This window comes from Acipenser ruthenus, chromosome 1, assembly GCF_902713425.1.
Source record: "Acipenser ruthenus chromosome 1, fAciRut3.2 maternal haplotype, whole genome shotgun sequence".
In the NCBI taxonomy this organism is placed as follows: domain Eukaryota; kingdom Metazoa; phylum Chordata; class Actinopteri; order Acipenseriformes; family Acipenseridae; genus Acipenser; species Acipenser ruthenus.
The window spans coordinates 99,162,481-99,234,569 of record NC_081189.1 but is presented as its reverse complement, the minus strand read 5'-3'; the positions used below and the strand labels follow the sequence as shown (position 1 = coordinate 99,234,569).

The window sequence follows — 72,089 nt, the reverse complement described above, 5'->3', positions numbered from 1 at the left end:
CTTTGAGAATTTACAAAATCCCCCTCCCCCTTCAAAACATCTTTCAGTACATCCCAGTACAAAAGCTATCCTAAAAACTACAACTGTGCACCAAGTTAAACCTTCCAAAATATATTGTTAACAGGCTATTTGTGACAGGCTATGTATTACAATTATTCAACTCCTCACAATATATTACCACAACACAGTCCCAAATGTAAGCATTCACCTGGGCCTCAAAAGGCTTAAAACACTCAGTTTGTAGGTCCTGTACTTAATCCAAGTTGCCAAACTCTGTCCCAGTAGAAACACCAACAAGGAACAGTAAAGTTGGAGGTGACCAATCCAAGAACCTCCGAATCCGTTTGTTTGTCCCGATGCAAGGCTTGTATTTAGCTCCCTTCAGGCTCGATCCCCCTCTCCAGCACCATGACCCAGGATCCTGCAACGGAAGAACAAACAGCACTTGATGTCGACATTCCCTCTGTGTTCCCTACATACACTCCGATCTCAGCCCTCCCTGCTCTTGTTTGGTCTTCCCACCCAGCCACTGGTACTTGGCTTAAATAGGGTAGGACCTCATGGCTCTGGTGTGTACAGAGAGCTGGATAACAGTCTTCTTTTAATCAAAAAGAGTATAATTAAAAGGATAAATACTTAACTTTGTTATCAGTTTCTGACCAGGCCTTCCTTTCATCAGGCTGCCGTGTCTATCCTTCTGTTAAATCAAGGGAAGTAACGTTAAAACTTTACAATGCATTAGTAAGACCTCATCTAAAATATTGTGTTCATTTCTGGTCACCTTGTTACAAAAAGGATATTGCTGCTCTAGAAAGAGTGCAAAGAAGAGCGACCAGAATTATCCCGGGTCTAAAAGGCATGTCATATGCAGACAGGCTAAAAGAATTGAATCTATTCAGTCTTGAACAAAGAAGACTACGCGGTGATCTGATTCAAGCATTCAAAATTTTAAAAGGTATTGACAATGTCAACCCAGGGGACTTTTTCGACCTGAAAAAAGAAACAAGGACCAGGGGTCACAAATGGAGATTAGATAAAGGGGCATTCAAAACAGAAAATAGGAGGCACTTTTTTACACAGAGAATTGTGAGGGTCTGGAACCAACTCCCCAGTAATGTTGTTGAAGCTGACACCCTGGGATCCTTAAAGAAGCTGCTTGATGAGATTCTGGGATCAATAAGTTACTAACAATCAAACGAGCAAGATGGGATGAATGGCCTCCTCTCGTTTGTAAACTTTCTTATGTTCTTCTTATGTTCATTCCCTTTAGAGTTCCAAATAATCATTTTTGATCTCGGTCGGTCGGTCAAACTTCCTGTGTCCTCCATTTTATCTCCCTCGGACCACATGCTCCCTTCCTGTACTTTTAGTTCCCTTTTTATAATGGGCTGTCAATGATAGTTAATTGGTGCAAATGGAAAACACCTGGCTGCATTTGGAATTGGGGAATGGGACTATTTTCTCTCCCTAATCACCTGTGCTGTATTACAAATAATAACACACACTTAACAATAAATAACTTAAACACAGCGTATACAAAATAAGCAACAATGTGCCTCCCTTTAGGTAATAAACAAAATAAAATGTGAAACCATAACAAGTGTAAAAAAATCCAAAATACTAATATAATAAATACAAAAACAAAACATAATGTGTCACTCATGACATATGTTCTCAAGTCTTTCTTAAATATGTACACATAAAAAAAAACAGTATCAGTTTGTTTGTTTTAGTTTTTTTTTTACTTTTTACAAAAATCTTTGTAGTTGATCTTTGTTTTAGTCCCAAATTAATTTTTAGGAATTTACTTTTGTGTTCTTTGCATCATAGATATCTGCAGAAAACAATAACAGCATTGCTCTGGATGGCTGAAATTGGTCGCAGCACATCTTATTACACTGTATATAGGCCCTAACCCTAAAGATGTTTTCTAATAGGCTCTCTTGCATTCGGTTCCTCAGTTTGGTTTTGATTATAGCCATTTGTGAGAACATACGCTTCACAACTGCATTGCTAAAGGGTAAGGCTAAAGGTGACAAGGCAAAATACCCAAAACTGTTCGATTAGATTTTCCAAGATCTCCACTGTATAGTGGCAAAAATGATAAAGTTGCCAGCAGTGGCAAAATTTGACCCCAAAGTCGACTGCTGAAAGAGGTAAGTAGTTTTTGTCACACTTTATGTTGACATTCAGTACAGACGACCATGTTGGAAAATTGTGCGGTTTCATAATCAGCAAAAAGCTTCGCTGGATTAGCCGTGTCAAGCTGAAACAACTTGTTTATGCTGTTGATCCCCTGGAGAATAGGCTGAAGAAAAACAAGGTACATTTTGTTTACAGGGTCTGAATACGTTTGGTACAGCAGTTCAGCATTGTAATTCCTTTCGGTGTCCTTTGTAAGCCTAAAGTGCAACTTAAGCTCTTCGTACTGAGCAAGCACTCAGTTAACACATAGACTAATTGACAGCCATCTCGTGTCAGAAAGCTGCAACATTTTCAGAGGAGCTTCTCCAACATTAATGGCAGCATAGAGATTACGGTACTTACTCTGACAGAGTGCTGTGTGAAAACCACAAGTACGTCTGCGAAATCATGTACTCAGTGTTCCAAGGAAGTATGTTCATTGCTTTAGATGAACACAGCTGAAATGAATGACAAGCACACTATGTACACAATTTTTGGATTCACCTTTCAAAACTTTTTAAGCACAGAATTGTTTTTCTTGCACATTGTATTGCAAACGATGTCACAATACATTCCCGTTTTTTTGCTGAAGTATCTTAACACCACACAGAGTTGCTTCTGTGTACTTATATCTGTACTTTCATCGATTATTAGAGAGTACAGCTCTTTGTCGATATCTTGAAGCAGCTCTTGATGGGCCCGATGACCGATCTTATAAGTGCTGAGCATTTTGTTCTGTGAAGTCTTATACCCTTCTGTGCAGCCTCCCCAACTATGCATCCCAAATGATCAACTGTGAGTATGCTGGAATGGCAAGCAATATGGGCTGCCAGATTTAACTCACATATTTTAACAGAGTTGTCAACTTGCACCTGACTAAATCCTGTGTCAAATAAAGTTTGCACATTTGAAAAGGGACAGGCGTTTCTTACATGCTTCTCAGTTTTACTATGAGTTAGCAGATCGCTGTGATGTGCTCAGAGTTCACATTTGCAGTATCTGCAAGCCGCCTTTGCCTCATCACCAGTAATGCTCCTAATCCATTCTTTTAAACCTTTTTCTTTTTTGCGGTCTGCAGTATTTCTTTCCATATTTTGCACACTTACCCAGTAGCATCTCTGGTTTATCACGTTGATAAAAAAAAAAAAAAACTTGTTAACAATCTACTTTTTTACTCTCCTTAACGGCTTCACAATGTTGATACAAATAGCTAAGTGAGCAGTTTCAAACTGTTGCTTAAAATGGCTCTGTGACCTCCGTTCCAACTCGCGTGGTCATGCACAGTTAACCTCTGCCCCCACTCCCATGGGCATGCACAGTTAACCTCCGCCCTGACTCCCATGGGCATGCGCACTGCACAGTAGGATGTTCTGGGGCATCATCCCCCTGTCCTGTTAATGGTGACTGAGTTACCGTAAAGTTTTTTGTGCAGGGGGCAGGCTGCAAAAGTTGCTGACATTGATCATTTGTTAAATTCAAATAATTTTGTAACTGTATAGCCCCATGTGGCAAAGTGGTAAGTGGTACGTGCAGGTGCAGGGGTGATGCAGTGCAGTAATGAAACACACAGAGATTTATAATCCGGTTTGGAAATAGTTTTTATTTATATCTAGGTCTGGTGACCAAATAATAATCCCTGGCAATACACAACAATGTGTAGAGCACAGAGTATAAAACAACAGGGTTGCAGTCCCAAATAATAAACACAAATATCCGTCCCACAATATACTAACACGGTCACCAGCCCTGGGTGCATGCAGTAGTGCTCGTGGTGGGTGATACAAGTTTATTTAGCGACTGTGGTGAAGTGATGTTCCGGTTCTGTGCTGGCCCTTGGCGACAGCTCCGGAAGCGTGTTTTAGTCGTCTAACAATGTACAAGACAAGACGATTACAAACAAACAAAACACACCACTCACGTTTACAGTCCCCGTATTATTTTCACTGTCCTTCTCGGTTCTATTCACATTTAAACCAAGCGAAGGAACTGATTACGATTCTCCGCCCCCCTTATATGCTGTCACGCATGACCCCTTGGTAAACGAATGCAGCTGCCTTTACAATCTGCGACTGCAACATTGTTTCCCTTCCAGGTCAATACGTTCCTGCAACGGAGTCTCGCCTTCTTCCAGACTGACCGACTTCCCGACCCAGGGAAAGAACTGTTAGGCCAGCCCGTCAAAAGAACTCTGTCCTCGCTGCTTAGTGCCTTCACAGGTCGGGAGGGAGATTTACAACCAAGATGCATTATGTTTCTGTCACACACCCCCAAAAAAACACAAGACCTGTTAAAAGTAGCCCAAAAACTAGCTGTGTAGTTGTGTAGAAAAATGCACAAAGTCTCTTGTTAATTGTGTCTCAGCAGTTTTTGTTCAAGCAGAAATCTTCATAGTATTTACAGCACATTTAGCATAACATGCTGGGTAAACTCCATGGTACAGAGGATTACAAAGGAGCACCCTATTCATTTGATGTTTATAGCTACCAGCACACAGCTTCCTCCAGGCTCCTCCACTGGTTACCATACTTATCTGATAACATGGGATGTACCCAACAGAATGTTGAATGATACTCTGCTATGCAAGTAGCTGATATGTACTCAAAAGAATGTTCAAGAACACAACCCAAACTCCGGCCCCGAGCAAACGAGACTTAGGAACTAATTTCAACTGTAAGTGAAATTGTACACAATATACACCCCCCTTTTGCTGTTATTTATATAGAACTTACAAGCCACTTGTGTTTTTTGACTCCAATTGTCATTTTTCTGTTTTGTGTGATATGGACTAGGTGGCTGGCATTGCACATCTTAAACAGTTAAATAAGTATACATGGAATCAATGCAGTAAGTATTATTTCCAATAAAACATATCATTATAGCCGTGTTTTACTGGCTCAATTGAATAAAGCCACTCAAAATTAGTTTGGTTAGTATCATCCTTCCATCTGCATCACAAGTATGATTTTAATCTATCATCCGGACACATAATTACAGTTAGCCCCATATTACATCCCTCTAAGCTTTCAACTTCTACTTTTTGTGTCCCAGTTAGTATTATCATGCCATGTCCTCTGTGAACTTCATATAGTATGGAAAGTAGCTCCCCATGCCTCACCCTGAAGCCCGTCTGCATACTGACACGTAGACACTTTATTGGTGAGTGAAAAAGCTACCAGGCCACTTATAACCTACAACCGACTCTTTTCCAAGTAGCCCAATTTAGTGGGAAAACCGCAGACCTGCCAACTGGACTCGACCAACAGACTCAGATACACAGTTCCCTTATATGTACCAAGCTCCGCCCCATTAAGACACTGCAGCCAATCACTACTCAATATAACTGCAACTGAAACCTCGATCTTAACTAGCAGGAAACTCAGTACACCTGTATAGCCATCTCCCCAAGATGGCTGCCACAACTGGGCTCTATACCTACTGTATGTGACATCTTGTTGAAGTCATGCCTGTCAGTCAACCTAGTGTCTCTGTCTGTTGGGAAGCCAGTTTTTTCACCCTTCCTTCACCCTGTTACAGTAACATTTAAAAGTAAAAGTAAAAAAAACATGTCCAGCATTGGACATTTATTTTGCTTTCTTCAGCTTATGTTTTAATGCTCCTAACTATATACACTGTAGTTACATCAGACAAACATGTTATTCAATATTAATTTTCTGATACCGTTTGAAAGAAATACGTTGAATAAGAATAATCATCAGCTTACTTGCGACTAAGATGATATGATAAACTTGTAGCACTGACATGAAAGGAAAGTACAAATGGGCCAATGTTACAAGTTGCAGTCTTTTTTTCTTAATTCTGAGATATTGTGAAATATTGGGTATACCTTCCAGTAAATACCCTCCTTTTCAAGCACTGTTTTTTGATATTGCACTCAGGCGGTCAAGATTAATCAATCAATTGTTTTTTAATCGATCAAAGCCCACAGGTGTTCTTAATCGATTAATCATTAATGGATTAAAACATGAATATACCGTGTATATATATATATATATATATATATATATATATATATATATATATATATATATATATAATTGGTGAAGGCTATATTTGCATCCTGAGCCATTCGAAAAAAAGGCATAATACCACAGTAGTGACGTCAAAAAGTGATAATTCCTCTAGAGGAAAATATACTTGAACTTTGACCCATTCGACTCCTCGAGACCATCGCAAAATGTCTCATTTTCAATCACTCAACAACACCCACAGTACAGAAATGTTCATTTCTGATCAACAAAAAGAGAATACAAACTTTTTTCAAACTTTACAATGCATTAGTAAGACCTCACCTAGAATATTGTGTTCAGTTCTGGTCACCTCATTACAAAAAGGATATTGCTGCTCAAGAAAGAGTGCAAAGAAGAGCAACCAGAATTATCCCGGGTTTAAAAGGCATGTCGTATGCAGACAGGCTAAAAGAATTGAATCTATTCAGTCTTGAACAAAGAAGACTACGCGGTGATCTGATTCAAGCATTCAAAATCCTAAAAGGTATAGACAATGTCGACCCAGTGGACTTTTTTTACCTGAAAAAAGAAACAAGGACCAGGGGTCACAAATGGAGATTAGATAAAGGGGCATTTAGAACAGAAAATAGGAGGCACTTTTTTACACAGAGAATTGTGAGGGTATGGAACCAACTCCCCAGTAATGTTGTTGAAGCTGACACCCTGGGATCCTTCAAGAAGCTGTTTGATGAGATTCTGGGATCAGTAAGCTAATAACAACCAAACGAGCAAGATGGGCTGAATGGCCTCCTCTCGTTTGTAAACTTTCTTATGTTTCTTATGTTTCTTAATACGTTAACAATTCATGTAAAGCTGGTACATTCATCTCTCAGAGAAACTAGAGAAGAACAGGAAATTAAAACAAGGTAAAGGCAATCATCCAAATAAAGCTGAAGCACTAAGTGAAATACCACTGTAAAAAATAACAGATGGGCCTCTTCAGGTCACTGAAGCCCATCTATTATTCTCTCTCTCTCTCTCTCTCTCTCTCTCTCTCTCTCTCTCTCTCTCTCTCCCTCTCTCTCTATATATATATATATACATATATATATATATATATATATATATATATATATATATATATATATATATATATATATATATATACAGTATATATACACTATACATATGTACCTGTTCCTTTTGTGCATTCCCCATGAGGGCCTCTGCTCTTTGATCTCAATGACATTATCCTGGTAAATTGTATTTAACAGTTTGGTTTTTTATGCATTTAAAAATAATCCAGTCAAGCTGATGTATGGTTCAAGGCCTTTTAGCTAAGTATGCTTGTATTTTATTATTGTGTTGCAGCAGATAGTTTTAGCTGACTCATAGTAAAATCAACATTTTAATTTATTTGTGAAAAATTATGTTTTGCTTGTTCAGTCCGATCAGTGTTTAATGACCCAATGCTACTGCCATTTGGAAGCTGTTAAAATGTCTTTATTTTAAAGATGAGCTTGTTGGGATGTATGGAGAACTGTTTTAAGTAATAATTGATTTTATGTGGTGTGACCGGAGGCAGAACAGCACTGCAGTCACCCTGAAGTTTATCATATTCAATAATATTTATTTTTAATATTGCTGTATTGGTATGACTAAAATAAAGTTTCAGTGAAAAATACCCACTTGGCAACAGAAACTTGCTGCTTACTTCAAATGCCAGCAAAAAATAATACAAAATTCTAGGTCTGTTGCAGAGTGCTTGGTGGAGGCATCTTTTGAAATTGCATTGATTTTGGCATGCCGAAAAAAAGCGATCGTTGATGCAGAGATTGTTAACCACTTCAACTCCAGATGAAACCCCTTCCCAGGTACCAGATTTTGAAAATAATAATAAAAATGTTTTCAAACCTGTAATTGCTATAAAATGTTAACATATGAATAAAACACAAATAAATGACCTAAACTGTGTTTTTCATTAACCCTTTATGCTCCTGTGTACTACATACCCATGTTCAATATAAAGATAAAAACAAGTTTTTTTTAATGAATTATTTTTTGTTTGAACAATGAAAACAAAAATGCTGCTAATAACGTTAATAAAAATAATAATCAGTAAACAGTAATTATCAAATAAAAATCAGTCAATATCAAAACATGTGCCATTATCGACTTGTACTGTGCCATTTATTGAAATGTTCAATACAACAGAACAGAACTGCACATTTTTCTTGTGTCCTTTCTTTTGTTTTCATTCACAGACCCTGCACCTTTTTTTGTGGTCTCTGCTTCCCTTGTGCCCAGTACTGTGTTTTGATAGTGTTTCATCACAGCACTGTAAAAGGTAATCCAGGAACTGAATCTTATCCTCCCCCACTGAAAGCCGATACAGCACTCTACTATTCAGCATCATCCAGGACATGAAGTGGATGCCTAGTTTTTTTTAACAAGGTAAGACCTTTTCTGCTAGGATCATATGGCTCTAAGTTCTGATCGCAGGCATCCACGGCTCCTATCAGTCTGTTGTACTTTTCAATGTGGAATGGCTTTTTGAAAAAATACTGTTGCTCCTCCAGTGACAACATGGGTCTTTTCTACAAAGTCAGCTGTGTACTTTGTAGTCAGTACATTCACTTCCCTTTTGTCCTGCCACCTCACCAAAAATAAATCAGAGTTACTAACAAAACATGCCTGTCCTTTGTCCAGTTTTTCTTCAGTTACTTCCTTTGGTACTCTGTTGGTTCGAATAGTCCCAGTGATGTGCGTATTTTGTGTAAGCAAAAATGATGCTAGTCTTGTAGACATGTACCAATTATCAACAATAATATGACGTCCTTGGTTCAGTACGTGATCAGTGTCCTCAGCTCACCACGCACCAGCGACCCCTGTAGTCTGGCCGGGCGCCTGCGGACTTGCCTGTCAGCTAACCTAGAGCTGCGTTGTCCTCCGACGCTGTAGCTCTGGGTTGGCTGCATGGTGAGTCCGCAGTGTGAAAAAAAGCGGTCAGCTGACGGCACACGCATTGGAGGACAGCGTGTGTTCGTCTTCGCCCTCCTGAGTCAGCGCAGGGGTGGTAGCGGTGAGCTGAGCCTAAAAAATAATTGGCCATTCCAAATTGGGAGAAAATAATAAAAATAATTGGCAACGACTAAAATTATAAAAAAAAATTAAAAATTCATGATGCTGAGAAAGGCAGGGGTACGTTGCCATGTTTAGCTTTCGCTAAAAACTATATAAACTACAACTAAACAAGTAAAACTAATAATAAAACAAAATTAGTTGTATTAGTTGAATGGCTTCCTGCAATATCTCAGTCTTCTACACGCCCACAGGTAGATTGGCATCTCTACACAACACGCAATTGGATACAAATGTCGTCTGACCCTCCCCTGACTTTCATTGCACATTCCACAGTACTAGCACTGCCTTAGAGAATGAAACCTGAAACACTAGACTGAGAAACCGCTCATAGAATAGAATGGGAAACTTGACGTACGCACGTACGGCATGGTACTGTAAATGTGTTTTCATTTGATGTACGTGCATACGTCATGGTGTTGAAGTGGTGAAAGAATGTTTTTTTTTTGCTTCTCTAGTAATCTTGCTCGCCAATTTTAACAAGAATGTGATTTTAAAGCAAATGAAAGGATTTAAACTGTCTGATTCTAGAACAATGAAGACATCGGAAAAGATGTAGCAAGGATGGAGGAAATCGGAAAAGACATCCGGCAACAGTTAATCGCAGATCTTTCAACAGAACCTTGTTTTAGTCTAGCATTGGATGAAAGTACAGATATAAGTGAAGTCTGGCAATTGTGTGTGGGGGTTCGTTTATCCAAAGAAAAAATAATCTGTGAAGAATACCCATGAAAACCCGGACAAAAGGTGACGATATTTTTATGCACTACTCTGTTTTTTACTGAGAATAGCCTGGAATGGGAGAAGCTAATATCTGTTGGTACAGATGATGCACCAAATATGAGGGGGAAAGAAAATGGATTGCTTGGTCTGATGAGAAAGTGAGAGGGAATTCCAAAATGAATTATGTTTTACTACATAATTCACCAGGAAGCACTGGTGAGCAAAATGAAAAATAGTGAAATGCAAATAGTCTTGCAGTTGGCTGTAAAGGTGGTCAATTTAATTGTTTCAAGGCAGTTTTAAGCATTGGTTACAGTGTATAAAATAGAGTATGGCGACCTAGTAATGCACAATGAAGTGAGATGGTTGTATTGTGGCAGGCTTTTTGAAAGCTTTCTGGGTCTGATCCCTCTAATTCACAAGGGGAAAGGGGAGAAAGAGTTGGCAGATCCCGGCTGGATAATAAAGATGTCATTTTTGACTGACATCATGAGCTACTTAAATGCACTCAACCTCCAATTACAAGGCAAATACAAACTTCCCACATGCATTTCAGTGTAAGATCACAGCTTTATTCATTCCTGACTTGTGCAGCAATTGCCTTGTTCATGTCTCAGGTAGTTGGGCACAAGGAACTATATTAAGGTGTACTATTGTGACAGTTTTCAACTCTATTTTTTTGTTACTCTCACTCGTTGACTGCCCAGTTGATTTGTCATTTCGTGGATGCTTCATTTCTGTCAGATTCTATCTTGTCTAGTCCCTCAGAGTCGATCTCCAGGTGTCTTTCTTTATGGTTTTGTTTTCTGCCTGCTCCTGCCTGTCTGTGTTCGGAGGCTCTTTGCCAACGAGTTTCCACAGTTGTCATGTTGTTTAAGGTAAATTTCACTTTATAAATTGTGTAATTTATTCTGTGTTGTTGACAGTTGTGGTGGATTAATATGTCTGCCAGTACTAGATCTGTGATGTTATGCTGGGAAAACATCACAGTTCTAGTGCAAGGCTAACCAATCAGAGCTCAGGAATTTTTCTTGCCATTGTATAATATAGGGCAATTTCCATGGAAAAAGAAAAATAAGTCTCACCCTTTTCTCACTGTAGTTTTTTTTTTTTTTTTGGGCCAGAGAAATTGTTGTTCCAAATGCAAATAACCTAATTAATATTAAAATATGATAGGGTATATTCAAATGTTTGTGTCTGAGTTCCAATGTGGCCTTAAGTGACTGCTCATATCGTGCAGCTTTCCTAAATTGGGTTTCCACAGTGATTTTAGGCTGGGTTTAAAACACTGAAGGAAAAAAAATGCAGACATAGCGTTACACAAATTATAATTTAAAAACAATCCATAAGCACTTTCTTATGGAATGTATGATTTGCTAAACATTTTTGACTGCATATATATATATATATTTATTATAAACCTATTATTATTATTATTATTATTATTATTATTATTATTATTATTATTATTACGACTCTTTGAAACAGATGGAACCACTTTAGACTTTTGATTTTTGCACGGGGTTATGTTAATTCGGTACCCACTCATTTGCATAACATTCTTCATAGTTACAAAAGCCATCCCCGATGGTCGAAAAAGCTTTGATATTCAGGGTCAATGTAGGACTTCCAGACATGTTTCCATTCAGTTTTTGGTCAATTGCATGTCTTTTTAGCGTGAGAAGACGATTTACCTGCCCCTTCAAGTATTACAATGTGTTTGTGAGTGGGCTAGAGGTTTTGCAACGTTAAAGACCTAAAGTTTAGTACAAGTGAAACTATTATTGATAATGAGCGTGTTAAACAACATGAGACAAGGTGTTTTCTTGTTAATAGAGCACACCAGTTCCTACACCAATCATGGACAGTTAACATTACTGAGCCAAGAAAATAAATTACTGGTTATTACTGCCCTATTAGTTTAATAAATAAAAAAATGAATGATTGGCCAGATGAAGATCACATCATAAGTGAAAAAACATGCTGACTAAATAAACAAGTAAAATTGTAAACTATCCACAAAATCCCCCAACGACTTAAAATAAAGACAGAGTAAACCATCAGTAGGCAGTTCAGGTACACCCAAATAATCCTCCTACATGACTACTTGGCCAGACTGCATTATGTTATGAATACAGGATGTGCAACAGTACCTAACATGTTACATTCCCCTTTGTCACAACAGTCAGCAGGAGTAATTAAACTTCTGCTCGGCTCTGTAATATAAACACTTAATATTATGCTGGCAAGGTCTCAAACCTCTCTCTCTCTCTCTCTCTCTCTCTCTCTCTCTCTCTCTCTCTCTCCTCTCTCTCTCTCTCTCTCTCTCTCTCTCTCTCTCTCTCTCTCTCTCTCTCTCTCTCTCTCTCTCACAAATGTCCTTCATAGAAATAGGATAATCATTTTGGCTCATGGAGCACAGCAGGCTGTTTTTTGTTCTAGATTTAGAATCCTTTATAAGTTCCTGGAAACTGTGGTTTATTGGACTGCGCTCATAGCTGTACGCTGGGATGAAATAGCCAGGCAAATGAAACCAGTTAGATGTGAACATCAAGTACGACTCAGCAACCTTCTTCAATTGCTTTCTCTTGGTTGAATGCACTGCTACCCCTAAACTACTGAATGAGATTTGTATTTGGAATTTGCTTAATATAAAGTTTTATTTTCATTTTATTTTGTATTTTATTTTTGTACAAACACACATCAATATTCAATGCACCATATGTATACAATAATATACAATTCATCAACATTGCATATTAGAAAATAAGTCAGTCACATGATCTGGTTATTATTATTTTTTTGGGTTATTATTATGTTGCCCACAGGTCTACAGCCTATAAACCTATACCTCACTGGATTGCATCAACCACGTATTTTTAAACAATGAACAATTATGGGTTAACTAAGGATAGGTGGTTGAAGCAATCCTGTGCAGACATGTCAAATCTCAGGCACTCAGCGTGAGATTCATTCATTTGCATGTCATCTCACGGACAGCCTTGCCTATCTCACGCATTCAACAAAAATAGTAACAAAATTAAAACACAATATATTTTATTAGTATAAGTTACACAGAAAAATATGTCATACTTACGCTATATAGAATACAAAAATTACATAGTGATCCCAAATGTTAACAAACAGGAAAGTATCTGTATATTGCTGTTTCATATTAAATCTAACCTTGCACGCAAGAGTATTAACCTTGGACATGCTACTGCTCAGTTTAAGTGATGTGTCCCCCCCCCCCCCCACCCCCCACAAAAAAAAGTAGACCACAAAGTGGCCTGAAATAATCTGTACCGTTCCTGTGAGCTGTCAGTGTGGACCCATCAAGGCAAAAAGACATGATGCGTTGCCTGTAGATTGACACAGCTGCACATCAACACATCTGTGTCACATTTGTGTTTACCAGTTTTGGATCGCTTAACTGATAAGGTACGTGAACTGATTTTGAGGGTTTTATTCTACTTTTATTCATGGTCATTATTGATGCATGTTTAATTGGCCATGCAGGGTCGATCTATCTGCAACCAAATATCAACAAAACCCTGCCGTTTCCATTGTTCCAAAGCACACAGGAAAGTTTTTTCAAAACGTAAATTCTGATTACCTCCGAATCGTTGTTGTATTAAAATGTACAGAATAAATGTAATGGTAGGCCTTCTGGTAGCAAGCATGGGGTCCAGGTCCACCGAACGTCTTGCTCTCACAGAGACGGGGATCAGCAACCTGTCGTATTGGATCAGGATGTCCTTGATCTCCTTCTCAGAGGCCTCGTCCACATATGTCTGGTTGTAGGCAACCAGCGATTTAGAAATGGCCTGGCGGGTAGCATAAACCTGTGCTACATGTCCACCACCCTTCACGCATACTCTGATGTCAACGCCAGCAAATTATTCCTTGCCCAGGAGGAGCACAGGTTCCAACAGCTTGTACTACAGGGTTCTTGGCTCAATCATCTCCCATTCACCTTCATAAGGCTGAAAACCTGGACGGACTGCAGAGGACCTTTAGTTGGCATGTTATGATTAGTCATAGTAGTCGTCACAGTCGCAGTAGTAATATATATTTATTGGCTAAACTGTTCTCTCAAATGCTATAGTAATGCTATTTAAAATTATTTATTTTATGTGTGAGAAAAGTGGAATAGTCACTGAACTTCAAAAGTATTAATATACTGTTGCCATAGGCGGCAAGTTATATGGGCCCGTGGTGCCTGTGCTCCACCAATATTCAGGAACATGGGCCCCACTCCACCAATGCTTGAGCTTATATTTTACATACATTTTGATGTGAACAATATTTCTATTTACAGATGTCCGCTAAGTGTCAGCTAAGACAGGGTTGCGCTTAGCTTTTGGGAGCTGTTGCTTGTGACTGAGGGCCTCATTTTTAAAGGAGATGTGACCACGGCATGAAAAAAAGCTTGAAAAATCGCTCTGCGCCATTGCATCTCTTTTAAAACTGAGGCCCTGATCCACTTTCATTTGAAAGGCGTCCCTATGAGTGCCTGAGGAAAAAAATCATGCAACCTCAATTCGGCGGGTAGTTTGAGTTGTGATTATGTTTAGCACTTCAGACTACACTTGATTATGTTCTAGTCTTTAAAAATAAAGTGTTTAATATAAAATAAGTACAAGAGTACAACTAAATTTGATGTACTAAAACAGGCAAGCGCTGCTTTTCACTCTCCCTTTGTTTTTTTAAATGGCCCTGTAATCTTGTGGCACGCTTTAGCTGCATTGTTTTATCTGTGATAATTCTCGATTCATGAGACCAGTAATAATAAAAAAATGGATAAAGTTACCAAAGGAAAAAGAGGTGGAAAAATGTCATTCATCAAGTGACAGTCAGAGTTTGACACCCGCCTTGCAAACTGAAGTAATACAAAAGAAAGATGCTGTGAATGGGCAGCAGTGTGGAGTAGTGATTAGGGCTCTGGACCCTTGACTGGTGGGTCGTGGGTTCAATCCCAGGTGGGGGACACTGCTGCTGTATTATTATTATTATTATTATTATTTATTTCTTAGCAGACGCCCTTATCCAGGGCGACTTACAGTCGTAAACAAAAATACATTGAGCAATGTACTTTACCTAGATTGCTCCAGTAAAAACCCAACTGTACAAATGGGTAATTGTATGTAAAAATAATGTGATGTCTTGTAACAATTGTAAGTCGCCCTGAATAAGGGTGTCTACTAAGAAATAAGTAATAATAAATAATAATAATAATGTACAAGTTAAGAAAATTAGTTTTCAACAGTCGTGGTTATCAGAATTTACATGGCTGAAGTATAATAACGAATCAGACAAAGCTTTTTGTTCGGTGTGCAAAAACTGTTCAGAAAAGAAGCTCTTAACATTTTCTACAAAGGCTGAACCAACTTTTATTTTATCCGGATTTCAAGATTGGAGACATGTATTGCGTGGTTTTACATCACACGAAAAATCATCATGTCACAAGGAAGCTGTAATGAAGTATGCTTCTCTGCAAGTAATGTATCTGATAAATTTACTGGGGTCCAAGCCAGTGAAAGAACGAGAGCTGAGAGCAGGATTTGTTCACTGTGCTGCACATTCCCTTAATCTTGCCACTCAGGATGCCCTACAAAACATCCAAGCGTGTCGTGATTATTTTTCAATGGTGAAAGATCTCATTAATGCCATCAGAGAGTCACCAAAGCGTATGGCAGCATTCAAAGAGTTTCAGAGTGAAGGGGAGCTTTTTTTTATGCCCGCAAGATGGACACTGGACCCAACAAGATGGACACTGAGGAGCAACAGCTTAAAATCATTGCTCAACAACTATGAGGCCATAACGAACTGCCTGGATGAATTTAGTCACTCTTCTGATGAACTTGGCTTAAAATGCATTGGATTCTCGAAGCAACTTCAATCTTTCTCAACCTACTTTACATTAACAGTTCTTGTAAAAGCCATGGGTCTGTTAGAATAAGCTAATGCAAAAATTCAGAGGCGAAATGTGTCATTGTCCAGCGTTCAAGAAAGTTGACCTGCTGCAAAAGGTGTTGAGTGGGTTGCGCATCGACTCATCATACAATCACTTTTGGGAAATGACAGTAGATAAGGCAAAATGTCTGTATTCAGAAGATCCTACACGCCTGAGAAAATGCAAGCCATCAAGATGGCTCGATAATGGAAGCTCTCCTCACACCTTCAGTAACCCCAAAGACTATTTTCATCAAATATATGTCGGGATAATTGGTGCTTGCAAAGTAGCAATCGGGCAGAGGTTTTCATCAGAAAGCTTCACATTTGCAGTGAAATTGGAGAAGCATATAACTGATGCAGGAAGTGGCTTAAAACAGGATATCACCCCTGTCAGTGAAGCTTTCCAAGGTGATATTAACATGGAGAGGCTATGTCTTCACTTAGAAATGCTGGGTGATATTTGCAAATCGAGAAATTGCCTGCTTAATTTGGTGAGCGAAGTGAAGCAATTTCTGAAGGAAGAAGATTTGAGTGACATCTTGTCAGAAGTTGTTATTCCCTATGAAATTGTTTTACACAATTCTGACTACAACCTGCACCGCTGAGCGACCATTCAGTTGCCTACGAAGACTAAAAAACCATTTGCAAACCACAATGGGCCAAGTACGTCTCAATCACTTGGCAGTTCTGCACATTCAAAAGAACCTTACTGCTGAATTGGACATCGCAAGTCTCCTGGATGACTTTATTTCAAGAACTGAACAACGCCGAAAAGTGTTTGCTGCCTCATGAATGGTAAGTGTTAATTTTTATGACTTCTATCTGACTAGTATACATGCTTTATTAATGTGCTTTATAATATTAGTGTCCATCTTGGAGTTTTAATTTTCTGTTGTATGCTGGTTTAATTATTTTGGTGTACACTTTTGAGCTGTACCATGGCCTGCCCATATGAACAATGTATGCAATGGTAGTGTTTTAAAATATTCTTTATAGTTTTATAACAAAAGTTACACATGGCCTAAGGTTTATATGCAGTCAAACATTATTATACATTCATTATTTATTGCTTTTATTCTTATGCTTTATTTATGGGACTACAATTGAAATTCATTATCGTGTACCATATAATTTATTTCATTTTCTGTCTGTGCTGTTGCTTTAAAATGACTCTAAAGTATTGTTCACACTGCTTGCTCTTTTGAAATTAAATGCTGGTTTAATCATTTAAAGTTTAAACGCAGAGTGTGGGCAGCCAGAGCAGCAACACAGAGAACATTGTCAGTTTATTGAAACAATTAGAACATCGAAAAAGTAGGAGCTATTTTTTTGTTTTAATTTTAGGTAGTATTTGCTTTTGTGGGTTATGGATCCATCAGCTCTTGGTTGTTATTGTATTCAGCAGAGCTATGTTGTTTATCCTCTAATATGCCATTTAATAGGACAATGTACTTGAACTCAGTATGTCATATGTAAGCAATAAAATATCCTATACAGTATATAAAATAAAATAGATAGTCTAAGTTAAGTAGAACCACAATAAGTTTTTCTTACGGTAGAGGTTTTATGCAATACAGAGAAACTGTTAAACGTTTTACTGTTTCCAATCCATCCATACATTATTTAAAAATGATACAAACCCAGTGCCTATGAGTGTTTCAGTTTAACTTATTCTGATGTTTTTGTTATTGCATTATTAAACAGCTTAGATAACATTTTATGTTTTAAAAGTCCCCTGTTCCTTTCAATAATTAACCTCAAAATGTAAATTCTGATTACCTTCTAATTATCTGTCCTGCATATAGTTAAGATTATAATCACTTCCAGTAAATCATTTGAAAATGCATAATAGGCCCATCTTTTGAAAGATTATCTTCTTGAATGGATGGCTTTGGATCACCAGGGAAGGAACACGTCTACTGAAATTACCATGCATACATTCTTAATTCCACTGCTGTCTTTTTTGTAGCAAATTCAATTAGAAAGACATTTTTCAATATTTTAATAAACCATTGTAGTCAGACATAGAAAATGGCAGTTTTCCTAATTATACTTTTTGCATTGTGTTTCTAGAATGAAAACAAAGGAAACAGCAATTATTGCTAATTGCAACTCTTTTAATTATACACAAATTAATTTATTTTTATTTTATACCTTCAGTTATCACCAGGGAAAAGCATGGATTTTCTATGCTGTAGTAGAATTTTTTGTTTTACACTTGGGACGGGGCAAAAAACATGCAAGGCTTTTTTTTGTTTGTTTGATAACCAAATCAATACACTTATCATATATTATTATTATTTTATTATTATTTATTTCTTAGCAGACGCCCTTATCCAGGGTGACTTACAATTGTTACAAGATATCACATTACCCATTTATACAGTTGGGTTTTTACTGGAGAAATCTAGGTAAAGTACCTTGCTCAAGGGTACAGCAGCAGTGTCCCCCACCTGGGATTGAACCCGCAACCCTCCAGTCAGGAGTCCAGAGCCCTAACCCCTACTCCACACTGCTGCTCACACGTGATGTACAGTAATTGAACAATAGCACTATGAATGTGAAAAATATATAACAAATGCAACATGGTTCACAAACTCTTTTTATAAGCCAGTTTTGATAATTAGCATTTCATGAAACCGTTTTCAAACATTTAACCTGACAATAGGGGCCAATAAGTCAAGTAATCATAGGCCCTTTTGGTTTTTAAAAACAAATAGTTTGACAGGAGAAAATAATGTAAATGTTCTGGAGATTTATACACTATTATCAAATGTTTAGTGCCTGTAATTCTTTTGGGGGTGGAGATATTTAACATTGGTTAGAGTGTTCTCCAGAATGTTGTTTTATCGTTATGGCAGGTTGTGACAGGGAGCCCCACCCCTATATATATTGTGCGCTATATTTGTAATTTATTATTATTATTATTATTATTATTATTATTATTATTATTATTATTATTATTATTGTTGGTATTAGTAACATGTATGTTGTGTTTTGTGCGGACGGACAAAAGCCGTCCATCATTGTTTACTATTTGAGACCGGCGAAAAAGTTCAGATTCAAGTCCTCATTGTTAATCTTAATATATAAATAAGAAAGTTTGTCTGTCTGTCTGTTCCTTTATGCATTCAGACCCCGCAGGAGCCAGTGCAACCAAAACTTTGCATGGCCTCCTCTTTCATCCAGGGGAAGGTCGAGGGCTATGTTTGGATCCAAAATTTTGACCCCCGGGGTACTTAATTTAGTAACCCCATTGCTGGATCCCTACAGTAGACATGTATCTCAAATTAAAGAAACTCACAAAACAAAAAAAAAAAATAAGAAAACTTAAATGGCAAAAACCAAAAAAGAAATAAAGTTAAAAAAGGGAAAGGAGTCTGAGCACATTGTGAGACACCCAAGATCGGTAACTTATAGGAAACCATAAAGCTACCATTCCCCAATTTGTCATGCATGGAATATTGAATTTCCCCGGGCAACGTCGGGTACTTCAGCTAGTTATAAATATGTCTGTAAGCTTTTACTTTTACCAAAATAAAGATAGACAAGGAAGACAGAAAGGAACATTATTATTATTATGTGTTTATTTAGCAGATGCTTTTATCCAAGGCGACTTCCAGAGACTAGGGTGTGTGAACTATGCATCAGCTGCAGAGTCACTTACAACAATGTCTCACCCTAAAGACGGAGCACAAGGGGGTTAAGTGAGTTGCTCAGGGTCACACAGTCAGTGGCTGAGCCTGGACTTGAACCAAGGACCTCCAGGTTACAAGCCCTTTTCAAGTCCATTGTAATTAGCGCCGGGGAATACAGTGATTGGATAGACCAGGGCGCCGGGCTGATCGTGGGGAGGAGTGTGGCAGTACAAAGGGGACACAGCTACGTGAGTACGGCCCTTACACTGAATGAGTAGCAAGCCGGAGTGCTGTTTGTTTTGTTTTTATTTTGCCGTGTTTTTGCAGACGAGCCAGGGAGCTGCAGCCAGCCAGCCAGCACTACCACCCGGAGCACCAACTGCACATCACAGCGAGCACCACAGGGAGAGCACTTTGCTGTGTACCAACTGGATTATTGTACTTGTTTGTTATTATTATTTTGGGACTGCAATCCTGCTGTGTACCCCCTCAAACCATTGCTGGTAGTGGGGAAGATTTATCTTAAATGAATTGTATATCATATGGAAATAAATGATGTCTTTCTGAAAGAACACCCTGCACTGTTTACAAGAAACATATTACTTTACCTTTGTTGTATCCTGTGTTGTCAGCATGGCAGCAATATATAGTATTTTTCAACCTAGTTCGAATTGCTTTGATATTTTTATTCCCACATCAGGGGTCATAAACCACCTAGGGAAAACATTTGTCAACTTTTACTCGGTAGTATTCACTAGGAGAAAGGGAATTTCCTTTCAAAACATTGCAGTGTATCCTGATCATGCTCCCTCCTGCAACAATGCTTGTTTTCCGTTGCCACAATATACAAGTAATTCCAATAAGAGCACCAGTTTTGTTGCAGGAGGGAACATAGTCTGGATACACTATTTTGTTGTTTTTAAAATAAATGGTCTCTCTCCTGTGTGCATGCAAATATCAAATTAGGCAATATTATTATTATTATTATTATTATTATTATTATTATTATTATTATTATTATCATCATTATTTACTTCTTAGCAGATGCCCTTATCCAGGGCGACTTATTAAGAGCAAGATAAAATACAATGACTTCAGTTCTAGCAATAACCTTTTTTTGTCAAATATATTGCTGCAATACAGACAACGTGGGATACAACAAAGGGAAAGTAATGCATTTCTTGTAAACGTCTTGCTTACTTACATTGTATAAATCCCCTTTAAAAAAAAAGCTATGAAATTAAAAATACAAATCACATGTTTGCATATTTAATTCCACAGCATAAGTGAGCAAAAGAGAAACATCTTATCCAAACAATGGCATATTGAACCACACACAATTCTTGGGTGTTAAAAGATGTGGGTTTGAACAACCACCTAGATGGTTAACGTTAATCATTTATGGGAATGGAAACTGTAGTACGGGATAATAACTGACAACCTCATGGCTTATTGGACAGCACAGACATCTTAGATTGGAAGGTGACAGCAGCAATCCTTGGCTCAGGTTGACTGAGACATAAGTCTAAAATGATTACTGTAAGACAGGCTGACTCTTGATCTGACTTGGTTAGAGAAATGCCCCTGAGGACCCAAGTTAGGTGCTGCTAGAAAGAAAAAAGGCTGTAAGGAGTCTATTCCCATTGAAAGTCAACATGTTTACTGTTGCCTCTCAACTATACAGAAATAGACAGAGACGTGGACTTCAGGGGAAGAGTAAACTTAAATTTATGTAAAACAAACGTAAACTTTAAGATTGATTTAGGGGCCGACACATCTGTGATATCAGAGCAAACTTACAATAGTTTGAAACCATGATCACCACTGCAGTCAAGCAGCGTGGTTCTCCATTCCCCAGGGGGAAGGTCCCAATGCAAGGACAATTTAATGCTGAAACAGGACTCAAAAGAAGGAAATACAGTTTCAACATTTTAACATTAACACTTTAAATCAGATGTATCTCATTTCTTAAACACTGATAGAAGAATCTTTATACAACTAAGGGACTGTGACGGGGTGCCCGTCCCTTATTAATTTATATTTTTGTACTGTTATGATTTATTACTGTTTTTATGTATATATGTATTTGCTCCTTTTTATTATTAATATGAGTTTGCGTTTGTGTGTTTTGGATCAGCAGGGAGGGGGTTAAATTCCTCCCTGCCAAAATACATGTGAGAATGTGGCTGGAGCCTTAATTGAGTAATTGTTAATTATTGATTAATTGGGCTCCAGTCACAAACTATAAAAGTCAGGAGAGATCCTCTCTCAGGAGAGAGAGTGAAGAGGAAGGTGAAATAATACTATGAATACAAGAAAAACGATTGCTACCAACTGTGAGACCTTGTAGGTACTCGTTCTAGAAGATTACTTGTGTTTTGTTCTGTTTTACTTTGGGCCCCCGTGCCATTTGTTTTCTAAATGTTTTGTTTAAACTGTTTTGTTTAATAAAGCACTGAACACTGTAGCGTTTGTTTGCCCTGCCATTACGTGTTTTGAGTCTGTTTCTGGTCTGACGTCACCCCTGCAAAGCCACCTGTTCACAGGGACTAAAAACAGTAATAGATATTTCAGGTTCGCCTATTTACAACTGGGCCTGGGTTTTAGTGCTTGCTCACAACCATATAATTCTCCTGTAACGGAATGTACCCTGAAAATTTGAATAGAAAAAAGAAACACTACTAATGTATTTCTGTAAAGAACGTACAACATCTCCACATGCATAACGTATTGCAGTTCAATTTACATAATTATTTTATACATGCACAACACATTCCACTATTTAACAAATAGGACAACTTTTTTTGTCATGCAATTGATAAACAAAGATTTGTAAAAATGTTATTACTATTTTTTTTTTTTTTGGTTTTAGTAGATACCCTGCGCTACCATTTGCTGTTTGCTAAGACTTGTTCAGAGGAAGTTAATCTGAAAGGCACAATTGCTCATGTGAACATGATAATTAGGCCATTTTACCTCCAACTGGGAATGCCCTCTGACAGGTTATAGAGGAGGTGTTTCTTCCATTCAAGACCTGAGCAAATACAATTAAGTGCAGTCTCCTTTAAGCTTATGTGGTAAACTTAATTTGGCTCTGAACATGCACAGTCTCATTCCTACAGATTCCATATACTCTAAACATCTGCTTCACATTATGCTAAAAGTATGCTGAAACAGCACTTTCACAGATAGCATGGATCTTGTTACCATAGGCAACTTGTACACCTGTCAGACCCTCAAGTCTTTCCAATCTCCAGTCTAACATTTGTGACAGAGCATAGACTCTACATGGGTGTGTGTGTGGGAGTAAAGGTTTGGTGGCTGGCGGCCATCTTAGCGAAGGGACAGCTTGCAACCAAGGTGGCCACCGTTTGCACAGCCACCTAGTTATTTCAGTGATTGTTTAATTTATTGTGTGATTGAAAAAATGTGGAATGTGGCCAGGTGGTGATTGAAGCAATCAACCCCCTGGCCACATGGTATAAAAGGCAGATTAATTTTTTGTTTTGGGAGGATATGTAGGAGTAGTGGAGTGTGAGAGCGAGAGCGACAGCGACAGCAAAAACAGAGAAAGAGAAGGAAAACACTGGGATAGCTGTAGCTTGGGTGTTTTGAGGGTTGTTTGTTTTGAATAGTTTGGCCATGTTTTGCTTGAACATTTGATTTTGTTCCTGTGATTACTGTATAATCTGACTGAGAGTTTCCTGGCGCACCCACACAAAAGCAGTGCTAGAGCCCTGGGCCATCCTGACAAGAGGGTCTTCATCACACAGTGCATTCCTTTTGAACCTTTCCACACTCCAAACTCATACTTTTATACATAGAGACAATATTACATGTTTATTTTTATCCTTACACATATATAAATAGTTTGGGCAATTTAACCTAACAGTTGGTTTTTTAATTGCTTCTCCACATAAGCATGATACAGTTGGTAGGCAATTTATTGTCATTTTTCATTGCTGTTTATAAAATGTGAATACTTATTAGTCGATTCAGAATGCTTTCCTTGATCATTATGTTTTGTCACAGCAGGAATGAATAGCCTATCTGTCAAAATACAGCATATTAAGATGGCTTGTTTATTAAGTTATATTATCACATTTTGCATGACTCCGTTTTTTTTTTTTTTTATGTAACTGCAACAGTCCTACAGCAATCTAGGTACCCTTTGTAAGTGATTTTTTTTTGTTACCTTTTTGCTATCCAGCTGCTCATTATTGTAAGATAAGGAGTTAATTTGTGTTAATACTGCCATCTACTGGAAGATATACATTCATACAGCTTACAGTTAATAGATGCTGTTATTGCAGTGAGTCAATAAAGTTGCAGAGTTTTCGAAACACCAACGAAGAGTCTGTGTTTACCTGACATGGTGTCAGAAGATTAAAAAAATGTAAAAAATGATGTCATTTGAGCCCCCCCCCCCCGAACCATTCAATTTTGCAAATTTATCTGAGTGGCCAGACTGGAGACAAAGGTTTTCCAGGTTCTGAGTTGCTACGAAACGAAATAAAGAACCAGAGGATGTACAAGTAAGCTCTCTCGTCTACGTCATGGGAAAGGAGTCTGAGCATATCTGCAACTCGTCTGGCCTAGATGAAACTGAGGGAGGCGACTATTGCGCTGTGCTGAAGAGGCATTCTGAAAAGAAACATAATACACGAAAGAGAGTGTTTCTATCAAAGATACAAAAGTGAAGAGGAATCAATTGAAGCGTTCGTTAGGAGCTTGTATGAAATGGCTGAGCACTGTGAGTCCGAGGATGCAAAGGATGAACAGATTAGGGACAGAATTGTAATAGGAATAAGCTATAAAAAGCTGTCAGAGATTACAAATGAAGAAAACACTCACTTTGAATGATGCAATAGAAATGTCTCGCCATTATGAAATCATAAAAATTCAGATCAGTGTTACTGACTGTGAATCTATTAAGGTTTTGGCGGAGATCGGCCACAAGAGGGATACCAGCCACAAGTCACGTAACGCGCCAGCAGAGAGTAATGTGGAAAAATAATAAATCAAGACAAGAGAAAGGAAAATATACAGCTGAAAAACAATGTGGTAGATGCAATCACGACCACGTAGATAATGATTACTGTCCAGCAAGAACCACTGTCTGCCAAAAATGTGAAAAGAAGGGGCAATATGCAGTGGTTTGCGGCACTAAAACAGTGCAGGAAGTAAAAACAGATAAAGACGTGTTTTTCCTGGGGTCAGTAGAGTGTGAAGATGATTCTAAACCAGCTTAGAGTAAACTTAAATTTATGTAAAACAAACGTAAACTTTAAGATTGATTTAGGGGCCGACACATCTGTGATATCAGAGCAAACTTACAATAGTTTGAAACCATGATCACCACTGCAGTCAAGCAGCGTGGTTCTCCATTCCCCAGGGGGAAGGTCCCAATGCAAGGACAATTTAATGCTGAAACAGGACTCAAAAGAAGGAAATACAGTTTCAACATTTTTGTGATCAGCAAAACTACAGTTGACAACTTGCTTGGTCACAGTGCAGCACATAGTATGGGACTGATTAAACATATCAGTGAAGTTAATAGCGAGGTTTTGTGAGACATTGGTCTTCTGAAAAGAGCTCCTGTTAAAATAATGCTGAAGCCCAATGCTGTACCTTATAGTGTGAACACAGCACGAAGAATTTCTGCTCTGCTGTTGCCAAAAGTGGAAGCAGAGTTAAAGTGTATGGAGAGTAATAGTGTAATTGAAAGAGTCCAAGAGCCAACAGTGGTGTGCCCCCATTGTGCCAGTAGTGAAGAGGAATGGAAAAATCTTAAGCACTTAAATTCTGCAGTTCTCTGAGAAAAATACATCTTGCCTACTCTGGAAGAAATTATTCCAAAACTAGGCTTTTTCAAATTTAGACGCTTCAAGTGGATTTTGGAAAATCCCACGTCAAGTACAAAACTGACAACCTTTATTACTCCTGTGGGCACATACTGCTTCAAACGCTTGCCTTTTGGGATTAGTGCTCCTGAAATTTTCCAGAGCAAGATGGCACAGCTGTGTAACAGTCTATATAGATGACATTCTTGTCTATGGAGCTTCCATGGAAGAACATGATGCGCATTTGGACAAAGGTTTTAACCCAATCAGGGCATCTGGGTTAAAACTGAATGAAGAAAAATGAAAACTACGTCAAAGCACCATTCAGTTTTTGGGACATCGAGTCAACAAAAATGGATTGAGTCCTGATCCAGAGAAAGTGAGAGCCATCCAGGAGCTGCAACCACCCACTAATATAATAGAACTCAGAAGAATCACGGGAAACTACTTGGGGAGATACTTGCAAGACCTCTCTGTCACTGCAAAGTCACAGCATGACTTGCTGAGCTCAAACATAGCTTGGTTGTGGGGTCCAAGACAAGAGGAAGCTTTTGATGCTGTGAAAGCTTTGGTGTCTAATGCTCCAGTATTGGCATTTTATGATATTTCTAAGTCAACCATGGTGTCAGCTGATGCCAGCAGTTATGGTTTAGGAGCAGTATTACTGCAAGAACAGGATTCTGTTCTCAAGCCTGTTGCTTTTTGTTCACGGACACTAACCTCTGCAGAATGCAAATATGTGCAGATAGAGAAGGAATGCCTGCTGTGTGTGTGGGCTTGTGAAAAAGTCTCACATTTCTTATGTGGACTTGAATCTTTCCGACTAGTAACAGACCATAAATCACTGGTTCCCTTAATCAATAACAAAGACTTGGAACAAGTTCCCTTGAGATGCCAGCGATTACTGATAAGGCTTATGAGGTTCAACCCACAGGCTGAGCATGTACCTGGAAGCAGTCTTCTTATTGCAGACACATTGTCAAGACACCCACTACAGAATACTGAAGACACTGACTTGGATAAGGAAGTACAAGCTTACCTGGACGTGGTGGAGAAGCAGTAGCCAACATCTGACGTTAAGGTGCAACAAATAAGGGATGTTGCTGCTTCTGCAATATGTCGGGCAAGGGTGGCCACAACACATTAGCAGCTAAGAGCTTCCATGACTTCAGAAATCAATTGAGTTCCGATAAAGTACTTTTGACTTATAGTTCACGTATTGTTATTCCAAGACCTGATAAGTTTCTTTTGATGCTCAAATATAAGTGATAAGTATATATATTAGGGCTGGCAATTAATCACACTCCTCTGTCATGATCCTCTTAGCATACCGTAATTCAACACAATGAGTGCAGTCGCCGTTAGCATACAAAGTTTGTCATATAACTGCGTTATGGATCAAAGTACTAAAAGTGAAGGACTTGTGAATGGGAAGTTTATTTAAATAAATCTTTCTGCCATATGTACTGTCAAATTGAGTTTCAGTATCACAAACATAGGCTACCTGCATGTTAAACACACTTTCACTTCTCAAAATACACTTTCTAGCAACAACACAGCAACAAATGAAACCTGTCAGTTTCGACAGAGTACACTTTTAGAAATTCAGGATCGCTGCAAGCCCATGAGTCAAGCTAAGTATGATAATATAACCAATGTATATGTTAGATTAACCAGTAGATTAATCCGAGCACATTTATAATAAAGATAACGATCTTATAGCAGCTGTCCCAATGGGAATTTGGTCTTTTTAAAAGCATATATTATTATTTTTATTTTAGTAAATGTAATACATTTTCACAGAACAACGACAATCCATGAAAGAGTTTAATAGTAAAATACAATGCATAAGAAAACATAAATAACACCCCTTATGAAAATTCTTTTTTTTTTACATTATATTCAAAACAAAACCAATAATAATAATAATAATAATAATAATAATAATAATAATAAACACATCTTACATATTACAGAATCTATCAAATGCACAGATGCCAATACATTGTTATATTAACTCTACTGTTCATGGGTGCCACAAATACATTTTTTAAAAAAATTCTCCCCTTTGTTGACAAATGACATAGATATCAAGGACGTTTTTTTTGTTTGTTTGTTTGTTTTTTTAATGATTTGCGTAAAAGTGTACTGGTAAATTAAAGCTTATACTTAATTTTATTTATACTTATGCGTTCTCTGAAATAATATTGAAAATACAATCCTGTTATAGATATTCACAGGGATGGAAAGGCTAAATAAATGTCAGTAGCCATTTAGAGCGTTGTGTTTATTAATCTGCTAATACATACTTTGTAGTAATAGGATGAGCAATTCAAATGGTTAAAGTAACGTGGGCTGACTGTTTAATGATTGCTAATTATGTGGCTTACTGTGGAGGCGATACGTACTGACAATGCCCGAAATATTACTTTAGGCATTAGTAAAACTGAATTTTTCATGCCATGAAAGTGAATTGGCTAAAGTTATAGAGAGCATTGAAAACAGACAGTATTGGAACCTTCTAAAAGAAATATGAAAGATGTTCACTCATGGGGCATAGTATAATGATCAAAAACTTGATTTAAATAATCTAAATTTTAGTCCCACTGGTAGTCCTCCAAGGGTGAGTATTGAGTAACTTATTAAAACCACTAAATACAATTTTATGCACAAAGGGTAAGTAGCTTCCAATGTCACACTTGTGTGATATGTCCCACCATTCACTGTGGTTCTGAATTCTTTTGCACCAATTTTAATAATTATTGGAAAACAACCTGTGATGCTGGCCCACAATATTAAGAAGAGGCATAAATTCAATTTCTTTGCACTTTTTTTTTTTTTTTTAGTAAATAAAACTCACTAGTTAACTATAATTTAACCACGTTTTTGCCATTTGTAGTAATTCGTTTTCATTGTAAACATATGCTTATTAGTGAGAGCAGGATCAATTTAAGAAGAATTTTGGTCCCAAACAATTTTATCTGTAACAAAAAGTTACAGTGATGTAGTACTAGTGTAGATAAGGAGCATAGCATACAAAGGTAATTGCCCTTACTGGAAAACAAGTGCAATTTGAACTACTGTATGGATGGATGGATTATCAAGACACTAAACATAGATTAGAGAATACTGTTAGGAAAATTATTATTTATGTCTTGTCTCTCTCCATGAAGCCAGGGCCACCAGAGGCTCGGGTCATACACGTTACCCCTTGAGATTAGCAGGCTGCAGTCCTAGGGCTACCTGTAGTGAATGAGAAGATGTGGCAGCAGAGCCAGGAGGCTGTTCCTGCCTGACATTCTGAGTGGCTAAGATGTAAACAGTAAAAAGGCAGTTACAGTAGTACAGAATACATGAAAAGTGTTAAAGATGGGGAACAAATTAACAAGGTACTCTCAATATTTATGAGGGTATTATTCTTGAAATATTGTATTATTATTATTATTATTATTATTATTATTATTATTATTATTATTATTATTATTATTTGGTAGGAGTTGTACCTTTTGGCTGAGTGCACTCCTTAATAGTTAAGGAGAACTATCTTTCACCTATCATTTCTTAAAAACGTGGAACTCTTTTACTTATAGTATGAAGATGGAATTTGACAATCTCCTTCTCGGGCTATAAAGATCGTATTTGGGAATTGCTTAGAGCCTCTTGCCATTGTTTTTCCTTTAGTCCACATTAACATATAAATGTGTCTTATTTATGTTGTTCTTTTTTGTAGGCTGCTGACTAAGTTTGAACCACACATGTATTTATTGTGTTGGTTGTATTTGTAATTGTTTTATTGTCTCACAGGACCCCTTTGTAAATGAGGCCTCAGCCTTAATGGGTACATTTTCTGTATAAATAAATAAATTCAATTAAAAATACAATATGTAAAGGTTAATTAGCGTAATTGAGCCAAAGATAAGACCAGGTGAGGCAAAGCTAAATGTGTCTGGAAGGCTTTGTGAGGCTGGAGTATATATATATATATATATATATATATATATATATATATATATATATATATAAAGAAATTCAATGATTTACTTTTAAATGTACATGTTTAGGAAGTTGATTCTTAAAAAAAAAAAAAAAAAAAGTTTAAGGGTGGGATTTAGTGGCTATCACTGAATAAACCAATGTAGGATGTGTTTTTTTCTGTCACAAAAGGACCTTGTTGCTACAGAAAATAATGTTTCAGGACATACCAAGATAAGATTGCATCTGTTAACCTTTTGGTCTGTAATGGTGGATATCTCCAGTGACAACTAGCATATAGGCTGTAGAGGCAGCAAATTACAATTTCCCTTGCAATGTATGCTGAGAACTAATAGCTTTCAGTACCTGGCTTGTGTATGAATGCTGCATAAAAAAATGAAGCAACAAAACATAAAGAACAGTATGTGTCAGCCTGAAGGGGCGTAGAAAGAAAGAAAATAAATGCCATGCTGCAAGAAGTATGAAAAGAAAACAGGATTGCAACATAAATATATGGCAGGCATGTAATGCATGTTGGATTCCTGCATTATTTAGACATTATTATTTTTTGACAGTTTGCATTTCCTAGTGAAAAGATGATCTGTATTCTGTGCTTCAGCATACAGTCAGTGCTGTAATTAGTATGGAGGGTAATTCATGCCTTTAAGCTGTTTGTTGTACCCTAACTTTTTCTACCATAGCAAGCTGCAAGGATTGCAATTACCACGGCAACTGTGGCTTTATGACACTTTATTTCAAGAGATGCTGTTAATAAGTTCTGGGAGACATTTCAAAAGGTTACTGCAGCATGGTTTGGTATTGGCTCATGCAGAGATGGAGGGGGGTGGGGCGATGGAGATGTATTCTGTTTTCAGAGATTATCTACACAGAGTCATAATTGCATCTCAGTACGACAGTAAGAAAATCCCTTCATACTGCTGCCATTATATTCAATTTTACCTACAGTATGCATGAGTGTCACATATCAGATATACTGTATCAGACATTAAAGTGTTAAGCAAAACCCTAAAGCATGTACAACAAACCAATGCCGTTACCTTTGTTATATCCTATGGTGTAATGCATGCAGTGATGTAGTGTCTTTTTTACAATCAGATTTGTTTTGATATTTTTGACAAATTATTCTTGCTATTGCTAGAGAATAGATGCTTCGATTCCCCCCAAATGAGTCGGAATCTGTGGTGAAGGGAGGCTGTCTGTCGACTATCTTTCTGTATGCTTGTAACAGGGGAGATCTGGACTGACTGTCTGGCACGTCCGTATTACTGCAGGTAGAGGGCAGCAGTCTCGTGGGATCCGCCTGTCAGCCATGGCGATGACACAGAGAGGTGGGGAAGAGGGTGTGTGTGCTTTACCTCTCTCTGAGTGGCTGAGGGACGGGTGGCTGTGTTTGAGAACACACAGTGACACTGACAGAAGACGGCAGTTTTAAAACAAAACGGCAAACCTGGCTGGGGAACTCCGGCCATCCCAGTGTATAGGGTAACTGAGCGTAGGACGGAGGCTCGTTCTGACTGGCTTAGTGGCAGTGGGGGCACTGCGTAAGCAGCACTTTTGTTTGTAGTTTTATTACTGTGTTTTATTTTCCCTTTTTTTTCGCCTTTGGTTTTCATTATTGTTTACGAGCACTTGTTGTGCCTGTACCTGTACTGGTAAACACTGTGGTCCTGGTTAATTTTGTCAGTACCCAGTCGAGGGACAACAGCGCCATCTACTGTACAAAATAAATCAGTGCGCCTGAGCGGCGTTACAAATAAAGTACTGTCTCCTTGTGTTAGTGAATTGCCCACCACCCTTCCACAATGCTCCATTAATATTTTTAAATATGTAAATCCGATAAAACTTGAAAACACTCTTTAGCTCAAGCATCAGAATCTGGATGTAAAGGTTGATTTAGGTCCTGGTGATTTACTTCCCCTCTGATAACTGATAACTAGCTTTGCATATAAGGCTTACACAGGTACAGTTGAAGTGTATTCAGATCACGTTTCCATGCATTGATCTATATTGCCAGTGTGAGAATTAATGAGAACTCAAGCAGATACGTTATGTGTATGTCATAAAAAATAACATTAAAAAAAAAACACATCAATTATTTAACTGTTTGTGCTGACCTTGTGCAGATTCACTCAAAATATTTTTGTACCAGTTTTGGTTTTGTAGCAATTGCAAATGCATGCATGTTGTTGTTTTTCATAACGTAGATATATTTGAATGTATTACAAGCAATGCAATTTGTGAGTTATTATAATGTTTCAAATAAGTAAGCTACAAAAGCATATTACCTTTGCTTCTCCTGGCAATTGCAGCAAATGCTCCCTTTAATCATGGTAAAACTGAAGGGGCCATCTGTCAAATGAACAATTAAAGCTGCAGTTTTCAGTTGTATGTAAATGTCCTAGTACTTTAATGCATTTCTAGCTTATTTACACGCATCAGTCTGGAATGGCTAACCCACAATGGGACTACAGTCAACTCTCTATTATCCGGGTTGAGGATTCACCGTGCTGCAAAAAATGAAGAAAACTACAGGTTCAATTATTGGGTCAGTGACGTAAACACGTGGCTTTAACAAGTCCATAAAAACATGAAATAGTTGAGAAGCTGGACAAAGGTAGTACAGAACAGACGGTCCGTGGTTTAAAAAAGAAGAGTTGATTTCATACGCGAGTAGCTCTGATTCTTCAAGCGGTTTGTCGAAGAGAAAATTAATTTAAAAAAAACGCAAAGATGATTTTGCTTTACCCATGTTTTTTTTTTTTTTTCATTACCCAGGATAATCGAGAGTTGACTATACAGTGCTTTGACTTTAATGGGAGAGTGACGTGCTGCCACCTGCTGGCAGACCCCTGGATCATCACAATAGGAACAAAGAAAATGATTTTGTTTATCACCTTTAAAATAAACCAGCCCACATGTCTTATGGGAAGAATTCTAGGCAGCGAACCAGATAAGGTTTTGGGTCATTGAGTAATTTACTCTCCAATTTAGACACTATGGGCCTGATTTTCAAAAGGGGCAAAACAAGAACTAGGTTGCAAAGTGATTTTTAAAACTTGATTTGGGTCACTAAACATATGGCTTTCAAAGGGTTTTTATAAAATGTGTCATGTATCCACAGGTTGAACTCTTAAAAATATAAATAACTTGATTTAGTTACATAAATCAGGTATTAAAGATAATTTTGCGACCTAGTTCTTATTTTGTCACTATTGAAAAAGTCTGTAAATACTGTACATACTTTAATGCTAACTTATAGGGTATGCATTAACTACAACCTTACATTTTAACTGTAATGTTACTTTGAACTACTACTATATAAAAACAACAATTATTATTAGTTGCTTTAATTACCACAAACAATAATCTGTGAAGCAAATAAACACAGAAACATAAATTTTTATTTTAATTCCAATGCTGCAGATGGAATATACTGTAGCAGCGGGGCAACTGCAGCGAACAGTATACCTCTCATGGACTGTGTTATAGACTGGGGAAGGGGTTGTTGTGCACTGCTGTGTGAGTCAACCGCCGCCTACCAGGGCCGAGCTGTTGTCACCCACTGCTGCAGAGAGGACACGGCAGAGCAGGACATAGGAGGGTGAGATGCTGCCGCCCGCAACGAACTGACAGCCTGCCTCACCCAAAGGACCGACACCGAAGCTGCCCTGGTTAAACGGCACCTATTCCTTGGAAACCTTCCTCGCCCAATTCGAGCTATTCGCTGCCGACTATGACTGGACAGACCGCAGGAAGACTACCTTCTTGTCTGAAGCCCTGGGGGGGTTAGCCTCTTAAGTGCTGTTGGACCTGAGCTAGGAGGAGAGGGTCGACTGCATGGCGCTGACCACGGCTTTGATTTGGAGATTGTGACTCCTACCTTGGCTTACAGGACCAGCTCCAACGTCAGAGGAAAGGCTCAGAGAGCTTTAAGCCCAACAGCTTTAGCCGGTGGATTGCCCTGGATACTATCCTGCGCAGCCTGCAACCACTGCCGCTGCACCATCAGGTACGCCTCTCTGGCCCACGAACACTGGAAGAAGCAGTGAATCAGGCCAAAGCAATTGAGGCCTTGCTAAAAGACGAGGAGCCACTACTACTTCACACGCCCAGCAGGCCAGGTCGCTTGACCGGCCACGCCCCTGAAGTAACGCTTGGCTGTGAATATGAACACGAGCCCCTGCCAAGAATGAGAGCTGCCGCCCCCAGCAGAGAGCAAGCAAGAGAGAGAGATGCACCCAGCCTAGGCACCTTATGGCTGATTGCCACTGCCAGGAGCCTCGAGTGATGCCAAGAGTGGCGGGAAATGGGATGGGGTCCAGGTAGGAGTGGAACCACGGGTCCAGTGACTCAACCCCAATGCGACTTCCAGTCCCCTGACACCGCCGTGGTTGGGCACACAGGAGACGGAACGTTCCTGCACACCTCGGTCGGAATAGAGGGAGTCCCCTGCATCACCCTGATTGACACCAGTTCGTCGATCACCATCGTCCGACCGGACGTGTTGCAGCAGGCAGGGACGGACTGGAGAGCGAGAGTCCGCCCAACCCCAGTGCAGTTGAAGATGGTCACTGGGGAGCTGGCACCCATGGAAGGGAAAGGATGGCTGCAAGTCGAGTATGGAGGAGCAACAAAGCACCAGACTCCTGCATTCTCAGGCTAGACTTCCAACAGCGTGTGGTGACCCTGTTCGACTTGCACCATGGTTTGTGCCTGGCAGCTTGTATAAAAGCGGAATTCAAAACCATTTCCTTTGTTCTCATGCCAGGATAAATAGGTTTGTGGCAACTAAAAGGCAAAAGGATCCTGTGTAGAAGAGCCTTCCTGAAGCGGGACCTTTTGGTATAGCAGTAGTAGCACACACAGCCCAGTACAGTCACCTTTTATTCTGTAGCTAGGTTTTGATGCTTTGACCAATGGTGGTAGGTACCACAGCCCCTGAGTGACATAGTGGCTCAGTGGTGGCACACATGGTATTTGTTTTGTCTGAAAATAAATAAGAACCTGGGCACCAGTGATTACATTTGAAAGCACAATCCCTCTGTTTCTCTCTCACTCCGCAGACTCTCTTTCCCCTTTACAGGGTATGAAGTATTATTTTAAGGACTGTTTGGGTAGAGATGCCACCTGTGGCCAAAGTTATTTAAGTAACTGGTCAAAGATTGCAGTGCAGCGCTAATGTCTTATCAGTGACTGTGCCTGTACCAGAAACCAGAACAATGAAAGATTCATTGCACTGTGGTACATGCTTTTCCCCCTCCTTAGTGAAATCATCAAGTTAAAGGATCTTTCTTTAAATATAGTTGCATGAGTTTTACATATACCTTTAAGAATTTTGCAGTTTATGAGGGCAATATGGCCATAAGTGGCCGTTACTTGTGGCTCGGTAATGGCATGTATTGTGTTTATAGTCCAACAAGTGATGAGGACTATTAGAAACCTCAGGTATAGTCTCAATCAGGTGAGAAGCAGAGTGGCCATTTTACAAATTTCAAACTTGCTTTTAGCAGCAAAGATCCAATCCAAAACTCATTAAGAAATGTCTTCATACGAAAAAAATAAACGTTTGGTTTGTACCTGCAGGTAACTGACCTTTGGGTCCTAACCTAAACTGTAGTCAGTTATCTAGCCGTTTTTGACTGCTGCGTTGACATTAATTGTCAAATACTGAATGCTGTTGTACTGTGTTAAATGTTCTACAGAATGAATATTTCTTTTTTTTATCAAATGTTTTGTACTGGGGAGTACTATAAATACAGAACAGCAATGTAACCCATACAATATTCCCCAAGTTTTTCAATTTTTTACCCCCCTCCCTCCCTCCCTCCCTCTCACCCAATCCACCCTCTCCTTCCTTCCTTCCCTCCCCACCCACCCTCTCCCTCCCTCCCCCCCAGGTGGCTATACTTGCCTTGTCTCAGGTCTCAGCTAGTGTGAATTCAGGGACCTAATTCAGACCGAGTCTATCAAAGATTGGCAAGCCTGCACCGTCCCCTCCCCAGCACCATGGACCCAAGCGGTAGAGAGCACCAGGTAAATAATATCCAAGAGTGTAAGGATCCACTGGCACGGGGAAGGGAGTGGGGAGGCTGCCAGCGCAACGCTATCAACTTTTTTGCTGCGGTAAGGCCAGCTAGCCAAATACGTTTCTGCTGGGATGTCAGATCAACGAATGACTCACCATTTAGTATTAACAATAAAAAAGAGCAAGGAATTTCTTTCTCTAGAATGATGGACAAGGCTGAAGACACCTGCTTCCAGAATTTAGCTACCACCGGGCAGTTCCATACCATGTGCATGAAGGGCACCCTGGGGCAAAGTGGGCAAACAGGATTGGGTGCAAGTTTAATTTGAAGGCGCCTGCATGGGGTTAGATATGTTCTGTGAAGGAAATTAAAATGAATCAATTGGTGATTATGGTTTTTGGAGGCTAGGCCTACATTGCTGCAGATGTTATCCCAATTAGTTTCTATAGCAAGGAGGGCTAATTCACTGTTCCAGATAGAGAGAGAGTGTAATGAAGTGATCAACCCCTGTGTTTTACCCCCTGTCTCTGGTATTTTATGAATGGGATGTAATGGTAGTGTTGTCCCCCAGGGAAGCAGAACAAATATTTCTAGAGATACCAAATGCAAGGCACAAACTACAGAAGCTTTTGCATCACTGTCAATTCAAAGGTTAAATGTGTCTTGGAATATTTTCTAATGTTGCCTGCTGTGGAGAATAATTAATAATATGTCAGAGAAGCTACTAAATAGATATGTATCTTAACTTTGAAAATCATTATAAAGCTATACAAAATTTAAGCAAGTGACAAAGATTATGTGTGAGATATGATACATTTAAGGCCATATATTGTAGATGTTATCAATAATTAAATCAGATTTTTAGAATGTAAATTTAATTGAGATATGAGGAGTCGCCGGGAGGATGCCGGGACTTCAGGAGCAACAGCTGTACGTTAGTTTAGGGGAGGTTAATCCCAACCAGTATAGAGAGGGTTTTCTGTGTTGTAATTAAATCTGCGTGCCTGTGCAGCATGTCAACACCCAGTGCTCTGTGTCTGATTCAGTATTATACAGTGACGACCCACGTATGTAACATCACCCTGTTACAGCCCACAATAGGTAAAGATTCAGTAACTGTTCATGGCATTCTAACCATGTAGGCATTTGCCAACAATGCATGAGTTAGACCCTTTTTTGCCTCATTACATTCTTAAAACTTAAATGAACTGTATTTATGCATCAAGATAAAAGCACACTTGGATCAGCAGCTTTAAAAGTGAATTGTGTTGCCATTACAGGGGCTTAAGAATTGCAGGTCACATACAGTAGATATTTAAGCATGTATGTATTGTTTGTAAGGGAAAACTATAAAAATGGAAATATGGCACTGATTAATGACATGCTCTATACACATGTGTAGACACATTTGATATTTTTAATTATTTAAATTTTGCATGGTATTTTTGCACTTTTACGATTCTTGTCCCATAGTTATACATTTACCATAACCTATCCTGATCCACCATGTTTTTTAATATGCTTTACCTACCATACAGTACCTCTCTGTGCTTTACAATGCTTACCTATGCTTTATCATACTTTCACTGGGCTTTATTACACTTTGGTATGGTTTTACTGTCATGTGTTCTTGCTTATATGATTTAGACATCTCAGTAGTATGAATTAAAACAAAATGAATCCACCTGAACATGTTGCTTCTTTGTTAGTAAAAAAATAAAAAAGGCTATAAATGGGCAAAATTGATGTAACAATTAGCAGGGGTAAGCTTAGGGCCCAGTTCAGTATTTGATCTGGTTCCTAGAATTGGATGACTTCAGATTTTAATTACTGGATTGTTTTGTTCTAAACTTTATCAGCAGAGACATCTTGTGGATTTTGGTAGTACTGTGTCACAGGCAGCAGTACATTTTAATTTGGTAGTCGAAGGAAATATTGTTTCGCAGATTGTATTAAAATATCTCTAAACTGGCACTGTTTTAGGTTTTTCTGTTTGTTACAAGGACTATAGTCCACTAGTGTCCTTGTAGTGGCTTTAAAAGACACAAATAACAAAAATTATGATTTTGTGCTGTATTAAAGGGGGAAAAAAAACGTATAGTATCTTTATATTGACAGTTCAAGCTTTATGAATGGGGTCCAACGTAGCAACAAATTGCAGAAATAAAGATGTTTTATAGGCACTTTTACATTTTTTAATTACATTCATTTAGTATTGGTACCCATCCCTGAATGGCTCACCTGGTAAAGGCATGGCTGCAGCATAGCATATTTCCACAGCAACAAAAAAGGGATTAGTATACTTCTATATACTTTGAAATACATCTGGATGTGATTGAGGACACTGTTGTAGGAAGTTGCTGCATTGAGGGAACATCACTGTACATTTTAAATCAGCAAAAAAATAAGTAAATAACTGAGAATAAACTTCAAAATGGAAAGTATTCTCTGATTGTATGGTGAAGATTGCTGGTTCATGCTGATCCCTTCAGTAAGTAAAACCTGCATGCAAACAACTATGACTGATGTAAGATCAAAGAGCTGTGAAGTGCCATTAGGCATGAATAAATCGATCCAGTGCAAGAAAATAAAAGGCATAACCAGTCATTGCTGAAAGTTGGTTTCTACACAGCAGAGACGTAGGTATGATGTTCTATATATTTTGCTAACTCACACGATTTTAGAATTAGTTTCAAGTAATCAGATTGATTAATAACATACACACGTAATGGGACAGAGGCTCAGCAGGCATTGACGGCCATGCACAAAACAACCAGGCTCATTTGCACAAGCAATTGTAGAACTTTTAACCTCGTTTCACCCACTAGGCCAGAATTTGTAACCGCAGTGTATCACACAACACTACCAGATTGCACCCCTTAAATAAATTGATACTAATGGCAGCAGCTCAAGGTAGTTTTAAAATGCTGTCTTAATTAAGCTCCTGATTGAATTTACAATGTCCCTGGCAACAAAATATTTTCTGAATTACAAATTCAGAATAAACTTTAAATTAATTTTTATATATATATATATATATATATATATATATATATATATATATATATATATATTCAAAAATACATAAACTGGTGGTGCCTATTGTTTTTGTAAATTATACTTTGTGATTGAAAAGACTAATGGGGATAATTAGCCAGTTAGGCTAATTATAAATATTTTTGCTTTTGTTTTGAAGTAAATTAGGAGGCAATTATAAGTTAATATTTTTGTTTCTATTGTCAGACCGATCCTTATTATTTGTTTATTGCAAAATTAAGAGCAGGATCAGGTTCCTCATCAGGTCAACATATGATGTCCTCCCATCGCCACAGAACCTAAAACTCTGGGTAGGAGAGGATCCCTCATGTCCTTTGTGTTCATCACCTGCAACATTAAGGCACATTTTGACAGGATGTAAGGTGGCTCTTAGCCAAGGACGGTTTACTTGGCGCCATGACCAGGTGCTGCGATGTTTGGCCTTAGCATTGGAAGACAAGTGTAACATGACCAATAAGTTGTCACCTGTTCCATCAAAACATTACACACAAAATACAACATTCCTCCAACCAGGAGAGCAACCACCAAGAAAAGGTGTTAAAACCAATCCTCGCCCAGGACAACTGGAAGCTGCTAGAGACTGGAAAATGCTGGCAGATGTTGGTCAACGGCTTGTTTTTCCACTTGAGATTGCCACCACTAACCTTCGACCAGATATTGTCTTGTGGTCTGGATCAGCACGCCTTGTTCACCTGGTAGAGTTAACAGTGCCATGGGAGGATGCTGTAGATGAGGCGTATGAGAGGAAGAAACTGCGGTATGCTCAACTAGCCACTGAAGCGGAACAGCGAGGATGGAGAGTCCGGGTTTACCCAGTGGAAGTGGGTTGTCGAGGATTTGTGGCACACTCTACAACCCGGTTTCTCAGAGACGTCAGATTCAGTGGTCAAGAGTTGCGTCGCACAGTGAAGAGCTTATCTGAAGCAGCAGAGAGGAGCAGCAACTGGCTGACGGAAAGATTCTGGCTGGGGATCCCAAGCACAATAGAAAGAAAGAAAGGCTGATGTATGCGTAAGTAAGCTGGGCTGAGTTGAGTGGGGGACGGAGGGGGGTGATGCTGGGACGCCAGAATCACCGTCGAGCCCTCTTGAGGTGTCGTGGGCTAGTCGACGAAACACTGAGGATGGAAGGTGCCCACTTGAAGACCCCAGAGACGTACCCTACTTAGCTCAATCCAGACGGTTGTCATACAGATGCGCTGGGGAGGCCGCACTGTGGTTGATCCCCGGAGCCAGCATCGCAGCCGTTGTGTGTGCTGATGTGCCAGGGAGGCAAAATAAGCTGATCCCTGGAGCCAGCATTACACTTCAGCCATTAACAACAGACAGAAGGATATCTACATCATCATATGGAAGGAAACGTAAATGGATGGAGACACATATGGATCACATTAGTTTACTGTAAAGCTACGTCTTAGCTGGTGCTTATCTTGGCGAGAGCCGAGTTCAAATCAGCATGAAGTTTTAACATCTACTCTCGTGTAATGGAAATCATGTGTAGACTATCCTCACTGGGAGCAAACATGCACAGCTTGTTGAATAGCACAGTTAATTTATGCAACAGGATTACATTTTAACTTAATTTGAAATATGAAGTTAGGTAATAACGTGAATAGTAGGATGCCTCTTTTTCTAATGTTCACTTCTGAGAGATTTTTTTTTTTTTTCAGATTATGCCAGATTACTCTTTCAGAGGTCTAATTCTTCCATGATGACCCTGGAATTGAAATAAATAAAGAAATAATAGTATGTATTGACTAATAATATCATTACATGCTGAGCTTACATCCCTTTAATAATTTGCCTTCCAGATCCTTTTCCTTAGTTGAGGCATTTGACCGCTTTCCCCCCCAAACTGCCTGCAAATATTTTTGGGATACTTTTCAAAGCAAGAGCCTCTGTCTCCACCCAGTATAAAGTAAATAAAAAGTAGCTTATGTTTAATCAGACCCAGTGCTTTTATAGCCCTCTAAATAAACCTCATCAGACAGGAAAGACATATGTGTTGAAATAATGTGATTAGTGACCTTGAAGAATGCTGAGGCCGTGTCTGGAACTAAAACAAGATTGAGAAAGGGTACAATGAATTATTACTTATGTGTTTCAAACATCTCAAGTACTAGTGGGAGAACTGAGAACATAATTGTTTGCAAGTGCTTATGAGGGGGGACTACATTAGCCTGTTTCCAAACAGCTTGCAGCTCATTAGTTGGAGCAGATAATATATTCTGTAAGGGTTTAAATGTGAAAGCTAATTTCAAGATTTTTGGCTTTAACTCCAGAACTTTTTATTTGTTATTTTTCCAATATTGGCATGAAGTAAATAACAGCTACTCTCACATAATAAAAATCAGGAAGCTCTTAAATAAATCCAATGGCTGCTGTGAATATGGCAGCTGGCGACAAGGAAAAGACCATGTGACATCTTGGAGAGAGAGCTGACAGGAGGAGATAGTTAGCAATATCTCTGCGTTTTCAGATTGAACAAGATGCTGCAGACACCCACTTGAGGCTTTTAATACAGTAAAAAGAAAAATACCCAGAGACTCAGCGAGAGTGGGGGTGGAAAATTACTCAAGCTTGTATAACCCAGTTAATGACTTAGGAAAGGAAATGGACATGAGAACTAATGCTACTTTACAATGGACAACCCCATTGTGCAGCTCAAAATCTGCAGTGAGAGCTCTGGGACAAGATGTGGCACTCCAGGTTTGTAACTGTGGCTGTAGCAAGGTGGCAAGAATCATCAAGGGAGAAAGAGATGCTTGAGGAGAAGTGGCAGGGGCTTTGCATTGATCAGTTCTTCTTATGAAGCCGGTCAAGTCAGACGAGTGAAAGCCAGTGACAGGATATCAGCACCCCTGTTAAACACAAGAGTAGTTCCAATAGGAGTACAGTTACTAATGAAACCAATGATCCTGGTGAGGTTAGTCATATGATTGTGTAATAATAATAATAATAATAATAATAATAATAATAATAATAATAATAATAATAATAATGAACAAGCTTAGTAGAGAAAGGGACCTTAATGGGCACAAACCAAAGGTTAAGTGGCCAAGAGCCTCTGAGAAAATGGCTTGGCACACGGTTGACATGGACCTCTGCTTTATGTTGGCGAGGTTAAGTGGAACAGTAGAAAGGAAGCTGGATACATTTGGGGATACCATCTATGTGTATAGGTGTGAGAGATTGAGAGTAGAAGATAGAAAGCAACAAATAACTGCGATTTCAGGAAAGTAGACGGCAGCTGGAGATTGAACGCCTGGTTAGAGAAAGGGGGCAAATGAAGAAGCAGTGGAGGAGGGCTGAAGAAAATCAGAAGGAGGCCCTCAGTCTGCTGCAAAATAATCTAAAACATAAACTTGCAAAGTAGCGCAAAGCAGAGCACCTAGGCAAATGTTGTAAAAGAAGGAGCATGCAAGTACCACCTTTTATAAAGATCCATTTAAGTTCGTGAAGAACGTATTCATCAGCAAAAAGAATGGTATACTTACAACAGCTAAGTCAGAGTTGGAGAGATATCTTGAAGAGATATGCTGATCCAAGAAGAGGGGAGCCTGTCGATTCCCTCTGATATTCCACCTATTAATCCACCAGAATATGAAAGACGGACTGCTCCTCAGTGGAAGGAGGTGGAGGAAGCTGTGAAGAAAGCAAGGGCTACATCATCGCCTGGGCCCAATGGTGTACCATACCGGGTTTACAAGAGTGCTCCTGGGGTTCTAAGAATCTAGTGGAGGTTGATGATGGCACCATGGGTAAAACAGGTAGTCCTAAGGGCATGGCAGGCACAGAGCAGGAGGGGTCTTTACCCCCTGTGGCAATGTGCCCTGCCCTTGTGTGCATTTCTGTGTTGTATGTTGCGTGTTGTGTGTAAATGTTGGTGTATTGTAGTTGGTACACGGGATATAAATGGGTGTGTGCAGCACAAGGATTTAAATTGTATAATTATATTTAGGCACGGGATTGCTTCACGTGCATTTAAAGTATGTAATAATATGTGAGCACGGGGTTGCACGTAATGAATTCACGTGCTGGGATTCAAGTGAATTCATTACGTGCAACCCTGTGCTCACATATTATTACATACTTTAAATGCACGTGAAGCAATCCCGTGCCTAAATATAATTATACAATTTAAATCCTTGTGCTGCACACACCCATTTATATCCTGTGTACCAACTACAATACACCAACATTTACACGCAAAACTGACCAAATACTGTGCCCAGATGCACACTGGTTTGTGCATTAACAAGGTGGCAAACAATTATCTGAATGGGGGCTGTCTAATACTTGGCTTTTGATTTTGTGCCAATCCAGGATTCACCGCTCAATGTTTATGGTTTAGTGGCTGCACCTGGGTGTCATTGTTATCCCCTATGTATTCTGTCTTTATTCACTCACATTTAACTACAATATATTTGTTCATCTTTAACTGGTAAAGGTCATCCTAAAATGTAGGTAAAACATATACCAGCCATTTATTTATTCTTACCAGTCAGAAACATTATGGAAACTATATTTCTTTGTTTATTCTGTTCCCTAGTAACTTTATAACTACCAGATCTAAAATATAAAAAAACGCTTAATAATAATAATAATAATAATAATAATAATAATAATAATAATAATAATAATAATAATAATAATAATAATAATGTATGCATAGTCGTATAATTAAAAGCAAACGTTTTTATAAAATATATTTTAGCATGGGATTCTAGATATTGCATCATAATTCATAATACTGTTCATAGACTGTTGAAAAACTTTCTTGTAGTCAACGCAGCAGTAGAGAGAACTACAGTGCGACGGTGGTTAAGACTACAGCTACCATAATGCATTTTTTTAATACCATGATTTATTTTTTATGACGTAACATATATAACATATTGTTTAAAAGGAAGAAACAGGGGGAAAATGTATTTAATGTCATTACTTTTTTTTCTTACTATTTGTTGATAAAAAGGAAATTGACCTTTTACCTTCAAAATGGCTGCGCCCAGTGGTTTGCGTGTCTGATCTGAAGAGGTGATGTTTTTGGGATTACGAAGAACTTAGAAATACATATTTAAACAATTTTTCCTAAACATAGACACGTCTCAAAATTGTGTTTCTCTGACATTGACAATGTGTGGATGTAAAACTAATTAGCTTCTGTTTCTTGAACGTTGTCTTGGTTTTTCTCTCTTGACAGGTCTCGCGTATTTACTTACTGCTCGTAGTTCTGTGCAATAAGTGCAGTAGGATTATGCGGTGTTTCTTTGTTCTTTTTCTTTTTCGAACGACCAGCCTTTTCATTTGAGTCACCATGCAGGTTGCAGTAAGCGCTCCAGGGCGTTTAATAAAGTCCTCACTTAGAGGGCTGTTGGATTTCAGGGTTCATAAAATAATACGAAGAAAACAAAGCGACAGCGATGGCTTTTTTGTCAGACACCGCTGGATGAAAAATGCACCATCTGTCTGCGTGTTCTGCTGTAGACAATACAGTTCTCGAGAAAAGGTACCCAGGAATACAATTTAAGAAAATGAAATAAATATGTGCACATACAATAACGTATTTGTAAAAAACTGAGTAAATATAAAGAGCAGTTCAACAGCAACATGCTGTTCACGCCACTGGTGTGCAAACCAGTTCCTACCTTATATTTGCAACACTTAATCAGTCAGCAATTGTAATGGTATAGCCAATAATAACTGAGTCAAGATTATGATTCGGTTAAGGTTATCATTGGTGTTTGAGTTAGGGTTTCTTGGTTTCCACATAAACTGTTAATAGTGAACGATGAAGGTCAGGTTTGAGGCTAGTAGCTTATTTATTTATTTATTTATTAAAAATATTTACTATCAATAGGGTGCAGAGCCACCAATAAATCCGTAATATAATTGTGTTTATGTTTTACAGGTAAACCTTGACATGTCTATATTTCCTGTGGACAAAATTCGAAATTTTAGTATCATAGCACATGTAGATCATGGGAAAAGTACCCTTGCCGACAGACTACTGGAAATAACAGGTACAAAAAACAAAACATATTTGACATTGTTTCTCTCTACTGACATAGCGGCATACTGGGGAGAAAAGATTGTATTTTGATTTGTTTTCCAATTGTATGCTTTTTTTCGGGCAAAATTAGGCAGCAGACCATAACTGAGTGGTCAATTTACTGTTAAAATTGCTGAGTGTGTGAAATACAGTATGTGGGACACATAACCCAAATAGTTATAAACATATTATTATTACCATTGGTGTGCGGTTCATACAGTATTTCTCCTAGATAAGAGCCTGATAAATAACCTGTCATTTGTGTGTGTGTGTGTGTGTTTGTGTGTGTAATATATATATAATTACACACTACTGTGCAAAAGTTGTAGACTAACTAGACTTATACTAACATAGAATCAACCTGCACCATCTACAGAACGTCATGTCATGTGTACATTTGAAATAATAAGAAAAAAACTTAGCTGCTCATGTATAGTTTACTTTGAGTTGTGATCAATGTGCATAAAAGATTGCGAAATGACAAGTTTGGTTTCTTCTCACCCAAACAAAGATGTATTAATAACATATTGTTATAATAGTGGAAAACACTAGTGGAGGCTTTGAGTAAATTGTTGATGCTCATAACATCGATATATATTATAACTCCTGAATGTGGCTAAGACTTTTGCACAGTAGTGTGTGTGTGTGTGTATATATATATATATATATATATATATATATATATATATATATATATATATATATACACATATATACACACACACACACACACACACATATACATATGGAATCAACTCATCTGGCTACTTGTTCCGCATTGTGACATCCAGTAATCTGTATTATTCATATAGGGGCAATTGCCACGACAGAACGTAATAAACAAGTCCTTGATAAGCTACAAGTGGAGCGAGAAAGAGGAATCACGGTGAAAGCACAGACTGCATCTCTGTTTTATACGCACGAAGGGCAGACCTACTTACTAAACCTCATTGACACACCAGTAAGTTGAAAAAAATCTATGCTATTTTGAGATATGCATTCCATTGCATACATCATTTATTATTATTATTATTATTACTATTATTATTATTATTATTATTATTGTTATTATTATTGTTGTTATGTTGAAAAAAATTGAGGAACCCTTTACCTAGAATTTTGTTGACGAATGACAGTTATTTGAATCTGAATATGGTGCAGGGCTTGTAAAATACTTGCCCTTCGGGGAGGCCATTGTAGACATTTGGTTTTCCAAAAAAATGTCAAGTTGCCCATAATTGACCATATGGACTGTGATTTGTACAAAGTCACTGACATTGTGGAACAAAGACTTAAACCAAATGAAAGCCAACATGAAAAATATATACACATTTAACAGTATTTAAATGTGTATATAAAATAAAATGCAGTAAAATAAAATGTGTATATAAAATAAAATGCAGTAAAATAAAATTAAATATCATAGGCTAAATAAGTAACCAAAAACAAGTTACCATACATTGCAAAACAATCCAAATAAATAAAACAACAGACTGCAAACTGCGTTTTCTTCTGCTTTTGTGAAGAAATTACACACGCTGCTTCTGTGCTTGTATGCCACGTTTAGAAACAACAAGAACAGCAGCGGGATATGGCCACTAGATGTCGCAAACACTTCTGCAGCATGAAGCGCATTTAACATTGATAACTATGTAAACCGAAATGTATTATTATTATTATTATTATTATTATTATTATTATTATTATTATTATTATTTCAGTACTAAAAAGGCCACAGATCTGAAGGGACTAAATGTATATGTACTATACTATTTAAATATGTAACATGCACTTAAAACTTTAGTATGCATATTTTTTTTTCCATTACCAGTTCCAGATTTACAACCTGTGCCAACCTCTAATATTCAATAACAGTGAATATATATTTACCTTCTGTAAGATTGCCAGCGAGGGATTTCTGATAATCTCCAGGTGCCGTCTTCAGCCGAAGCAGGTCTGACATTGTGCTCTTTGCCAAATGATTAGCCCTTGTGATGTTAATGTCGTCACACTGGAAATTTGTGCCACGTTTTGCTAGAATGCTGCTGTAGTCAAGCATGAAGTGCAGAAAGTGAACAAACATCTTGGTCTTCATCTCTAGCACTATTCCTTTTGCTTTGGATGTATCTTCTGGTTTGGTGTCTTGGCTACGGCTACTGGCAAGATTTTCCATATGAGTAACAGTGACTGTAGTTTTTCTCGATCGCCTTCAGGCTCTTCCATCAGCTAAAACTGACATGAACCTGCGCTGCTCTATGAAATCTGCTGTCTGATTTGTCTCTGTGTACACAATTGCCCCAATGAAGTCGCGACAGGCATGGTCATTGATGTACGTGCCCTTAAGTTCGATGACGTTTTCTGACTGTAATTTACACAAACCGGCAAATTTATTCAAAGCCAGTTCTTCCTTGGCAACATAGGCAGTGCTAAAGTGTTTTTATGGGATGTTTACGGATCCTACGATCTGACTGAATTTCTGGCAAACCTGGCAGAACATTTTGTTCTTCTCCTTGTCATATGTGAGCCAAAAATATTATTTTGTCCACAATGCCACAAAAGAGTGCATTCTCTTTTTTTCATAGTCATTTTTTTTTTCTGTCTCCACTACAAGTACAATACTTTCTCAGATCAGCCATATTTTAAAAGAAAACGTGGGTGATGTGTTGCTGGGGGACATAGCGTATGTGCGTTAAGTCAAAGGTGAATCTGTGACGTTTGTGTACGTCACCCCAGAAATCACTCAAGCATTACCAATGAAAAACATTGATCCCTCTAAATGTGTATTACCGGGATGATCTGTGAGGCGATTTGAGAAACCGCTGTTTGGTTAAAGCACAGGTTTACCTTGTTATAGAGGGTTGATAAGAACATAAGAAAGTTTACAAACGAGAGGAGGCCATTCAGCCCATCTTGCTCGTTTGGTTGTTAGTAGCATTGATCCCAGAATCTCATCAAGCAGCTTCTTGATGGATCCCAGGGTGTCAGCTTCAACAACATTACTGGGGATTTGGTTCCATACCCTCACAATTCTCTGTGTAAAAAAGTGCCTCCTGTTTTCTGTTCTGAATGCCCCTTTATCTAATCTCCATTTGTGACCCCTGGTCCTTGTTTCTTTTTTCAGGTCAAAAAAGTACCCCGGGTTGACATTGTCTATACCTTTTAGGATTTTGAATGCTTGAATCAGATCACCGCGTAGTCTTCTTTGTTCAAGACTGAATAGATTCAATTCTTTTAGCCTGTCTGCATACAACATGCCTTTTAAACCCAGGATAATTCTGGTTGCTCTTCTTTGCACTCTTTCTAAAGCAGCAATATCCTTTTTGTAACGAGGTGAACAGAACTGAACACAATATTCTAGGTGAGGTCTTAATAATGCATTGTAAAGTTTTAACATTACTTCCCTTGATTTAAATTCAGCACTTCTCACAATATATGCGAGCATCTTGTTGGCCTTTTTTTTATAGCTTCCCCACATTGTCTAGATGAAGACATTTCTGAGTCAACATAAACTCCTAGGTCTTTTTCATAGTTCCCTTCTTCAATTTCAGTAACTCCCATATGATATTTATAATGCACATTTTTATTGCCTGCGTGCAATCGGATTGCCCGTCGGTCTAGCAGCCAAAAAAAACATGTCGTCCGACAGATTTCTTGGTTGTCCCGGAACGTCGGGCTAGCGATTTTGTGAGTCCTGTGGTGGTTATGTGTAAATATTTATATTTGTGAAAAACCACACAGAAATTGATTTCTATAATCTCTAATTGTTCTGTTGAAATATAAGTATTTTGTGTGCCCACCCTTTCCTTCCCTTTGCAGCTTCCAGTATTTTTTTGTATTTTTTCCCATTCTTCAACAAATACAGCTTTGAGTTATGCAATCGACTTTGGTTTCCATTTTGCAACAGCAACCTTTAAGTCACTCCACAACAACGCGTTGTGTGTTGGTGTGTGTGTGTCTCTCTCTCTCTCTCTCTCTCTCTCTCTCTCTCTCTCTCTCTCTCTCTCTCTCTCTCTCTCTCTCTCTCTCTCTCTCTCTCTCTCTCTCTCTCTCTCTCTCTCTCTCTCTCTCTCTCTCTCTCTCTCTCTCTCTCTCTCTCTCTCTATATATATATATATATATATATATATATATATATATATACATACAGGCGTGCTCAAATTTGTTGGTACCCTTACAGCTCATTGAAATAATGCTTCATCCCTCCTGAAAAGTGATGAAATTAAAAGCTATTTTATCATGTATACTTGCATGCCTTTGGTATGTCATAGAATAAGGCAAAGAAGCTGTGAAAAGAGATGAATTATTGCTTATTCTACAAAGATATTCTAAAATGGCCTGGACACATTTGTTGGTACCCCTTAGAAAAGATAATAAATAATTGGATTATAGTGATATTTCAAACTAATTAGTTTATTTAATTAGTATCACACATGTCTCCAATCTTGTAATCAGTCATTCAGCCTATTTAAATGGAGTAAAGTAGTCACTGTGCTGTTTGGTATCATTGTGTGCACCACACTGAACATGGACCAGAGAAAGCAAAGGAGAGAGTTGTCTGAGGAGATCAGAAAGAAAATAATAGACGAGCATGGTAAAGGTAAAGGCTACAAGACCATCTCCAAGCAGCTTGATGTTCCTGTGACAACAGTTGCAAATATTATTAAGAAGTTTAAGGTCCATGGAACTGTAGCCAACCTCCCTGGGTGCGGCCGCAAGAGGAAAATCGACCCCAGATTGAACAGAAGGATAGTGCGAATGGTAGAAAAAGAACCAAGTGCCAATAAGATACAAGCTGAACTCCAAGGTGAAGGTACGTCAGTTTCTGATCGCACCATCCGTCGCTTTTTGAGCGAAAGTGGGCTCCATGGAAGAAGACCCAGGAGGACTCCACTTTTGAAAGAAGAACATAAAAAAGCCAGACTGGAATTTGCTAAAATGCATATTGACAAGCCACAATCCTTCTGGGAGAATGTCCTTTGGACAGATGAGTCAAAACTGGAGCTTTTTGGCAAGTCACATCAGCTCTATGTTCACAGACGAAAAAATGAAGCTTTCAAAGAAAAGAACACCATACCTACAGTGAAACATGAAGGAGGCTCGGTTATGCTTTGGGGCTGCTTTGCTGCGCCTGGCACAGGGTGCCTTGAATCTGTGCAGGGCACAATGAAATCTCAAGATTATCAAGGCATTCTGGAGCGAAACGTACTGCCCAGTGCCAGAAAGCTCTGTCTCAGTCTCAGGTCATGGGTCCTCCAACAGGATAATGACCCAAAACACACAGCTAAAAGCACCCAAGAATGGATAAGAACAAAACATTGGACTATTCTGAAGTGGCCTTCTATGAGTCCTGATCTGAATCCTATCGAACATCTATGGAAAGAGCTGAAACTTGCAGTCTGGAGAAGGCACCCATCAAACCTGAGACAGCTGGAGCAGTTTGCTCAGGAAGAGTGGGCCAAACTACCTGTTAACAGGTGCAGAAGTCTTATTGAGAGCTACAGAAAACGTTTGATTGCAGTGATTGCCTTTAAAGGTTGTGCAACAAAATATTAGGTTAGTGGTCCCATCATTTTTGGCCATGCCATTTTCATTTGTTTTATTATTTACAATATTATGTTGAATAAAAAATCAAAAGCAAAGTCTGATTTCTATTAAATATGGAATAAACAATGGTGGATGCCAATTACTTTTGTCAGTTTCAAGTTATTTCAGAGAAAATTGTGCATTCTTCGTTTTTTGTTGCGGGGTACCAACAAATTTGAGCACGTCTGTGTGTGTGTGTATATATATATATATATATATATATATATATATATATATATATATATACATACAGTATATAATTATACTGATGCACAATGAAAACGCAGCAGTCTAAGTTTTACAACAATAGCTCATTGGGCACATACATAATGTTATTTACATTTTAAATAGTGAGCAGATTGGTTTGTTCCTTGGGATAACAAAATATTGATGTGATTTCATAAAAACACCAGGTGCTCAGTATTTGGTATTTGAGTTGAGTTAAAATTGCCAAATGAGTTGATTAAGAATCTATATAAATTGCCATTCGAAAAGACTTTAATTAAAGAACAGCTAAAGATACTTTAGCTGTAGGTTTTTATACATGTGACCATCTCCGGACTAACAATAAATGAATCAGTCCGTAAATGTCACAGTCTGCACGAGTTTAGTGGATGGGATTCTAAACCCATCCACGCTGCCACACAATAACAAGCACAAAACATTTAAATAAACACAAAATACATTCAAATCATAACACACTAATACCACCCGTTTAAATAAACATAAACAATACATTCTCTTAAATAAACCCACAAACCATTCTTTTAAATAAATTTCACCACAATACAATATTTACAATAAATGTCATTTATATGCAGGCTTTGCCCTGCCCCCTCTACAGGGTGTGTGTGTGTGTGTGTGTGTGTGTGTGTGTGTGTGTGTGTGTGTGTGTGTGTGTGTGTGTGTGTGTGTGTGTGTGTGTGTGTGTGTGTGTGTGTGTGTGTGTTTATAGCTGAGGGTGGTGACGTCAGGACATCCACAGGAGACAACCTATTAAATATATTTATTTTAGCTGGTATACCCATCTTTTTTTTTTCTGTGCAGGGTCATGTTGATTTTAGTTATGAGGTCGCCAGGTCTATTTCAGCTTGTCAAGGTGTACTTCTGGTGGTTGATGCAAATGAGGTAAGTTTTTGATGATTTGTTAAAAAAAAAAAAAAAAAAAATTAAAGTGTTTGTTTCATTTAAAAAGAAAACTACAGAAATCAAGTTATTGAATGTGACAAGATTATTATTTTTGTAAATTAATATTACAATAGTGTGGCAGGATTTGGACCCACTGTTGTTTAAGTAATTATAGGTCTCTGTTTGCCCTATTAAGGACTGCTGGCTTGCAGAACTCAATCTGGTTTCATGGTGTGATAGAAACTTGGTAAAAGAAAAGCTGTCCTGGGTACAAAGATGGAACCCTCTTCACAAAAACACATAGATTGAGACCTGTTGTTTCATGCTTAGATTAGTCACATAAAATATCATGAGTGAATGCAAAATTTGTGATTTTTCAAATTGCAGACCTGCTAACCTCTACGCATTTTGAGTTGGTAATACGCGGATACGCTTTTATCAGAGATGATACGCAATAATACGTAATCCATATTTCGCTCATCGTCTATGATGTTGCCTGTAGTTAGAGAAAGTGTTGCATCTAATGTCGGGGCCGGCCTTAGGGTAAGGCAAGCAAGATAGATTATCAATTAGGTTTTGAGTTTAGTTAAGTGATAGAATAACCAATCAGTCAACTCACAATAACCAAGTTATCGTGAGTTGACTGACAGAAATTCCTACCACCCAGTTTCTTTGTCTAATCACTGACATTCTACTGTAGCCTATCAGGCTTTGTTGAGCTGACTCGCTTGTGTTTCAACTGCCAGTTACGGACACACTGGAGGGAGTGTGAAGTACTGTGACTTGTGAGGAAATTATTTATTTCAAACTGGCTACGGTAACTTTTTTTTTTTTATTAATGCATTCATTCATAATTTTTTAGTTATGCATTCATTTTTGTCTGGGGGAAAAAACCCACTTGCGTTTAAAAAAAAAAAAAAAAGTGCTCGGTTTAGATAACTGCATCACATGAAAAGAAAATACAGCTAAATGAGGATTTTACGAGAATGGCGAGGGAGTAAGTACAAACATTTATTATAATAATATAGTACAGTATTTAAGTTTAATATTCTGTTTTTGGCTTGTTGTTTTTCACAAACGCCTGTTACCATACATGGATGTCAGTAAAATTCGATTTTATAAAAATGAGCACAGCATTAACATTGTTAATGTGGTTAAGTTACGTAAGGCTTCTGTTTACTTTGCAAGTAGTGTACAATTACATTGTAGATAAATGCCGTTTCATTGTGCTTTAGACAGGTCATAAATGGCTGGTTTGTGATTTTATATTGAAGTTCAGTAAGATCATTAATGTAGCATTATGGATTTTGTTAACGGTAAAATATTTTTTTATGTAAGGACTGGGAATCGCCGACCCGCATAAATGTAATCCTGTTTAACTGTATAGCTAAATATTTATGAAAGAAAACAGCCATACAAGTAAGCGTGTTAAAGTGGGACTTAATACTACTACGACTAATAATAATAATAACGTAATATCAGAACTACCAATATATGCTTACTGATAGTAACGTTTTATGAAGCGCTCAATACAAACGAATGGTTCCAGTCTTTTTCGTTTTTTTTTAATTCTCTTTTAATCGCTGAAATCCATTTTACCCTCCTGTCTGGATCAGCAGGAATCCTGTAGAAGGAAACTTTATATTTCTGTCCAGAACAAAATAATCGGGCATTACTGTAATGTTACCGCGCTAGGCATTTTGGTCATCTTCCACAGTGACGCTGACTGTGAAAGAGTGTTCAGCTTGGTGACCAAAAACAAAACCCAACACAGAGCCAGCCTGAGCACAGACATGCTAAGTTCACTGGTAACACACAAAGTCATGATGTCAGCGAAGCAGCAAGTGTGTCACACACAAACCTTTAGTGACACCTTGCTCAGGAAAGCCAAGTCAGCCACCTATGAAGCTAAACATTCAAGATCTGAAAGTGCAGTTTGACCTGTTGGATTCCTTTCTGTTCCAAACAACTCACTTTGCTGACTCAGTGACTATTTACAAACTATTACATTTGGTGCTGACTCAGTGACTATTTACAAGTTTTTTTTTCCTTTTTTGAAAGTGCTTTGTTTCTCTGTTTTAGAAGCTTATACATTTCAATTTGTTCTGTTTTGACAGTAAATAAAATACAAACATATTACAAAAATGGCTATTTTCTGTACTTGAAATAATTTTCATTTGGTATAAATTAAAAAGGTTTCATCTATACTAAGGTAAACAAAATTAAATTTAAACTGAAACAATCATAGCTAATCTCAGTTTTTTTTACTGAAAAATTCATACTCAAAACTCACCAGAGTGTAGCATTTAGCTGTTTTATACCCTAAAACAATTCTGGGGGGAAGCCCCCCGGACCCCCCCCCCCCCCCCCCCGGGATGTCTGCGTGAAAGAGTGCTACTCAAAAAAATGTCAAGGTTGGCAGGTCTGAAATTGTAGTTGCAGCACTAGAGAATGTAGTTCCATGGTAAAATAGCAGGAACTGTGTTTTATTTACTCTGGTGGTAAATTGAAAGGATTCTTGACATTTTTTGTGACTCGAGGTCAGAGTTGTTCATGAATAAATTTTTTTTTTTTAAATGTTTAGAAGGTTTTGGTTATGATTAATATTTCTTTATTTTTTTTTTAAGGGCATTCAGGCACAAACGGTGGCAAACTTTTTCCTGGCGTTCGAAGCCCAGTTAACCATTATTCCAGTTATTAACAAGGTGAGAGTTGCAAGATGAATGATTTTGACTTGTGGGAGGGCTGAACCTTTAATGGTGTAATCTACAGTCTCAGCACATCCACCATACCTAGTCTAGATTTGAGAATATTTAAATGTGTACAACAGCTCAGTGATGAACATTATTTTAATTATGTTATCTTTCACTTGATTTAGATTGACTTGAGAAATGCAGACCCAGAGAGGGTTGAAAAACAGATTGAAAAAATCTTTGATATTCCTAAAGAAGATTGTATAAAGGTAAAAAGAAGGTGACTACTATATCTTGTGGATATAGCTGTATTATATTTCAGTTGTACATTTTAAACACTCATATTTTTAGCTTAGTGTATTACAAGGTGTCTTTTGTTTTTTATTGGGCCCTTATATATAATCGCAAAAAGAAACTTCAAATTGTGCATTGTTGTGGAATTACTGCAGAGCTGCATGTAGGAGGTTCCAAACAGCGCATTAATTTCACAATAATGCACACCTTGGAGTGTAATATTGCTTAAGAATCAGATTGGCTAAACATATTAGGTTACATTTAAAATAAACCAAGGGCTGAGATTTATCTGTATAAAGTAGTAAGGATAATACCATAACTGATCTTACTCTTTCTGTATATTTATTTCTGAATAACAATTTTATGTTTTATATTTTCAGATTTCTGCTAAATTAGGAACCAATGTTAATCAAGTTCTTCAAGAAGTTGTGAAGAGAATCCCACCGTAAGCCATTTCACATGTCTTTCCCAAGTTAAAATTAGCACAACCTGTAGTATTTACTGTATTTTTTCAGTTAAAATAGACTGATTTCTAAAATAGAAGCAGTTAACTTTTAAGAAGTGACGTGACTTGGGTAGCACCTGATTTTATTTGTATTATCTGTCAGAAATGTCTTATTTCAGAATTAAACCATGACACATACAGTACGAAATAAAGGTGTAAAATAAGAATTGGCAATGAACAGTTCAATGAAAATTCGATAAGTGGTCTTTAACCCTTTGCGGTCCATTTATTAATCATTAAATTTTCACACGCGCAGTTAATTTTATACGCGCTGTTTAAAAGTATTTTTTTTCACAGTCAAACGGGTTTAAATGGCCCTGCATATCAACAAAGCACACACTAGGCATCTCCAGCCCCTCCCCAGCCTTTTGTTTGCTATAGCGTTCAGCTGTGTAAGAAATAAATAATAATAATAATAATAGTCGTACATACCGATCGATCATCTCCAGATCACTCGTTTTATCACCAAACTCCTCAATAATGCGATCAAAGTCATTATTTTATTACTATAACATCTGAAAAAAGCTCTGCAAATGTCCATGATAGTCTCAGTGCGCTGACGCACTTAGCCAGCTTGTTTATTATGGACGCCCATTATCTGATACCTGATACCATGTATGACTATTCATGAAATACGCCTTTTTTTTTTTTTTTTTTTTTTTTTCGACTTGTCTCGGCTCCTGTCGCTACCACTCGGCAATTGAATGGTTTTCTCGGCTTTTTCCGGAGAAAAAACGACTAAACACCCGTTTATTGCGTTGCTATAATGATGTCGGACCCAGTCCGACAAAGGACCTGTGAGGAATAATTGCAATGTCGGACCCAGTCCGACAATGGACCGCAAAGGGTTAAGGATCTAGAGCTGTCAGAATCATGGCAAAGTATATTAAAATGAATGTGGAATAACTTCTTGTGTTCTCAAGATACTTGGAAATCCAAGCACAGAAAAATGTCACACTGTTGTGGGGATGGTTATTGTTTTTGTGTGCATTTTTGTTTTAGGCCAAATGCAAATCCAGAAGATCCACTGAAGGCACTAGTATTTGATTCCACGTTCGACCACTATAGAGGTGTCATCGCCAATGTAGCACTGTTTGGAGGAAATGTTTGTAAAGGAGACAAGATTGTATCTGCACACATGGGCAAAACTTACGAAGTGAATGAGGTGGGAGTCCTCAGACCTCAGGAACATCCAACAGATAAGTTGTATGCAGTATTTTGTGTGTTATATTTTATAGCAGTGGTTTTACCTGTTTAACAGTTGTTTCTTTTTATTTTACAGTTTGTACATACTGTATATTCCACAGTACCACAGTTGTCCCATTTCATTCCATTGCTGTTCTCATGTTTCAGGTATGCTGGGCAGGTGGGCTATGTGATTGCTGGGATGAAGGAAGTCAAGGAGGCTCAGATTGGAGACACATTTTATTTGCAGAAGCAACCAGTGGAACCACTGCCAGGATTCAAACCTGCCAAACCAATGGTTTTTGCTGGTAACCCTGAATAAGCTATTGTAACCTCTTTTATAAAACTGTACAGGGGTGTGGGTTGGCTAATTTGTCCTTTTCATGTTACTGAAAACAAATGAATTACTGTCTGTTTTATAGTCTTGTCAATGATTTCTGAAAGGAATACAGTTGATTTAGATGATTTGCATATACCTGTACTTGGAAACAAACCATCTGTGAAATGACTTGCCCTACTACGCCCTCGTGCCTGTTGAAACATGATCTATCCAAGACAGAGCTTAGGAAAAATGGTAATGCAATGTTGGGAGCTATAAGACCATTGTGTTTCCTGGAAAGGAATAAAAAAAAAAAACAATAAAGAAAGATAAAAAGCTAATCTACATGTTAACATCAGTGGTCTTATATTTACAGGTATATATCCTGTGGACCAGTCAGAGTACAACAACCTGCGGAGTGCTGTTGAGAAGCTAACCCTAAATGACTCTAGTGTGACTGTGCATAGGGACAGCAGTCCGGCCTTAGGAGCTGGCTGGAGGTGAGGCTTAGTGGTTAACATGCCACCGTATATGCACAGTCTTCTTTAACTACCAACACCCTGGAGAGCCATTATTCTACTTCTGAAATGTTTCTTTTGTACCAAGCTTAGCACACTTGAAACATCATTTAAAAGCAAGTCACAAATCTGTACCCAGATCTATACAGTAATTGTATGCGTTGATGTACATTTCAAACTAAAGAAAAGAAAAAAGTATTGCATACAAAATGTACTCCATACCCACAATTCCTAAGAAGCTTGTTCCCCACTGTTAATGGGTTCAGACAAGGATTGACAACTATTGTGACTCTTTAATTCAGTAGCCACATACAGCATTGCGAACATGCTATTTCAAATGCGCATATTGCACTTGTTTTTTCAGGTTGGGATTTCTGGGTCTTCTCCATATGGAAGTGTTTAACCAGCGTCTGGAGCAAGAGTACAATGCCTCTGTTATTGTAACTGCCCCAACTGTACCATATAAGGCTCTTCTTGCATCAGCAAAACTCATAAAGGTGCTGTATATTAAGTGTTTGGGTCTTATTTCCAGTGTCTTCACAAATTTGTAAGATAAGAATGAGGTGTAAATTACACAGTTAGTTAAATATCCTGACAAAATTAGCCACTCTGGTGATGAGAATATTAGTCACTCCACCTGTTTGTGCTTCAGTCTACAACTGTAAAATTGAGAGATGCATCACTGTTGGGTCAAGAGCATGCCTAACAATGAATTAACTGAATTTGTAAATGCTAATGATTGTGTTCCTATTTTACAGGAGTACGGTGAAGAGGAGGTTACCTTTGTCAATCCGACTCAGTTTCCTGATAGATCTCAAGTCTTGGAGTACTTGGAGCCTATGGTTGTTGGCACAATAATTACACCAGACGAATTTATTGGAAAGATTATGACAATGTGTCTTGTGAGCCGAATATTTTCTTTACACTTTTTTTTTAATAACGAATCAGTTAATTTTACAGTCTCTTTATATCTCTCAATTTGTGATTTCACGTGCTCATGTGTATCTTTTTTTTAATTCTGTGTAGAATCGTCGAGCTGTGCAGAAGAACATGCTTTATATCGATGATCACAGAGTTATGATGAAATACCTCTTTCCTCTTAATGAAATTGTAGTGGACTTCTATGACCATCTAAAGTCTCTGTCTTCTGGATATGCCAGGTAAGACTGTAGATATTTGTTGGATGTTACAGGCATATGGAAAGTGTTTATTGGAAACAGAATTATTGCCCATAATAATAATAATAATAATAATAATAATAACTAGGAACAGCATTCACTATTCAGCAGTATCATTTCCATTCACTTTGAATGGAAATAGCAGTTCTTCAGTCTGATCTTGGCTTTTTTTGGCTTTTTCCCTTTCATTCTTATTGTGTTTTGTGTTTCTAAAATTGCTGCTGTTTTAGTTTTGACTATGAAGATGCTGGATACCAGCCCGCAGACCTTATTAAACTGGACATTTTGTTAAATGGAAAGCCAGTGGAGGAGCTTACAACTATTGCACACAAGTAAGTATTTTAGAATTACACTGTTACCTGCCATATTTTATTTTTATTTGAGACTTTACATTTGAAAAAAGTGTCCAACCACCCAAAGCCTAAAATTGTATCCAATTCAGTAACTCAAATGCGTAAAATATGTAAAACAATGTTTTGTCAGTGTCGATGTAGTCTGACTGGTGTTTGGATCTCTTATTTACCTGTTGGCATACCTGGATGCAGACTCAATCCACATAAACCTAGAGCTGTTGACAATAGTGTTACGCACTTTTTACTCAAAGAATAATGATATGATCTAAAAATGCACAGTACATGATATCGTTTTTATTGGATTTGTCTTTCAGAGAAAAGGCCTACGCTGTTGGAAAAGCAATGTGCGAACGACTTAAGGACTCCATACCGAGACAACTGTTTGAAATAGCCATTCAGGCAGCACTTGGCAACAAAGTCATTGCAAGAGAGACGTAAGGGATGCATTTGTTATTTAATGGTATTTTGGTCCCATCTAACTCGATCTGCAAAACAGAATTCCTAATTCACTTCTATTTCAATTAACTCTATTTCATTGTTAGCAATTTAGAAACCTAATGTTTGTTTCAATGCTTTACTGCAATCAGAATGTTCATTTGTTTAGTCTTTCCAGAAAAGATTATTTCCAGTCGGCTAATCTTTTCTAAGGCTCAAATCTTCTTCAATTTCTCTGCAACTGGCATGTGATGGCAAATATCACAGAAGTGTCTTTGCTTCACTTGCTTGAATTTAACAAAAAAAAAAAAAATCAAGATACTTGTGTTAATGCTGTCTCTTTTTTATTTTTTGTTCCAGCATCAAAGCTTACAGGAAGAATGTACTAGCAAAATGTGTATGTATAAAATCTCCTTTTTATTTTAAAAAGTGTATAGTATGCGAGTCTGACTACATTTGACCACCGTTCATATTTTTTTCTTTCCAGTATGGTGGTGATATAACACGCAAAATGAAACTCCTTAAGAAGCAAGCAGAGGGCAAAAAGAAGATGAGAAGAATTGGCAACATAGAAGTTCCAAAAGATGCATTTATAAATGTGTTAAAAAGAAATGATAAATAGAAAGACATTTAAAAAATCTGTACATTGCATCTCATGATGAAAGAGAATAGCAGAATACAAAACAAATAAACCTTGGAAGAAACTGTTTTGTTTACTCAGTGTGTAGGTCAGAGAAAGCGATGCATTTCTCAATGACAAATTTATTGCAAGGAGTAGGCCAAGTACTCAAAGCAACTTGCTCCAATTGTTTTCAGAAAGGAAAAAAAGCAAAAGAAAGTAGTAAGTAGTCTTACCTTTTTTTTTTTTTTTCAGAAAAACAATTGAGCTTATACAAATTTGGAGTAACAGGATTTGAGAATCTGGCCCAATGTTTTAATAGCCCTAATTTAAAGTACATCAACAATTTAAATCATAACTGGATCAGATACACAGTAAATATAACAGCAGTTGTTTCACATTGATATAATACCAATACAATTTCTGTAAAAAGAGAAATGGAATGAGCCGCACATGCCTTCATGAGGGTCAATCCAATGCTACTGTGAGGTGCAAAAGTGTATGATACTTAAGACATACATGAGATGGTTTTGACAGGGAGTTCATGAGATTTGTGGAACATGGGTGGAAATGTTTTGTGAAACTGGGTCAAGCCTAATTTTCAACCAGTTTTCACATTACATTGTTAAGGCAATTGCAATTTGAAGTCTAATCTCCCATGTGACAATTCACAAAAATTAAGTCTTTTTATTTTTTTTAAGAGAAAGAAAAAAAACAAAAAAACACATGTTTATTTCTGTTAACTACTCTTTTTAATAAAGTATAAGGAGATACATGTACAGGTACCAACATGCACCAGAAACTTGTATTTGATGTATTTAAACAAAAGGCATCATTTTGGCACCACATTTAGTAACATAGATGACATATGACTAAGATACAGAACAATAATAATTAGCTAGATATTTTCATGTGAATGAGATCAAAAAGTTTTTAACAAATGTGTGTAATGCATTATTACAGTACAGTTCCATTGTCAGCAAACAAATAAAGGTCTGCAATGAATACATATATTTAAACCCTAAACGCATAAGTTGTAAATAATGTTTAATGCATGCATACTGTATAAAATAATAATTCTTAAAGATCGCACGTGCTTGAGAGTAAGAAACAGTACACTCCCGGTTTGTGTAGTTGAATACAGTAACAGTCTGCTAACGGTGTAACAGTTTATTTTTCAAATTATCTTTATTGAAAGTGCAAAAGAGTTCATGCTACCAGTTCTATACAGACACATGCTCTTAATTGTGGCCTATATTAAAATAAGTCATTGAAAACTAATGGTAGCTGGTTTTGTGTTTTAAAAATAAACTTAATTGCACAGAAGTAACAGCTTCTACAAAACAGAAAATGAAAGACAAGGTTCACTGTTTGCACTTTCAACTCATGCTGTAATCTAACAAAAAAATACACTTTAGGAGTGTTTTATATTAAAAGGAGTGTTTAATACTGGATACAGTACTAGACCTGTACACCTGACATCTCTGCATAGTACTTGGAATAAGCAGCAGGGTTCTGAAAAATATAGCATTACACGTCCCAGTGTGTTGCTTCAACTGTTTAAAAAACGTTTCATTTTTCTTTTCATTGTTAACAACCCGACAACTTTTTACACATTAACTAATGTCTGTTTCAAATCTCTTTTCAAAATGGCCACCTAGTGCACAGATATTGTAAGGATTATTGCCCACATGGTCAAAAGGGTAACACTGCAATAACGATCCATGCTGTGGTACAAAACAGAAAAGCCAGAGCACTTGTTATGGTTTTTTTTTGTTTGTTTTGTTTTTAAATCCTGCAGTGATTTTAGGAGGACAGAACTCAAACCCCAGTGCACTAGAATGGCTATTTTGAAAATAACTTTGAAACAGACTTTAAAGTTGCAAGTGTAAAAAGTTGCCAGGATGTTAACAATGAGAAGAAAAATGATCAGTACGTTATTGAAATACTTGTAGCAACACATGGGGACGTAAAAGCTATATTTTTTCAGAACCACACGACTTGCTCTTTAAGAGTTAAGTTTCTCAGATTTTAAATTTTCCTCCCCGTCAGGTTCAACATTCTTCAGTTTGTGTAGTCCTTCATACTGTGTAGTGGGTCCACAAGTTTATTGTGTACATGCATCAAACCTTAAAAAAACAAAACAAAAAAAAACACCACACACGTTACGCAAGTGTTTCTATGAACCTGCACATTTTTTTGAACATTGAAATCAGTCAAACTAAAATTACAGTAATCCGTCTCATATCTGCCCTAGCCATTTACCCGCCATGATCAACCTCTTCAGCAACGTTAGTTTATTATTGAACAGAGAAGATCAGTTTTCGTACACTGTGTTGTATGAGCTCAGTGCGCTGCCATTGCTGGTGAGCTGTTCAGTGCGTCAATACGTAAATAAATCTTGCGGGGCGTGTCGATTTCAACCTCCGTCTCAATCTCTTGCCTGTCACTCAGCAGCGAATGCACGCACCAGACGGCTACTCCGTCACAAGCATTAATACACTATCTTTCTAAACAAGGGATTTAGAGGAGCTGAATCTCAAAACAATGATTGTGTGAATATAGCAATTGTTACATCTCTGTGCAGAATCAATATGGGTCAGAATAATGGACAAAAATTCAAAGGGCATAATAATAGGAGCATGCTATAGACCGCCAAATTCAGACACTGAGCAAAATAATCTGTTATACAATGACATTCGAAATGCGTGTAGAAAAGGAGAAGCCATACTAATGGGGCATTTCAACTTCCCCCGTATAAAATGGGAGAACCCGGCGAGGAGCACGCCGGACGAAATTGAAATGGTGGAAATGACAAATGACTGCTTCCTAACGCAATTTGTCAAGGCACCGACTAGAGGGGAGGCATGCCTTGATTTAGTCTTTTCAAATAATGAAGACAGGATAACAAAAACAGAGGTCAGGATATGCTGGACACGTACTAGATGATTTCAAATATGAAATGTACTTTCTGATATTAAAAATGAAAGAATAGGGTTTTTTTGAAGAGAAAAACATAGAAGGATAAAGAGAGTATCCTTGTATCACCAGTAGATGGCTCCCTTGCTCCATGAAATAGTTCAGTTCACTTGTTTCATTAGGACATTAAAAAAAATAATTTGATTTAGGAAACATTGGAGTTTTTAAGAAAATATAGAATAACGATTTACTGCTTGTATGTCTTATCTTCAGAAAGCATGACGCTTGATAAAAAGGCACAATTTTGGCTGAAAAAGTGGACGTTAATCCCACCTATAAATTTATGTTTCCAAAGACGAGTAGAAAGGGATTCTTTGCAACACATTAATCAACATTAAAACATAACAGCCAAGGTCCTAAGAAAAAACCTGTTTCGGCTGGATTTTGTATGAACAAAGGACAGGGTCAAACTTGGTTCAGTCATTATAGAATATAAAGGGTTTAATGTATTAATACCGGCCTGTATTTGGATTTAAATAAACTGGACCATCCATTCAAATCTTAGAGGGAATCACCAAAGAAAAAAAGTGATATTATAAATTCTAGGAGCGACGGTTAAACTGAAGTAAATTCATTAAAAGTCTATCTTATAATGCCATTTATAGTTAAAAAAAGGTTCAGTGCTAACTGACACTGTTTGTAGTTTATAATGGTCAGAGAAATGGAAATTAGACACAAAGGCCAGATATTGCAAATTAGTGAAATAAATGATTGGCCCTTTTTTGGACAGAACAATGTTTGAAACTAAGAAGATTTATTTGATTTCATAGGATTAATAATATGTTTTAAGTATTTTGGTCTAATAAGAAAACATATTATTTAAACTAACGAGTGTTATTGCTTGTTCATGACTTTACTGTAGTGATAAAAGACTGAAGAAGCCAGAGCAGTATGTACTTTAATCAGTTTAAGGATTGGTTCAGTTTCTTTCTCCAACTAAATAAAAAGTCCTTTAGACATTATAATATCCATTAAATTACAGTAATATGGTTATTTGATAGAAACTGCTGCCTAGCGTAGAGAAGGGGGCCTCTTTTCTTATCAAGATGTAAGGGCTATGAAAGAAAGGAGGGGGCCTTCTTTCACATTCCACTTTAGTAAAAACTGCAATATTAAGGTTTATTGAATTAATGGTTTAACACAAATATAAAATATATCTTGAAATAATATGCAAAAATTATGGCATAACAGACATTTATAGGTCATATATGTGAAAAAAAGTGTTAGTAATAATGTTTCACATTAATCACAGGCACTAGCCTTGGAAAGAAACAAGGGAATGTGGAAAACTGCTTGCAGAAGCAGACTTTCAGGGTCAGATACAGGTCAGAGCCTGGTAAAGGGTGTCTGCTAAGAAATAAATAATTGTAATAAAAATTATTACAATTATTTAAACTTAATGAAACTACTTGATCTGAATATTGTATGAGGCAATCTTTTGTCAAATGACATTAGTATATAGAATCAAAACTGACTCAAAACTGACTCAGTATGTGTTTCTCTTAACACAATATGAGGTTAAGAGAAACACATACTTTTAATTTATCAAAATATAATCAATTAGAGATGATGTTACATATTAAAAACATCTCTCAAATATAACACATATAAAAAATAGTGTTTGCATGCACATATATCAGTAGTGTTTTTGTATTGCATTATAGACCAGGATCTTGTGAACCTTAATTCACTTAACTTTTCAGATAAAGGAGGGGCTCGGAGGAAACAAGGAATGAGATCATAGGTTCAGAGTTGGAAAAATATGAAGTCTTGAATTTATTGGTACATGACTCCACTTAATTCTGAAAAGTTGGCCTGGATCTTTTGAAAACTATTTGTAAAAAAAGATAAGAACTGTCTAAACAGATTAATGATTGGATTTAATTGAGGCTTCACATGCATTTCAATGAGGAGAAAAACCTATAAAACCCTTAAGTAATCATAATGGAGTACCACACTCATACCTGGCAGGGTAAGGTGGTCCATTCTCTGCAGACTTACACATTTGAAGTGTTAACTTTGATATCTGTTAAAGACACTGGACTGCCCAGATAGTCTGACAGCTGGGGATGTGATGTAGACTGTAACTGCTCAATCCAATATTTAGCAGTTAATAAACCGAATGAGTACTGATCATACTCTGATTCGTAAAACTTCAAATAGATGAGTCTGTGTGAATTTCTTGATTATTAAAAGTTATCTGGATATATTGCGGGTCCAGTGCACGAACAAAAACCACTAGGAGTAATAACATCTCTGTCCTCCTAACGTCTCCCCTGAGTTAAGAGTGTGTGCAGAGCAAATACAAAGAGTACGTATGAAATCTGAACTCTCAGAATTCTGACAGAGGTGTAAATAAACAAAGTATGCTCTCTGAAATGACCCATAAAGTGTGTATTTAAGGAATTATGTTTAAAAATTCGAAGACGGGGGTGGGGGTTTAAATATGTCTAAGATGGGCAGTGCATCACCATTATACCAGACAGGGAGTACAAATGTCAGTCATTTACACTTTCTGTATGCGTTACACAATTGCAATCCAAATGGAGCAAGAACGCAGTAACAAATGTTCTACCTACTTCTATTAAACAGACACACTGGAAATTCTAGCAGAATGTATTGGTTGCAGCAAGATACACCTGGCCAGTGCTTAACTCAAAGTATTTAAAACTCACCTTTAAAGTACTTCACTGTCTTAACCCTCAATTCTAACGTGGCATCTTCATCGCAGACAAAGATCGTACGAGGATGCTGCTGGAATGCTGAAACTGTCCACATGTGATTGACTCCTTCCTCAATCGCCTTGTACAAAGCAAAGGCTTTGTGGGCTCCTGTGATGAGAATCATCACCTGAAAGAGAGTAAAGAAACACAATAACACTTACAATAATGTACTTTGTTAAAGCTCTGTAAGGGAAAAACAAAACAATTTGTTATACTGAAAACATTTTACAAAAAGACGCCTACAGTGCTATAAACAACCTTCTTGCAATAAATATGCAAACAATAACAAACATCAAACTCTTGACAAAGGTGTCAGGGGAGCACTAATGTGACAGTTTCCAGAAATTACTAGTATTTATGCAAAACCTGAAAGGAATTCCTGATGTTTAGATCAATGCAATAGACTTGGTCACATCTTGGTAGCTTAATGCTGTTAACAAATATTTCATAATATGAAAAGAAAAAAACAAAAACATACCTCTCTAGCATCCATCACTGTTCCCACTCCGACTGTTAAAGTCATTGTTGGAACTTTTGACATGTCATTACCAAAGAATCTAGCATTAGCCACAATGGTGTCCTTTGCTAAAGTTTTAACTCTTGTCCTGGATACCAGACTGGAGCCTGGTTCATTAAAAGCAATGTGTCCATCAGGACCAATACCTGGAAAAATAATTAATAAAATAGCAGAGTAAATAATCAAAAAATATTCCAAGAACTGTGCAAGTGTAAACATGGAATACTGTTTACCAACTGTAAATCCCGTGAGGCTTATCCAATTTCAGGAACATTTGCAATAACTTATTGGACATTCTTAATCAACATGGTACAGATTATCTTAAAAAATAACGTGGATTTAGAATATAATACCACATACGGGTCTAAGGTGAGGTTGTAATTGCCGATATATGAATCGCTTTAGTTTAAATGTGTTAAATAAAATAGTGGTAGATCCTTTTGTAATTACATTTTCACTGTCTGCTGTTATGATATTTTTATGTACAAATACAGACACATTTTAAATAAAAGAAACACCCATATACAGATTTTATATCTACAACGGGTCACGTTATATTTATATAAAAAAATAATAATAATAACATAAAAAAAAAGATTGTGGAGCAACTACCGCGACTCTCAATACTGTGAATAAAGTATGTTTAAGAGATCTAATAAATGAATTGGTAGTGCAATGTGCAGTTACAGAAGTGAAAATACACCACCATATTTTATCAACTCTTAATCAAACTTAAAACCAAAAGAAATGTCAAAAGAAATAAAAGGGATTTATTTAATATTTATGAGCTGTGATATTTGTGGAAAAACAGACCTGCTGGTCTGCCAATAAAAAGCTCTTTACTCACCTCCAACAAAAAGGTCAATTCCCCCAGCTTCGGCAATTTTTTGTTCAAACGCTTCACATTCTTTTTGCAAGTCAGGTGCATTGCCATCAAGAATATGGACATTGGCAGGGTCAATGTCAATGTGCTTGAAGAAATTGTTCCACATGTAAGAGTGGTAGCTTTCAGGGTGATCTCTTGGTAACCCTGTTATAAAATAACAGTTTATAATATTAATGGATGGACTTTCACCATGCAAAGTTTTAAACTGGTTGCAAAGGGCATATTGTATCCTTCCTAGTTGTCACACAAAACAAAAAAAAGGGTTTTAAATACACATCCTGTTGATAATGTTCTGCAGTTCATGCCGATACTTCCTATGGAAGGAACACGGCAGATTTTGTTTCTGAACTACAACCTCTTATGAAAGTATGCCCTTCCTGTAAAAGTGCTGACTTTTTTTCCTTGGAAGCTGACATGCACAGATGTGATTACTTGCAAATTTTCAAACAGTAAATCAGACTCACCTACGTATTCATCCATGTTAAAGGTCTTTACATATTTAAAGCAGAGGTCCCCACTTGTATGGTATTCAATTAACTTTTTGTAACAACCCAAAGGTGTGCTTCCTAAATGAAAAGAATTGGCCAATAAATGCAATAAAGGATTAAGAGATCAATCAATCAACAAAATCAAGTATTATCTTTGGAAAAAAATGCTAAAATGCATTCTTATCCAACCTTTCTTTGTGTACCCCATTTCTTTGCTTTATTTAAGGCATCCTTTCATTTTTACACTTCAAAATACCTGTATTACAGAAGATGTTAAATACAATGCTTTAAGTTTATATAAAATGCAAATACTTACCAGTGGGTAGTCCTAATGTAAAGAAGTTGTCTGGACCAGGCATAAACTGGACAATGCGATTGCGTATATATTTTGCTGCCCATTCGCTGGCCAGATTGTACTCATCAAGAATTACTAATCTCATTTTTCTGCAGCTGTCTAATCCAGTACTTTGATAAATACGACAATAACTGTAAAATAATTAGGAAAATGAATTAGCTGTGCAATTAAAAAAAAAGTCTATGCGGTTTTCAACTCATGCATAACAGAACATACTGTGGCATTCTTGAGACTATTATTATTATTATTATTATTATTATTATTATTACTTTAGACTCGTTTTGTACTGAATTCCAATATTCAGACTGGTGTGGGGTATTAAAAAAACATAATCACTGGTTATTATCATCCCATTTTCAGTGACATTCACTTAGCTTAATGTGTATCAGGTGCCTTCTGTATCAGAAGAATGTATACCTTCAGAGGTGTTTATCACTTAAATTGGGATTCACTTTTACACGGAAGTTGCGTACTGAAGATCGTATAGTCCTCTTGTTACAAAAAGTATCACAATAAACTTAATCAGAGAAGGCAAGTTAGAAGTACGATATGCTGTTTAACATGGACGTGCTGGAATATCATTAGAAATCTTGAATGTGTCATATAACTAACGATTATACAGAGTTGTATTGTTTAAAATGTTTTACAGAAAAACAAAAGTGTTGCATAGTGTCTTATCTACTGCCGCGTTTACTAATTTGTGATCGAGCTGGTTTGTCATACAATTTACAGAATAAACACTTCGAATAGTTTAATGCCACTTTATATTTACTCAGATTATTTGCATATAACTTATGATGCAATATCTAGAACCCCATGCTAAATATATGTTATAAAAACGTTTGCTTTTAATTATACGACTATGCATACATCATTATTATTATTATTATTATTATTATTATTATTATTATTTAAAGAACAAAGCCAGCCAATACTTACAATGCACTCTTCCTGCTCACTGAAAAACACTACCCAAGCAGCCCCGAATCAAACTAAACACAGTTCATGTGACTCGCCTCAAATCATGTGATATGTGTTCGCCACGTAATGAAATGAGCGCCCGGATTGGTTCATTTAGCAGATACCCTGATACAGCTTTGTTAACAAGAAAGAAGTATTGAAAGATTTGGTTATTTTGCTTACTTGAGTTACTATACTTTACGAATATACATACACAATTTAAAGGCACTCGGTATGCATTTTCAAATGTTACATTAAACAAAGCTGAGTGAGGGTAACGGTGTTACGTTACTGTAAAATACTGGGTGCATTCACGGAGATCATCCGGCACAGATTCCCCCCTCCATCTCTTCGAATCGTGCTGTTTGGCACAACACTGGGGCCCCGACGCCAGACGCACACACTAACAGAAATAAAATTGCAAATATGAGTAAATGTACCATTTCTGTGCCAGGTATCCTACTCAACCAGCCTTTAGTGATAGAAACGTTCAGTTTATATTCACAAACCTAAACTTTTCAGATCTCTTTTTTTTCTTTTCTCTTTTTATGCTTGCATGCTGTTGCCTTAGTCCCGCCTCTTCTCACTCCATATTAGTCCAGGGTCCAAACAAGGAAAGAGGCTTCATTAAGGCAGGGTGTCAGTGGCAGGGCTGAGCTAGGACCCTTTTTATACAAGCAGGTACTTCATACATTTTCAAAAATTTCACTCATTTAATAGGACAATAGGGCAATATAAATAAGCCAGTCCTCCTTTGTTCATAATTTATTATATTTTCTGTTTTGAAAATGAGCTGTGGAAAAGTAAAACATATTTTTTAAAAAGGGGTCCGATTTTAATTGTACTGTAATGACCACGGTCGTTGTATTTGAACTTGTGTTTCTTTTCTGATTCTTAGAAGGAATAGACAGACCACTGATGCAGATGCAACGCTCCGTGGAGCTTTTTAATGCCCTCTGTGACACACTAACAGTCCCTGTTTGGGCCAGGACCACACCATCAAAACAAGAAAACCCACTAACAACCCTCAATCCTATCCTGCAGCTCCCTCTGTCACTTTTTGTATCCTCGCTCCTGTGTTCCTGCATGCAGTAACACACAGTTACCACATAGGTCTCAGACGGTTTGTTTTTATATCTCACAGTAGGTCTTTTACCAACCCCCCCTCCTTCCCCCGAAACACTCCATCCTCCTCCGACCAGACCACTGCACTTGGTGGGGGGCCTCCAAACCCTCAGGAGAAGGGGGAGGCGGGAAACACCTGTCTATACCCCTCCCCCAGTCTAGGCACCCCAACCTCCCACACATTCCCACCCCCAAGTACCCACAGACACCCACACTCACACACAATCTCCGCTACGGCTCTCCCATCCTGTAAACTCCCTCACAGCTTCCCCATAGCTAACTACCACCCCTCACCCCCTAGATGGTGTAGCCCATGCACCTTACAATAACCGCAAACAATAACAGTGATGCAACAGCAATAACAAAGTCCCTCTGGAGCGCTAGTGCCCATGCCGCGGCCTCTGGGCCGGGTCGTTACAGTACCATTGTTAGTTTTATTGAATATATTGAGCTGATGTGAATTTACATCATTACTGATCAAAGTTGGAATCTTGTTCTTCATCAGATTCAGTCATTTGCAATAATTTGAAATTTGTAAGGATTTTGGCAGCAATCTTTATTCATACATTCACAGGCTTCAGTGCAGGCAAGTCCTAGTAGAACTGCAGTAACTTTTGCACTTAGGTTTCCTACACCAACATGTAACTAACTGTGAAAGTGCAACAGGAGCTGCTTGCTGTGTCATTAATGTTGGCACCATCATAGAAGTGACATTATCCCTGTGCCAGCTATAACCAATGGCCGATGGCATATGAGTTTGGGCCACCAAAGCATTACGCCTGATTACGTCTGATAGTTTGCCTTCGTTGCATGTTGTCGTAGACTGTCTTGTCTTGGATGTAGAAGTTCATTTTTATTTTGGTTCTTGCAGAACTTCTTGTAGCGCAACAGATTCACACCACCATCAGGTTCGTCACCATACAGCCTTGTGATGAGTCTCTCTACAGCACTGTTCAATGATAACTCAATAGTTTTGCCCAAACTTTGCAGTCCAACAAAATGATCAAGATTTTTAGAAACAGTATTCAGTGGCTTTACTTTCCCAATTCCTGCCAGCGGACTTGTTGAGTCACAACCTGTGATTGTATGCAGTGCAGGAGCATATCACACAGGTCTAAACCACATGTTTTTGCAATGGTATATGTGGGAAACAAGTGCTGATTATCCTTTATATCAACGTCCCTAGCTAGCCAGTTGTGATGCAAAATTCACACAAAGAATTCCTATTTTAACAGAAAGAAAGAACTGAGCCCAAAGCTGACCAGCCAGTGGGAGAGGCTCTGTGAGGTTCTTCTCCGGCTCTCGGAGGTGGTGTACCAGGTCCGGATGAGGACTCGAGGATGGAAGGTGCTCCTCCACCGGTATTGAATCTCCCCCTATCAGCCGGGGGTCGACCTAGGGGGAACCAACTCTACAACACTGAACTCGGGGGCTACTCAGGCATTGCCGACAAAGGGAAGGCCCACTGCTGAGGCGGCCCACTCTGTGTCAGTACCAGCTCCCCCCACAGGACCAGCCTCGTCGGAGTGGGAGACCCCGTCAGGCCCCACGGAGGCTACAGAACAGTTCCTGGGTTAGGGCAGTGAGCGGGACTTCTCACTGCTAGGAGGGGACAGTGTAGAGATCTGGGGGGGGGGTGGGGGGGTAGGGGAGAGAATCAGGACAGTGTAGAGTGTGTGTGTGTGTGTGTGCAAGGGGTTGCATGGTGGGTGTATGTGTGCAGGGGGTGCATGGTGGGTGTATGCGTGCAGGGGGTGCATGGTGGGTGTATGTGTGCAGGGGGTGCATGGTGGGTGTATGCGTGCAGGGGGTGCATGGTGGGTGTATGTGTGCAGGGGGTGCATGGTGGGTGTATGCGTGCAGGGGGTGCATGGTGGGTGTATGCGTGCAGGGGTTGCATGTTGTTTTATGGTTTTATTTTGTACACATTTTAATTATTGTGAATAATAAACGGCTTGAGCCTTCATCTACTCACGGTTGCAGTCTCATTTCTGTCCAGGAAGAACCCGAAAATGCTACAATACACATATGGGTGGAAAGTAACGAAGTAAAAATACTTTGTTACATTACTTAAGTATTTTTTTGGGGGGATCTGTACTTTACTTAAGTACTTCATTTTTGGGATACTTGTACTTTTACTCAAGTAGGTTTGTTTAGAAAATATTGTACTTTTTACTCCCCTACATTTCCCAGAAGCACATTGTTACCTGTACTTTCAGCACACTGACTTGTGCTCTGGCCAGGATTCTGACTGGATAAAGCAGAGCCGCATGCGCAGTGTCTGCTTGCTTCGATGATGACATAGTATGTTGATGCCCAACCAGAGACCGTTTTGCATGTTTTTCAATTACAGGAACAGGACATTGAGAATCCTGGCAGTGAGTCTTAATTCTCAGGATGAATCTACAGAACACTACCTGCAAGAGGTTTGTATATATTATTGTGCCGTACCCTGTAGTACCCACTGCTTAGTGTATTTTGAGCAGCATTGCTTTTGGTGCTAATGAAGGCCACTTGCCTTCTTTCTCCTATTGAGAGGATAGGATCATAGAAACCGGGCTAGGTGAACTTGTTTTGGGTATAATTGTGGATTTAAAGATGTGTATTTAACACTGTCATCCCATTTATAATATTGTAGACTTAAAAAATGCGCACAAAGCCAAT

At 37.9% G+C, this 72,089-nt stretch overlaps 2 protein-coding genes and 1 long non-coding RNA gene across 4 annotated transcripts; 1 reads left to right on the top strand and 2 right to left on the bottom strand.

Moving 5' to 3' along the window:
- Window positions 1-40,384: 40,384 nt before the first annotated feature.
- LOC131738883 (uncharacterized) lies at window positions 40,385-43,648 on the bottom strand. Its single transcript, XR_009330051.1, has 3 exons — window positions 43,522-43,648; window positions 42,028-42,175; window positions 40,385-41,391 (listed from the first exon to the last, which is right to left on the bottom strand). It is a non-coding gene; the product is annotated as an uncharacterized LOC131738883 (long non-coding RNA).
- guf1 (GTP binding elongation factor GUF1) lies at window positions 43,516-59,477 on the top strand. 2 transcript variants are annotated; one of them, XM_034035524.3, is made up of 18 exons: window positions 43,516-43,567; window positions 43,734-44,039; window positions 44,442-44,553; window positions 45,395-45,543; window positions 51,213-51,293; window positions 53,921-53,998; window positions 54,172-54,255; window positions 54,661-54,725; window positions 55,788-55,991; window positions 56,139-56,278; window positions 56,666-56,789; window positions 57,172-57,304; window positions 57,566-57,709; window positions 57,834-57,967; window positions 58,216-58,317; window positions 58,653-58,772; window positions 59,134-59,170; window positions 59,261-59,477. In XM_034035524.3, the coding sequence occupies exons 2-18, from the start codon at window positions 43,848-43,850 to the stop codon at window positions 59,393-59,395; spliced, it is 2,034 nt and encodes a 677-aa protein (XP_033891415.1). In that variant the 5' UTR covers window positions 43,516-43,567; window positions 43,734-43,847; the 3' UTR covers window positions 59,396-59,477. The 2 variants fall into 2 exon arrangements, with proteins under 2 accessions (XP_033891415.1, XP_033891414.1); XM_034035523.3 differs by having other exon boundaries at window positions 43,558-44,039.
- Window positions 59,478-60,121: 644 nt separating this feature from the next.
- Window positions 60,122-68,408, bottom strand: gnpda2 (glucosamine-6-phosphate deaminase 2). The gene is made up of 7 exons (XM_034035525.3): window positions 68,280-68,408; window positions 67,302-67,471; window positions 66,962-67,063; window positions 66,459-66,641; window positions 65,573-65,757; window positions 65,047-65,221; window positions 60,122-61,521 (listed from the first exon to the last, which is right to left on the bottom strand). Exons 2-7 carry the CDS (start codon window positions 67,423-67,425, stop codon window positions 61,457-61,459), a joined length of 834 nt encoding a protein of 277 aa, XP_033891416.1. The 5' UTR covers window positions 67,426-67,471; window positions 68,280-68,408; the 3' UTR covers window positions 60,122-61,456.
- Window positions 68,409-72,089: the final 3,681 nt, after the last annotated feature.

Coding starts and splice junctions, on each gene's coding strand:
- gnpda2 (XM_034035525.3), bottom strand. CDS start 67,425: ATGAGATTAGTAATTCTTGATGAGTACAATCTGGCCAGCGAATGGGCA. Junction 65,758..66,458: donor AATTGACCTTTTTGTTGGAG/GTGAGTAAAGAG, acceptor TTATTTTTCCAG/GTATTGGTCCTGATGGACAC. Junction 61,522..65,046: donor GACAGTGAAGTACTTTAAAG/GTGAGTTTTAAA, acceptor TGTTTTTTTAAG/GTTTGATGCATGTACACAAT.
- guf1 (XM_034035524.3), top strand. CDS start 43,848: ATGCAGGTTGCAGTAAGCGCTCCAGGGCGTTTAATAAAGTCCTCACTT. Junction 57,305..57,565: donor CATCAGCAAAACTCATAAAG/GTGCTGTATATT, acceptor CCTATTTTACAG/GAGTACGGTGAAGAGGAGGT. Junction 57,968..58,215: donor CTGTCTTCTGGATATGCCAG/GTAAGACTGTAG, acceptor CTGCTGTTTTAG/TTTTGACTATGAAGATGCTG.